This window comes from Bidens hawaiensis, unplaced genomic scaffold (genome assembly GCF_021521415.1).
Source record: "Bidens hawaiensis isolate Kalapana, Puna unplaced genomic scaffold, B.hawaiensis_p1.1 tig00043129_1, whole genome shotgun sequence".
Classification (NCBI taxonomy): Eukaryota; Viridiplantae; Streptophyta; class Magnoliopsida; order Asterales; family Asteraceae; genus Bidens; species Bidens hawaiensis.
Genome location: NW_027497664.1, coordinates 14,838 through 86,926, shown reverse-complemented (window position 1 = coordinate 86,926; position 72,089 = coordinate 14,838). Strand labels below are relative to the sequence as shown.

The 72,089-nt window shown below is 36.5% G+C and overlaps 2 protein-coding genes and 2 pseudogenes across 3 annotated transcripts; 2 read left to right on the top strand and 2 right to left on the bottom strand.

Annotated features, from left to right (window-relative positions):
- Positions 1-49,543: 49,543 nt before the first annotated feature.
- LOC143594141 (protein TIC 20-v, chloroplastic pseudogene) lies at positions 49,544-50,860 on the bottom strand (annotated as a pseudogene). Its single transcript, XR_013146269.1, has 2 exons — positions 50,176-50,860; positions 49,544-49,705 (listed from the first exon to the last, which is right to left on the bottom strand). The product of XR_013146269.1 is annotated as a protein TIC 20-v, chloroplastic pseudogene (transcript).
- Positions 50,861-59,597: 8,737 nt separating this feature from the next.
- LOC143594140 (nuclear transcription factor Y subunit B-3 pseudogene) lies at positions 59,598-60,155 on the top strand (annotated as a pseudogene).
- Positions 60,156-63,483: 3,328 nt separating this feature from the next.
- On the top strand, positions 63,484-65,426 carry LOC143594138 (uncharacterized). The gene is made up of 3 exons (XM_077073525.1): positions 63,484-63,523; positions 63,797-63,894; positions 65,043-65,426. Exons 1-3 carry the CDS (start codon positions 63,484-63,486, stop codon positions 65,316-65,318), a joined length of 414 nt encoding a protein of 137 aa, XP_076929640.1. The 3' UTR covers positions 65,319-65,426.
- Positions 65,427-65,912: 486 nt separating this feature from the next.
- On the bottom strand, positions 65,913-67,862 carry LOC143594139 (two-pore potassium channel 1-like). Its single transcript, XM_077073526.1, has 2 exons — positions 66,955-67,862; positions 65,913-66,153 (listed from the first exon to the last, which is right to left on the bottom strand). Exons 1-2 carry the CDS (start codon positions 67,860-67,862, stop codon positions 65,964-65,966), a joined length of 1,098 nt encoding a protein of 365 aa, XP_076929641.1. The 3' UTR covers positions 65,913-65,963.
- Between the last annotated feature and the right edge of the window lie 4,227 nt (positions 67,863-72,089).

Sequence of the window (72,089 nt, the reverse complement as noted above, 5' to 3'; positions counted from 1 at the left end):
AAGAGATTGGGAATGATGAGACAGAATGGGAAGAGCAGCCAAGATGGAAAGAAGGCTATGCTCAATGGTTTGTAAAAACGAAGAAACCGGCGGTCCCTACTATGTTTAAGAAGAGTTACAACATTAGAGGCTATGCTGAATCGAGAAAGGGGATCATTTGCTGGATATATGATGAGCAGTTGAGGCTCTTTGTGATTAAAAGGTATGATGGTGTTCAGTACTTCAAAAGGCTGTTGAGATCGTTGAATACATTGCCTGAATGTGAAGTGAAAGACTTAGCCAGATTGGGATTGATAAACAGAAGCGATGATAACATGGCTAGAGTCATTGGGAAGATTGTTTGGAAGGAAAGTATAAAAGAGAAGAAGTTCGAGCTGTTGAAACCACAAAATGGAAAAATCATCGAAGACAAAGATAGAGGGATGAGAGCAGATGGCAAGCCTTGGATGATTATGAAGTATAAACCGATCCGGTGTCTAAAAGAGGTGCCGATGAAACAAATGCCCAAGGATGTGCTGAAAGATCTGAAGTGGTGGTATGTAGATTGTGAGACAGCTGAAGCAGTAATGGAGGACGAAGATGAACACGAGCTGCTTAGAGTCTATGATCCGATGCATCTAGTGAACTTGTCGCAAGCTGATCTGCAGGTGCTGAATGAGAAGAAGATATTTTATATTCCTGCTTGGAAAGACGAAGCGAAGAAATATCAAAGAATTGTATCAGTTTGTGTATGTGAAGGAGTTCATGCTTAAAGATGAAAATACAAGATTGTTGAAGATTATAAGACACGTGTTTGAAGATAAAGATTGAAGCTACTGCCAAGGGGGAGTCTGTTGGTACATGATGTCAGTAGTTCAGTGTCTAGTGTCTGTAATCGAGTTAGTAATGTTTTGTATTTGTATTAAGCGAAGTTAGCTAACAAGTTCGCTGATATAGGTGAACTTGTTAGATAAGCGAAGTTAGTGACAACTTCGCCTGAACATGCCAGACGAAGTTATCGTGATATATATTCATTAGGTTACGGCTTATTTTGTAACAAGTTTAGTTTACGTGTTTAAGAGTTCTGTAATTAATGATTGATATCACGTGTTTCCGGTTGCAATACAAAGTGTCTTTGCTTATTGTAACGTGTGTTCGATCGTGTTAACTCGTATCGTCTTCTACGCTCGTAACGTCTTACGTAGGGATTCCGCACCTACGTAGAACGGGATATTCCGTGTAGATCCGGCTGGGAACCTACATACACCATAGCAATTTAGTAAATATCAAGAATTTGTTACTAGATATTAATTACTTACAAGGGCAAAAACGTCATTAGTGTGTAGCTAACAAAAAGAAACAGAAATTAAACATTTAATGTGTTTTGTTTTTTGCAGATACATAATATAAAATTTTTACTTTTAGATACAACTTGTTTTTAATAAATTTTATAATAAAATGATGACAACATAATATTTAACAAAGTTTTTTATTTGGATATTTACACCGGAATTTAATATTTTTTTCATTTCACGCATTCGCTGTTTATTTAGAGGTTACACAGGAATTTAAAATAAAGACAATATAATAATTAAAGTTGTTTATTTGGATATTTAAAATGTAAATACATGCATACCTACGCTCGTACATACATATCTACATACATCGATACATGGGTACCGAATAACCCAGGTACATACCGGACACAGATGTACTCACACATAGTCATACCTATATAAAACCTTGTACATATGAAACTTTACAACTATGCACATACAACCCTCCTAACTATAGACGTACATACCTAAACACTTACGTACATACATACTATCACACCAACGTACAACTAAATACGTCCGTACATACATGCCCATGCACGAACATACGTCGTTGTCTAGATACAAACAATCAAACTATACGTACCTACACTATATTAGTTATGGGTACACAACATTTGAAAGTGTGCCAATGCTACACCATATTAGATTATTAGTTTTGAAAACACAACATTTGAAAAGTGTGTCTACACCACATTACATTAATCTTGCCTACACTATATTAGAAATGTCTACACAACATTAATTATAACTACACAACGTTTTAAAGTGTGCTTACACTACATTACGTAACTATATCAGCATTACATAGATAGATAAGCTTACACTACATTAGTTGATTAAAATCAAATAGGGGAAAATCATATTTTAGATTAAATGATGATGATTAGCCGTGTTTTAAAATAAAATGATCTTGGATCAAATAGATTATAATGGTTCAAATTTTAGATGAAATAATAATAATAATAATAATAATAATAATAATTTGTAACTTACCATCTGCAAGTAATTTATCATTAATTATTAAACCATTAATGAGCATGAGATACAAAACAAAGCACTTTATAATTCACTAATATACCCTTGTATATAAATAATCAGAAAATAAAAAGAAATCATTTGATTGGTTAGAATCTCTTCTCCACTTCTCGTAATAAGAAAACTTCTGAAATGAGCCTAATCCTATATATATATATATATATATATACATAATAAATATAAGTAAATTGATAAAGACGTTTCAGAAATTTAAATATTGATGTCGGGTTTTAAATAAATAATAACGGTTTACAATTAATACAATATATATATTATATATATATACATACATACACACACACACAAACACATATATATATATATATGAAAATTTGTATTTAAGGTTAAATGACACGAAACATTTACTTTATAATGTCGATTAAATAAAATGTTGTTTATTTAATATTTAATATTAACTATAATATATAATAAACCATTAAAACCAATTAAAAACTATAAAAATAAAATAACCAAAAATATCGGGCTGGGTGGGGTTTGAACCCGCGCCCACCAGCCACACGAGTTTTATCGCGTACACCCCTAGCCACTGGGCTAGGGGGTTTTGTTGGTTATTAGTTTGAACAGATCTATTATAAACATAAACAGATTACAACCAAGAACCCTAGATCATAAATCAATCACCCCGTTAATCGTTTGACAAATTAATGTTAGGGTTATTGTAAAGCTTATCAAAACGAACTGAACCATATATTTAATTACCTAGATCGTGTTTAAACCCGTTCCAATTGCGAAGAAATAGTGCCGGAAAGGAGGAACCATGAATAGGGTACTACGGACTTCGATAATCGAATTAACTATGGGGTTTTAGTTTGCGCTGATATGAGAGGGCTGTAGACGCGATTAATTGATTTATGGTTAAGCCTAGCATATATAATTGAATTTAGGTCACCGCGGTTTATTAAACGAATCAATTTGCGTTATATAAGATCTTGTTTCCTAATTACCAGTGTCGTTTAGGCCGATAGTGATACGGGATATCACAAACACGATCAAATTCTTAATTTATAGCAACAATTGAGGCTCAAGCAAGCTAAACGGGTCACGGATTAGGTATACGGGTCATGGGTTAACGGGTTACGGATCCTGGTTAAATGGGTTATAAGTATAATAAGTAACAATTGCACTTTAGCCCCTAGAGAATTGTGGTGGAAACAAGTATGGATTAAAGTATATTTTTGGGCTATAAATGTACATTTTCCAAAGTTATATATATATATATATATATATAAAATAAATATAATAAATAAATATAAATTGTATAGAAATTCCTCGATAAACGTGATTATTTTTCATGGCTTAAATTCCCCGAATATAAACAGGTCGGGTTATGGAGATAAGTTATACGTGGAAAACCCGAGTTGTTACAGTCTCCCCCACTTTAGGGAATTTCGTCCCGAAATTAAGAAAAACCACAACATCGTCGTTTTGAAAATATTTATACTTTTAACAAAAATATCATAATATAGAACTTATAATAACCGAAGCAACGCTTCAAATGACAATCCGATAAAGGCACTTATATATAGGATGTACCATCGGCGTATCCACCATGTTATTATCATTTCATCATGCGTACCGTTACCCTAGCTACTTTAGGTTCTAAATCAAGATACATAATTGTACGCGTTATGATTTCCATGCGAGGACTTGAATAATTATGTTCCGGACTATAATTACTCTTATCGTCGGATGGTCCGCATAACTCGTTTCATCATGTGGGTTATCAAACATTTAAAATCCTTATTTTGAAAGAAACAAACATTTTGATAATTTAAAAATCCAAAGGTAATAAAGGTTCTAGTTTGATTAATAAAACCATATAATTCTTGTAATATCTTTTAATAATTAAGAGTAAGATTTGGAAGATCGAAAGAAAATAGGTTTCTTGAGACAGACGCTATAATGAATTATGATGGATAGAAATAAGATAATAAATAAGAGAACAAAAACCTAAAAAAGTATAAAAGGAGACGTAATTCATAAGATGAAACATGCAACATAGTTCAACTTAAAATCACTCAGCGTCACAAATAACCAAAGAGTCGATACGATGCGAAAGCAGAAAAGATAAGATAGTCTTAAACGGAAATAAATAAAGAAATAAAAAATTCATGGTCTTCAAAGATCTTCAGTTACAGTTGACTTGATTCCCTTGACTTGGAGCACTTGAGGTACTTGGATCCATGATGACTTGAGCAGAAGCGGTAGATGAATTTGGGATAGCTTGGATAGGTTGAACTTGAACAGCTTGCATAAGTGAGGTTGGGTTGAAGTGAGTTGGGTAAACTTGAGCTTGCGGGTATGGAGTTGGATAAGGATGGGTCAGAACTTGAGAAGCATTAGGGGTGTAGTAGGGAGCAGGCATAGCTTGAGCTTGATGTGCATGGATAAGTCGAGGGCATGCATTGCGAAAATGACTAGGATCTCCACAACTATAGAAAGTACGGGTTTTAGGAACACCGGTTTGAGCAGGTGGGGTAGTTTGGGTATCGGACAATGCACAACAAGAGTTAGTAAAGTGACCATAGCGGTTGCAATTGGTGCACAAGCGACATGGAGATTGAGGCGGGTGATGATAGTTGCAAGTGGAGCATAATGGGTAGGGTCCAGTATAAGGTTTCTTGTTCGGAGCATCTTGATTGGAGGGTTGTGGGTTGGTTTTGTTAACAGCATAGTTGCGGTGGTTGGCCTTACGTTTGTGGTGAGAAGAGTTACTAGTGGGTTTAGGTTTGGCCTTAGCATCGGTTGAGGAATCAGCTTTAGAGTTGTCAAGGGTAGGTTTATCATCCTTACTAGGCAAGGTTCCATCTCTAACATGGTCATCAGAAAGTGAAGCAGCAAGAGTAATAGCTTCCTCAATGGAGAGAGGGTCTCGACTAACCACAGCATCACGGAAAATCGTCGGCAATCCACGAGTGTACTTTGGAATACCACGAGCCAAAGGAGTTACAAGGTGAGGTACTATCAGGCTAAATTCCTTAAAACGGTTCGAGTAAGTTGAATTGTCACCAACAATTTGTTTAAGCTCCCAAAACTCCATCTCGAGCTTTTGCAGTTCATGCTCTGGACAAAACTCTCTCTTCATTGCGTCCTTAAGTTCCTCCCAAGACGTAGCTAAAACTTCTTCAACACCGTGTAGGGCCTTATAAGAGTTCCACCAAGTGAGAGCTCGTTCTTCAAAGACGCTCGATACGAACCTAGTACGCTTATCTTCCGGACATTCGCAGTGGATAAACTTGTTCTCCATTTGTTCAAACCAACAGAGGAGCTTAGTAGCATTCTCCTCGCCAAGATAAGAATGGGGTTTAGCACTTGTGAAGTTCTTGTAGTGGAAATGGTTTGGCGTAGCTGAAGTAGCGGATTCATTGGAGTTGATATTTTGCAGTTGGGCCACGATCTCGGGTAAAGAAATAGTGAACCCCTAAGTGATTCTAGCAACCAAACGGCGATCATGAGGGGTAGACGAACGACGGTGACTACGACGATGAGAGCGAGAAGATATTCGACGAGAATCAACAACAAAAATGTATAAGATGACAGGTGAGTTGTAGGAATGAGTTGATATGAAATAACGGGGATGCGTATGTGTATGTATGTATATAAATTAGTGCTAGTGAAGAATCGAGGACTAGTCGGGATTTAAAATAATATGTATGGTTTTGAAGTATTTAAGCAAATGAATAATGTTTATAAGGCTTTCCAAGAATAAAATAATCAAGCATATCAAACTAGTTGACCTCCCATGAGCTTTCCATGGCAATTTGAATGGCCTAACGAGATAAAATAACATAAAGTTTGTGAATTGGCCTCCCATGAGCGTTCCATGGCATTTTGTTGGCCCAATTCAAATATCGAGTAACAAACAATTAAGTTGTCCAGCCCATGAGCGTGTACATGGCATTTAACTGGCCCAACTAATTAACGAATTATCGAATCAATGGTGTTGTTCGGACCATGAGCGTTACATGGCATTTAACCAACTCAACTAAATATCGAATCAATGAATTAAATAAACTTGAATAACCAAAAACACAATTTTTGAAGTATAACCGTTTAGCCGGTTATGCTTACCACGCAACCGTTTAGCCGATTACGGGTGTACCACTTGAAGTTATGGTTGCACGACATTTGTCATGCCCCCACGCTTCAAGGTGAAGGAATAAAACAAAACACGGGAATTCTTAAGGAATTTCCCACAATAAAAGACAAACTACTAAAAGAAAAGGTTTAGAAAAATATTTTGAATGTGAGGCATAGCCTCGGAATTTGTGTGTGTGTGCATTAAACAAATAAGATAAATACGATTAAATAATTAATATAAGCAAGCTACAAACAATATAAATAGCACATAAGGCAGTTCAGATAAGCACGTATAGGGTCCTATGCATATGTCTAGGACAAGTTATAACGACCTATCTTATAACCTTCGGCTCTGATACTAATCTGTCACACCCCAACCTAAGGCGGAAATGTCGAAGCGTGATCCAATTGCTCATAGCTCGAAGATACTATCATTGACTATAAGTGACAATATCTAATTAATTATTTTATTCTAATATACACACATTACTCAAATACAATAAACAAATTAAAATACACGAATATAAGTTCAAATAAAGTTTAACTTGATAAAATCCTAAAGTCTTGTCTACATCTCCAACTTCAATTTTTAATACTAGCAACCTGCATATGTGTAGAAAATGGAGTTTTTCAACAACACATGTTGAGTGAGATGATCACCAATTTTGACACAACAAATAATATATACGATATATGATAGATAATTGATAAATAATAAGTGATAAATGCGCAAACCAACCATGTGATAGTAATAAATCAAATCATAACAAAACATGTATATAACCAAATCACAACCAAAGACTTGATAGTGTACCAATGAATCGTTGCCAAGCGGATCGGACATTGATTACAATGACTGAGATTATCAGTTTACCTTCGCCAAGCAAATCGCGCTCCGGTTACTAAGACGTGTGTATGATCATACTAATGAGAATCCAAGACTTGATAGAATACAAACACACTTAAACAAATAGCAATTAGCAAATAGCATTTAATTGATACAACACACAATGATCATGTTTGCGATTGTTTGAGATATATATATATATATATATATATATATATATATATATATGATAGAAAATATGAATAAGTACGCATATGTCCCCAAAACGTTTGAAAACAGTATGTAAAAAGGTGTATGATCAAACTCACCTGATCGAATAAACCAAATGGGAATGAATACGACAAGAAAGCAATAATCACCCTTTTCGGGAATTACCAAGAGTCCTAATTAAATAATATTATGAATGAATTATAAATGACATAATACGTGTAATGAATTTAGGATTTCGATGTGGATTGAGTTACATTATGATTGGTACGTTATGGATTGAACGATTGATCCTACAGATTATTAGTATTGTGAAAACAATATTATTAGTTACCATTTAACTATAAAAATCATTGTTTGTCATAAAATCGGATTTACGAATAATTAGTTTAAATAAATATGATTTAAGATATATTATAATAATAAACGTTTAAATACATAATTTTCGAAAAAAATTATATCTTAGAACTTTTAACGAAATCCATTGGTAAAAACATATTAACATGTTTAATACGTTTATTACAATTTTGTTTTAAATAATACATGTATATATATATATAAACACACATAATAAATATGATTAAATTGATAAAGACGTTTGAGAAACTTTAATATTGATATCGGATTTTAATTAAATAATAACGATTTACTATTAATATGATACACACACACACACACACACACACACACACACACATATATATATATATGAAAATTTGTACTTAAGGTTAAATGACACGAAATGTCACACCCCAACCTAAGGCTGAAATGTCGTGACGTGATCTGATTGCTCACAGCTCGAAGATACTATCATATATAAAATGTGACAATATCTAATTAATTATTTTATTCAAATAATACACACATTATCCAATTATAACAAACAAATTACAAATATGAATATAAGCTCAAATAATGTTTATCTTGATTATATCCTAAGGTCTTGTCTACATGACCAACTTCAATCTTCAATACAAACAACCTGCATATGCATAGAAAATAGAGTTTGTCAACAACATATGTTGAGTGAGATGATCGCCAATTTTGACACAACAAATAATAATTTATATATATAATAGATAATTGATAAATAATAAGTGATAAATGCGCAAACCAACCATGTGATAGTAATCAATCAAATCATAACAAACATGTATATAACCAAATCACAACCAAAGACTTGACAGTATATATATATATAACATCCACGTATAACATCAGGGTCGGGCAAACGTATAACCCAAACACGTAACATCAGTGCATGCAAACACGAAGTAGGCATACATAACATCAGTAGTCGAAACGACAACAACATCGCCAAATAGAGGCCAAGAAATAATGTATATACATATATATATATATATATATATATATATATATATATATTTATTTAACATCCCAAGGCTTACCATATACTAGCAAGCCTATATAAAATCATTTTAAAAACATTTCATCAAGTAAGAAAACATTTAGGTGCGCATGCTAGCCCAAAAGTAAAATGAGTAAAAGGGGCATCATGAACTCACCTGAGATCGATCGAATACTTGCAACGAGCTAGGAAGTTCCTAAGGGCAAAATCACAAGCAAGGGCCTGTAAATTATACATAACGCGTTACTAAACTAGACTGTAGGAACACTCTAGCTTAATGGGCCGTACAAGCCCAACACTTTGGCCCAAGGCCCAACAACTTGGCCCAAGGCCCAATACCTGGCCCAAGGCCCAACAACTTGGCCCAAGGCCCAACAACTTGGCCCAAGCCCAACAACGTGGCCCAACACTTGGCCCAAGGCACAACAACATGGCCCAAGGCCCAACACCTGGACCAAGGCCCAATAATTGGCCCAAGGCCCAACAACTTGGCCCAAGGCCCAAAACTTGGCCCAAGGCCCAAAGATAGTCAAATCGGGTCGAATGCGCGTGAAATAATCCTTAAAACCATCTGTTAACCGAATCAGCCCCGAATGGACCAAATTCCGTCTTAACTCTTTTCATTCATCATAATTATGTCACCCGAGTTGATAGGGTTGACGGTTCCTTTTTACAACACTTACTTTAACATTTAAACGAAAATTCGTGCACCGCCGACTCGATTGACGAAGCACTAACCACGACAGCCCCGAGCACCAAAAAAATAATTTTTCCACATCCCTTAAACCTCCCTAGGGCTGTACAAACTGAATCGGTCGGTCACCCGATCAACTAACGCATCAAACTCAACAATTTGCAATTCTACACCCGATAAACCCTAGTTTTCAAACTAAAATCGATTGACCGACCTAAACACCTCCAATAACCATGAAATTTTAATATGATGTACATGTCATACATAGTGGGATTTTGATGTGAAAACCTCACTCAAAACAGCCCCGGAAACGCTCAATTGGGCATCCACCCGGTTAGCCTACAACAAGACGTTTTTCGATCAATACGTGCAATATGAGGGTCAATTAACGTGAAAATGACTTGGGGAATCGTAGTACATACCTTGAATTGAAGTTCTAAGGCTTAGAATTGGCTGCACAAGAAAAAAAAACGTGGGTCTTGGTCTTGAAGAAGCTGCCGATCGCACAGCTATAGGTGGCTAGGGTTTTTTTTTTTTTTATGTTATAACTTAAGATATTACACTCTAGTCCTTCTAGATTCAAGTGTAAGGCAAAATGGAAGGAATGGTTAGGTTCTTTAACGTACCGGGATGACGTGAAGGCTTCCGAAAAAACGTCGGTTAAGTCCCGAGAGTTATACATACTCTACAAGCTTTAGTTTTTCAAACCGGAGTTAACTGGTGTTACAAGTCCACCCCCCTTACAATGGGATTCGTCCTCGAATCCCGATGCGACAGGAAAAACTGCGGATAAAGCCTCATCATTTCGTCTTCTGACTCCCAAGGGGCCTCGGAACCCCTACGGTGCTTCCACTGCACCTTCACCTGCCTAACCCCCTTATTTCTCAAGCGCCTCTCCTGACGGTCAAGGATAGCAATCTGTTACTCAACGTAATTCAGCTTACCATCGAGCTCAATATCGTCAAGAGGCACATGGACCTCCTCATCCGCTAAGCATTTCCTCAGATGAGACACGTGAAAAGTAGGATGAATTCCCGCGAGCTCCTCGGGTAAATCCAGTCTATAAGCTACCTCGCCAACTCGGGCCAAAATACGGAACAGGCCAATAAACCTCGGACTGAGCTTCCCGCTCTTAAGAAAACGAATAATGCCCTTCCAGGGAGAAACTTTTAACATAACCCGATCCCCAACCTCAAACACGATAGGCCTTCGCCTTTTATCGGCATAAGATTCCTGACGATCCTGCGCGGCCTTCATAAATGCTTTAATCTTGTCGAGTTTCTCAGTCGTAGCCTCGACCACCTCTAAACTACCTAACTTCTTTTGACCAATGGAACCCCAACAGACAGGAGTCCTACACCTCCTACCATACAACATCTCAAACGGTGGCATCCCAATCGTGGCGTGATAACTGTTATTATATGAAAACTCCACCAACGGTAAGTGACGGTCCCAACTACCACCAAAGTCGATAACACAAGCCCGCAACATATCCTCGAGAGTCTGAATGGTCCTCTCGGACTGACCATCCGTCTGCGGGTGATAGGCAGTACTGATGAGGAGTTTGGTGCCCATCTCCTCGTGAAACCTTTTCCAAAACCTGGAGGTGAAACGTGTATCCCTATCCGAAACAATAGACACCGGCACCCCGTGCCTAGAGACGATCTCACGAATAAACACATCAGCCAGCTGCTCTGAGTTAAAACTCGAATCGGCAAGAAATGAGCGCTCTTGGTCAGTCTATCCACAATTACCCAAATGGTGTCATAATTGCCCCTAGGAGTACGAGGCAGTTTAGTCACGAAATCCATGGTAAGATGTTCCCATTTTCACTCAGGTATTTCCAACGGCTGAAGTTTCCCAAATGGATTATGATGCTCGGCCTTAACCTGTAGACACGTCAAACACTTACTCACGTACTGAGCCACCTCAAATTTCATTGCAGGCCACCAATAATTTTTCTTCAAGTCTTGGTACATCTTGGTCGCGCCCGGGTGAATAGAATAGCGCGACTTGTGTGCCTCATCCAAACTTTTATCTCTGAATCCTCTATACCTCGGTACCCATAAACGACCATCCTTATATTTCACCCCATCACCTACTTCTTCCAACAAATTTTCCTGACCCCAAATACGCTCTGACATAATCCATTCCACCTGCAACGCTTCATTCTGTTCGTTGGCTATTTGTTTCAAAATGTCGGGTTTGAGAATAAGCTGGTAGGATTTCACACGAATAGGTTTTGGTCTCTCCTTCCGGCTTAACGCGTCGGCCACCACGTTAGCCTTACCCGGATGGTACATGATCTCCAGGTCGTAGTCCTTAATCAACTCCAACCATCGACGCTGCTGCATATTCAGTTCCTTTTGCTCGAAGAAATACTTTAAGCTCTTATGATCGGTATAAATAACGCAAGGAACACCGTACAAATAGTGCCTCCATAACTTAAGCGCAAACACAACCGTTTCCAGTTCTAAATCGTGGGTAGGATAATTCGCCTCGTGAGGCTTCAACTGTGGTGAGGCATAAGCGATGACCTGACCTCGCTGCATCAAAACACACCCAAGCCCCTGATAAGAGGCACCAGAATACACCACCAAATCGTCGGTGCCATCAGGTAAAGCTAAGATCGGGGAATGCGTCAATCTGTTCTTCAATTCGATAAAAGCCTCCTCCTGTTCCATACCCCAAACGAACTTAACACTATTCTTAGTCAGCTTGGTTAGTGAAGAAGAAATTTTCGAAAAATCAGGAATAAAGCGGCGGTAATACCCCGCCAAACCCAGAAAACTATGGATTTCGGTTGGAGACTTAGAAGACTCCCAATCATTCACAGCTTCCACCTTTGCAGGGTCAACCAAAATACCACTCAGGTTAATAACATGACCCAAGAATTGAACCTCACGCAACCAGAAGGAACACTTAGAAAATTTCGCATACAGTTTGTTCTTCCACAAGGCCTCCAACACTTCCCTGAGATGACCGGCGTGATCGAATTCACTTTTTGAGTACACAAGAATGTCGTCGATGAACACAATAACCGAACGATCGAGCATCGGTCTACACACCCGGTTCATAAGATCCATGAACGCAGCCGGTGCGTTGGTCAGACCGAAAGACATCACCAGAAATTCGTAATGTCCATAACGAGTGCAGAAGGCAGTCTTAGGAATATCTTCCTCCCGAATCTTCAGCTGATGATACCCGGACCTAAGGTCGATCTTCGAGAACCAATTGGCCCCTAGGAGTTGATCGAATAAGTCGTCGATCCTCGGGAGCGGGTACCGATTTTTAATAGTGAGCTTATTCAACTCACGGTAGTCAATGCACATTCGCATGCTACCGTCTTTCTTCTTAACGAACAAGACCGAGGCACCCCAAGGCGAGATGCTCGGTCGAATAAAGCCCTTATCGAGCAAGTCTTCCAACTGAGCCATAAGTTCATTCATTTCATTCGGCACTAGGCGGTAGGGATCTCGGGCAACGGGTTTGGCGCCCGATACAAGGTCTATCTGGAACTCGACCTCGCGATCCGGCGGCACATCTGACAAATCATCTGGAAATACATCCGGGAAATCCCGAACGATAAGAACATCACCGACGGTAGCCCTAGACACGAAAACAGATTTTCCTATGGCGACCTCAACCTCAAACACATCGACTACGCGCTCGGGTGATTTATTCAATGAGGAACAGAAAGCGGTAGACACAAAACTTCTACTGGCGCCCGAATCAAATAAGACTAACGCCGGTAATTCATCAAGTAGAAAGGTATCTGGGATAACATCACGCTCCTACTTAGTTAAACAGTTGCTCATACATTCTTAAAGGAGCGAGGAATTTAAGCGGTCAAGTACCAAGGAACCCAGAGTGACAGTATGCTACGCCTCAGCTAAACAATTACGCGCAAAGCGTTCGAGAGGATGGGAAACGAACAGGATAATTTAGGGAATAAGATAAACTTTAACGCTAATGACTCGAGAGTTAGCCAAATCCTATCCCTACAAAGACGGAACCCTAACATAGTCAGACACAAGTGGTATTTAAAACATGGAAGGTAAGGGTAAACTGCTAATAACGTTGATAAAGTGTTATTAGTCGTTTACTTCACCGGCCCATTCTAAGCACCCCCTGCCCCTACCCACATTAGCATTCTATCTAACACTTTACAATTAATCACATACTGGAAACTTTCAAATTCAAAGGAATGACTAAATAATTTAAATTTACCTCTTGGCGTGCAGCTACTCGCGATGGGCATACTGGTCTCTTTTCTTACAGTTCGAGTCCAAGCATTCGGGGATGCTCGGATCCCTCGAACCATGGCTCTGATACCTACTTGTAAGGCCCGAACCCTGGGAACCTCATAGTTAGTAATCGTTCAAACACTCGTAAAATTTAAAAAACTTAAGAACCGTTTCTTCCATTAAAACAAACGTATCAGAGTATAAATTTTGCGGACAACATGAAAAATGAAATAAGTTCCCGAAACCCAGGAATTTTGCCCAAGAACCAAAATAAGTATAACTTTTATAAGTTTCCTTGAAATAAAATATTCATAAACAATTCTTCCTTCCAGTATGCCCTTCACCATCCAAGTAGCTCCGTGCACGTCCAAGCGATAAGGCATCCTCTTCCAAATCCTGAAACTTACACTAACATGCACACAAAGTCAGCTTGAGCTGAGTGAGTTCAAGTTTTAAGTAAAAGATATCAGTAGTAAAATCATGATAGCCATACCAAAGGTTTTCTAAAAGTAAAAGGGTATATCCATCTAACCATCATTATCGAACTTAAACATCCTCATACATACGTATACAAATGTATATGTAAACATCCATTCAATAACATCCCTATATACATAACAGTATATATATATATAACATCCACGTATAACATCAGGGTCGGGCAAACGTACAACCCAAACACGTAACATCAGTGCATGCAAACACGAAGTAGGCATACACAACATCAGTAGTCGAAACGACTACAACATCGCCAAATAGAGGCCAAGAAATAATGTATATACATATATATATATATATATATATATATATATTTATTTATTTAACATCCCAAGGCTTACCATATACTAGCAAGCCTATATAAAATCATTTTAAAAACATTTCATCAAGTAAGAAAACATTTAGGTGCGCATGCTAGCCCAAAAGTAAAATGAGTAAAAGGGGCATCATGAACTCACCTGAGATCGATCGAATACTTGCAACGAGCTAGGAAGTTTCTAAGGACAAAATCACAAGCAAGGGCCTGTAAATTATACATAACGCGTTACTAAACTAGACTATAGGAACACTCTAGCCTAATGGGCTGTACAAGCCCAACAACTTGGCCCAAGGCCCAATACCTGGCCCAAGGCCCAACACCTGGCCCAAGGCCCAACAACTTGGCCCAAGGCCCAACACCTGGCCCAAGGCCCAAAGATAGTCAAATCGGGTCGAATGCGCGTGAAATAATCCATAAAACCATTTGTTAACCGAATCAGCCCCGAATGGACCAAATTCCATCTTAACTCTTTTCATTCATCATAATTATGTCACCCGAGTTGATAGGGTTGACGGTTCCTTTTTACAACACTTACTTTAACATTTAAACGAAAATTCGCGCACCGCAGACTCGATTGACGAAGCACTAACCAAGACAGCACCGAGCACCAAAAAAATAATTTTTCCACATCCCTTAAACCTCCCTAGGGCTGCACAAACTGAATCGGTCGGTCACCCAATCAACTAACGCATTAAACTCAACAATTTGCAATTCTACACCCGATAAACCCTAGTTTTCGAACTAAAATCGATTGACCGACCTAAACACCTCCAATAACCATGAAATTTTAATATGATGTACATGTCATACCTAGTGGGATTTTGATGCGAAAACCTCACTCAAAACAGCCCCGGAAACGCTCAATTGGGCATCCACCCGGTTAGCCTACAACAAGACGTTTTTCGATCAATACGCGCAATATGAGGGTCAATTAACGTGAAAAAGACTTGGGGAATCGTAGTACATACCTTGAATTGAAGTTCTAAGGCTTAGAATTGGCTGCACAAGAAAAAAAACGTGGGTCTTGGTCTTGAAGAAGCTGCCGATCGCACAGCTATAGGTGGCTAGGGTTTTATTTTTTTTTATGTTATAACTTAAGATATTACACTCTAGTCCTTCTAGATTCAAGTGTAAGGAAAAATGGAAGGAATGGTTAGGTTCTTTAACGTACCGGGATGACGTGAAGGTTTCCGAGAAACGTCGGTTAAGTCCCGAGAGTTATACATACTCTACAAGTTTTAGTTCTTCAAACCGGAGTTAACGGGTGTTACAGTTTGAGGAGGGATAAAGGATGTGACGGCTGAGATTAGTATATTAGGGTTTAGGGATTATTTGTGGTAGAAAAGTAATGATATGTTTATATAGGATTCATTAAATCGAACTAAATATGGTAACTTACTCGTTTTAAGAACTTAATGGGCCTTTAATGATTAATTCAATATTATAACCAGTAAATTTCGTTCTTGATCAATGGTTAAGGAGTATGAGCATGTATCTAAGCTATAATCTTTTTCTTGGGTCTTAAAACACTTGATATGGTCCAAAAATAAACGATTTCATGCCAAAAACGAATTAGGAAACAAAATAATCAATAAATGACAAAAATCAAGTATAATAACATAGAGATTTTGACTTGGACAACAAGAAAACGTCTTGGGATCTGTAATATCATTTCTTGGAGTTTAAGTTTCATTAATTTAATCGAAAATATGAAAGAATTGGCAAAACTAGTCCCTTTAGTTCCCGAAAATGCGATTTTAGTCGTTTTAAGCGATTTTAAAGTTTCTAAGGGCTATTTGGCATAATTTAAAGATATGAAATTATAAAATAAGTTAAACCAAGTTAAATACCAATAAATACAAGTTTTAAATAGTTTCAAAGATCTAAATTACGCTCCCGAATCGGTTTAAACAAATACGAAAAATCCGAGATGTTAAACGAAACATTTACTTTATAATGTCGGTTAAATAAAATATTTTTTATTTTATATTTAATATTAACTATAATATATAATAAACCATTAAAACCAATTAAAAACTATAAAAATAAAATAACCAAATATATCGGGCTGGGTGGGGTTCGAACCCACGCCCACCAGCCACACGAGTTTTAACACGTACACCCCTAGCCACTGGGCTAGGGGGTTTTGTTGGTTAGTAGTTTGAACAGATCTATTATAAACATAAACAGATTACAACCAAGAACCCTAGATCATAAATCAATCAACCCGTTAATCGTTTGACAAATTAATGTTAGGGTTATTGTAAGGCTTATCAAAACGAACTGAACCATATATTTAATTACCTAGATCGATGTTTAAACCCGTTCCAATTGTGAAGAAACAGTGCTGGCAAGGAGGAACCACGAACAGGGTACTACGGACTTCGATAATCAAATTAACTATGGGGTTTTAGTTTGCGCTGATATGAGAGGGCTGCAGACGCAATTAATTGATTTATGGTTAAGCCTAGCATATATAATTGAATTTAGGTCACCGCGGTTTATTAGAAGAATCAATTTGCGTTATATAAGATCTTGTTTCCTAATTACCAGTGTCGTTTAGGCCGATAATGATACGGGATATCACAAACACGATCAAATTCTTAATTTATAGCGACAATTGAGGCTCAAGCAAGCTAAACGGGTCACTGATTGGGTTACGGGTCATGGGTTAACGGGTTACGAATCCTGGTTAAATGGTTTATAAGTATAATAAGTAACAATTGCACTTTAGTCCCCGGAGAATTGTGGTGGAAACAAGTATGGATTAAAGTATATTTTTGGGCTATAAATGTATATTTTCCAAAGTTATATATATATATATATATATATATAGGGGATGGATCATGCGAGAAGTGCGAGAAGTGAATCTCATCCATTGATTAAACACATCAATGGTTGAAAATAAAACATGGTACTTTTGTAATTATCATGATAATGTAATCAGATTTTTTAGGTTAAAAAGGGAAAATTCGTCTGAATGTGTTGGACTAAAAGTTGTAACGTCAGTGATCCCTCTTTCAAGCCCATGTTTCACTCTCAAGCCATTAATAATAATCATCGCTCAATATCCATCCACCACAAGCAAGTGATATAACAAATCGGCGATGCTAACTACACTAATTGTGTTTTACTGTTTGCAAATGTAGAAGAATCGACCATTGTAAGCTTAATTGGGGTTTTTGACCAAACTAGACGCAAGGATTCAAGGTATGTAGGCTAATTTGTGTATTGCTTTTGTTGGGAATAACCCAAAGCATCATGGATTTTATTTGTTCATAAATTTTCTTTAAATTATTGATTTGGGAAAAAAATTAGGGTTTTTTGTGTCTAAGGTTTATTTGCAAGAAACTGACGAGGGTTATGAAATCCTCATAGTTACGCTCCAATTAGCTAGCAACCAGACTCCCCGTGCGACAAACGTTTGCTACCAAAAATTATGCACAAAATCGACGGATTTGAACGAGACTGGTTATTTATTTGGAAAGTGATCATTTCATTATCGTCTTAAACGGATTTCGGGATTCTTCTAGGTTTCCAACTGTCAAAGTTCAACGATATCAGGTATGTCCTCTTTAATGCTTTTCTTAACCTTCTTCTTTGTTTTATGTGGTTGAAGGAGTAAATGCGTAATCGAATTTATACCTTGCATAATCGATTCATGATTTTTTGTTTTTGGGTAAATGTTTAGGTTATTTTGGTGGGGTAAACCGGAATATAGTAATTTCCTCCTACGTCTGTTTAAACATCACAAATCATTTTTCTTTTTTTTGCTAGAACTATCGATTATATTTTATGTTTAATTTCATTCTTTTGATACTAGGTGATTCCAGAGTGTTCTTTTAGTATATTCTTCAATTACTTTAGATTAAAAGTAGGCTTTTGTAAACCTATTTGCTCCCACTGTGCAGGGACGTTCCCTAATTATTTATGAAAATACCATATTTTTAGGCTTATACACATTAATGCATTGTAAGTTGCTTTTTGTTAGTTTAATATATAGTTTATTTGACTATATGTATATATAGTCAATCGATTTGCTTATTTTTTTATGGCACATATTAGGTGTGTGGATATGTGCGTGGATTTGTGTACCGGTTATGTGCATTTAGTAGGGATTACAATAAAGCAGTGGTGTTATTTAAATTGTTGTGCTAGTATGTATGGTGTAACTGTGTATGTAGTAGTTGTAGTGTTGTACTATGTAGGGATTCTTATTAGTTGTGTATGATGTATGTGCAAGCTATGTATCTAATGTTTATGATTAGTATCTGTTGGTACATGTGTGTCAGTAGTTCATAGTCTAGCATTTGTAATCGAGTCTGTAATGTAATTATGTTTATGATTATGTTTATGTTTTTGTATGTGCGAAGTTGTCAACAAGTTCGCTTAGGCGAACTTGTCAAACAAGCGAAGTTGTCAACAAGTTCGCTCACGCGAACTTGTTGAACAAGCGAAGTTATAGACAACTTCGCCTGAGGCGAAGTTGTCGTGCTTATTTAAACTGTTCACCGTAACAGTTTAGAGGAGACTGAGGGTTAGCCGTTTTGAGCGAGTTTCAGGGTGAGATCATTTCACGTGTTTTAGAGTCTGTAATAGTGACCTCGAGTCACGTGTTCGGGTTATCAATATAACGTGTTTCGGTTATTGCTCGTGTGTTTGATTTATACGTATTCTGCACTCGTATCTAACTACGCAGGGATTCCGCACCTGCGCAGATAGCGACATCCCGTGTACGATCCGACCAGGAACCCTCAATTGGTATCAGAGCCATCGGCTCGATTGTGAGGTTCGGGATTTCACGCGGGTGTAGAAAACGTCTAGTTTGACCTTTTCGCGGGACGTGTTTTTATTGGGATTGTGTTTTACTCGTGTTTGACAGTCATTTGCAAGCCATAACATCGATCGGAAACTGCTAGATTGACGAAATCAGATCTGAACAGTTTCCTTGTTCATCGGGCGAAGTTACCGTTCTTCAGGCGAAGTTGCCGTCACTGGAAGTAGGGTTTCGACGAAGATATAAGGATTAGCGAAGTTAACCACAACTTCGCCTACCTCCTAAGTTCGCCTAAGCGAAGTTATCCTCAACTTCGCTTACCTCCCAAGTTCGCTTACCTCCTAAGTTCGCTCATCCTAAGCGAAGTTATCCTCAACTTCGCCCAGTCAAGCGAATTTAAGGCCCAGCGAAGTTACACTTTCCAGCGAAGTTAACTTTCAAGCGAAGTTATTCTTAACTTCGCCTACTGTACTGTTTGGAAGATTTTTTTTAATTTTCGGGTTTTCGGGTTTTCGCAAAGATGTCGTCAATTAACATCTCCGATTTAGTCAAGATGGAAGTAGAAGCGGGGTCAGCCACTAAGGCCCCGAGGTTGATGAAAGGAACTGACTTCGTGGCATGGAAGGACAGATTCATCCAATACATTAAATATCAGGATGCAAAAATGTGGGTGTGCATCCAGGATGGATATATCCCTCCAACTATGCAATACGAAGGTCGTGATGTGGTTAAGAAGTATAGCAAAATGGAGGACGAAGAAAAGAAAATGTATGAGGCCGAGAGCAAGGCCCATGCTGCTATAACAATGGCACTTCTTCAAGAGGTTCTCCATACGTTCCGAAAGTACACTTCTGCGAGAGAGCTTTGGGATGCTCTTGAAAATAGATTCGAGGGGAACGTGGGTATCCGTGCATCAAAGATCAAACTTTTAAAGACCCAGTTCTCCGTTTTCAAATATTTGAAGAACGAATCACTGGATGATATTATCACCAGATACTATCATCTAATGACAGAGCTTAACAATTATTCGATTGCTTACCGAGAAGAAGAGATCGTTGAAAAGCTTCTCGATGCTCTCCCACCGAAGTGTGAAATGTACACCGTTCTTATGAGGGAAGACAGAGACTTTCCTAATTATGATTTGGAGACGGCAGTAAACAAGCTCAGAACTTATGAGCTTAATATGGTTCGAAAAGAAACACCAACAGATCAGATACAAGACCCTGGTATGTATGGTGCAAAAGTTAACTCAGGCTCAAGTTCGAGGCCTGAATCAGCTGCTTATTACTCAAAAGGGGAGTCAGGTTCTGACTCTTCTCATGAAGGAAACGTTTCTGTAAACTTGAACGGTGATGTCTGTTTCGTTGCTGGAGGATCAAGTACTTCAAAGCCTCAAGCATCCACAAGTGGTTTCTCTGCAAATGCCTCAAGCAATAATTATTCCAAGATGCCTATGAGTGTAAAATCTGCTGAAGAGCAGTTTGCAGTCTATGCATCATTTATTGCTTCCTACGAAAACTACATCCAGGGGAAGATTGTGGACCCTGCTGTTCTGGATGAGGATTATGACCAGATCGATGCTGATGATCTGGAGGAGATGGATTTGCAATGGCAAATGGCAATGATTGTGAGGCGAGTAAAACGGTTTATGAAGAAAACTGGGAGAAAGTTTGTTGGTGGTAGGCCTGGATTCGACAAATCTAAGGTAAGGTGCTATAATTGTCAGCAATACGGGCACTTTGCCAAAGAATGCAGAAATGAAAGAGTTGAACGTGGACAAGGTCGGCCTACACAACACTCTGGAGTTAATAGAGAGATTAATGCCATGTTGACCAGAGAGGCAGGTGAATACAACTGGAACCTGCATTCAAATGAATCTGGTGAGCAGGCGAACATGGCTGAGGCTGAGGTTGAAGAATGTGAGAAGGTTGATGGAAATGAGAAAGCTACTGAAGAAGAAACCGCTTTCATGGCAGATGACAAGGATAATCGCTCCGAGGTAAGTACTAAGAATATTTGTACTAGTTGTGAGAATTTGTCTGAGCAACTTACAACGATAACTGATCAGTACGTCCATTTAGATGCTGATTTTAAAACAATTAAAGAAGATCACCATTTACGAAAGCAAGAGAAAACAGTTATAAAATCAAAATAAAAGCATGTGAAAAAGACATTCAAAGCTTAAAAACAAAACTTGCTGAGAAAATCGAAATAATTGATCTTAGTTATGTAGTTTTAGAGGAAAAGACTAAATTGATTGCTGATCGGGATAAACAGATTGCTGACCACCAGGTGAAAGTTGTGGAACTGAATCGCAAACTTGAGCAGTTCAGGAATTCCTCGGCAATTCTTGATCACCTCGTTAGTGATCAAGGTACCTCTGCGAAGAGGGGAGGAATTGGTTATCACGAGGTTCCACCACCTTTTAACCACAACTATACTTATAATCCGAGTGTTCAGAAATCTGTTGATTTCGAAGTTCCTCAGACAACTCCAATCAAGATTACAAGTGTAGAACCAAGTGTTAGCTGTGGCGAAACGAGTTCGCCTGTTTCTAGTATTTCTGTTTCGAGTCCAGTCTCATCGGATTCGGAAAAGTTGTCCGAATCAGGTAAGACGAAAGAGAAGGTAGTAATACCCACTAGTGGAGATAAAAATAAAACCTCTAAAAAGAGTACTCCACTTAACCCGTACGTCCCACCTTATGTGAGACGAACGGCTGGTAACACTGCCTCTAAATCCAAAACAACATTCGACAAGAAAATAGAGAGTAGGTGTTGCTTTAGATGTAACAAATTAGGACATCTAGTTGCAGATTGCCCTCTGAAGCCGAGATTCAGAGGCGTGAAGCCAAATAAAACTGAGCATAAGCATCATTTTGATACTGCAAAAAATGAAAACTTTTCAAAATGCCAAAATGTAACTACTTCAAGTTTTCATAAAAACAAACCTCAGCTTTTCAACCAAACCACAAGATATAACACTTTCAATTCACATAGGTTTGGAAGGCATTACACTCCATCTGCAAGGAGATTTCCTAACAGGACTTACAGGAATTATCCTGATGCTAACTTGAGAAAGCCAGGGTACGGGACGTATCGATCCAAGACCAATTGGTCTTGGGTCCCAAGATTCTAATTCTTTGTTTTATTGTGCAGGAACAGTTGAACAGGGCTGCCAACAATCTTTGGATTGTAGATAGCGGCTGTTCCCGGCACATGACGGGCAACAAACACTTGTTGCACGACTTAAAACCTGTTCAGGGAGCGAGAGTTAGTTTTGCTGGTGAAAGCGGAGGAAGGATTACTTGTAGAGGAACAGTGTCAAATGGAAGGATAACACTTGAGAATGTGAATTTTGTGGAGGAATTAAAGCACAATCTGCTGAGTGTGTCGCAGATTTGTGATAAAGATTACACTGTCCATTTCACGAAGAACGAAGCGATCGTATTAAAGCCTGGTTTTCAGATACCAGCCGAATGGATAGTTATGAAAGCTCCACGTGAAACGAATACATATGTGATGGATATGAGGTCTACTGAAATGGCCACCGGAGAATCTTGTTTAATGACAAAAGCAAGCGAATCAGAATCAGAATTATGGCACAGGAGAATGGGACACATTCATCTTCGGAAGATGAACTTCATTGTCAAGAATGGGCTTGTGATGGGCGTTCCCTTAAAAATTTTTAACTTTGAAGACAAATGCATAGCATGCAAGAAGGGAAAACAACACAAGAAATCCCATCTCACCAAGAAGATCAATTCAATTGCCGGTACTCTAGAACTACTTCATATGGATCTCTTCGGTCCCGTGAATGTAAAAAGTCTAGGAGGTACTTCTTACTGCTTGGTGATCACTGATGACTACTCGCGATATTCGTGGGTATATTTTCTGAAATCTAAAGATGAGACGGCTCAAATGGTGAAGAATCTAATTACTAAGGTTGAGAACGTCATGAGTAAATCAGTTAAATACATCAGAAGTGACAATGGGACAGAGTTCAAGAACTTTGAAATGGAAATCTTCTGTCTTCAGAAAGGAATTGAACATCAATACAGCGCTCCGTATACTCCGCAACAGAATGGAGTGGCTGAAAGGAAGAACCGAACGTTAATTGAAGGAGCCAGAACTATGCTGGCAGACTCGAAGCTTCCTGTGATGTTCTGGGCTGAAGCAGTTGCTACAGCCTGCTATGTTCTGAATAGGGTGTTAACCGTTAAGAGACTTGGAAAAACATGTTACGAGCTTATGCATGGAAGGAAGCCCAACTTGTGCGGTCTTGAACCATTCGGGTCTCCTTGTTCGATTCTGAAGACTAATTCGAAATTTGGTGAAGTAGCCGATGAGGGAATCCTAGTCGGTTATGTTGTTGGGACTCCCAACAGACGGGTCTTCAATACGTCGACTTGCAAGGTGGAGGTGGTTTGTAACACCGACATTACTAGTTACCAATCGCCAAAACCAAGCAATGGACCTGCTGAGCTTTTCGACTATGTTAAGCTTTTTAAGTCATTTAACGTACCTTATTTGGAAATTTCTGAAGAAGACGAAAGAGCTGTGACGAAGATGATACTTGATGAGGAAGAGAATCTATTGCAACGACAGCTGATTGAGAAATCTCAACCTTCCACATCAAACACTATCGGTACCCGTACTGCCTCGACTGATGATGAATTTATTAATCCTTTTCACTCTCAGCCAGAAACAACCATTGATGAGATCTCTTCAAATTTGGAAGATAATTTGCATGTCGGTTCTGTTCCGACCACGAGAATACACAGAGATCACCCTTTGGAGAATATTCTAGGTGATGTGTCCACCGGTGTACAAACCAGAAAAAGCTTGAATGAGCACACCTGTGTTTATACAAGCATTAAGGAAACGGGTATACTGAACGAATGTTTGTACTCCTGCTTTATAAGCCAGATTGAACCAAAGAATTATCAAATAGCTTTAAAGGACAGCTCGTGGGTCGAAGCCATGCAAGAAGAGTTGGCTCAGTTCGAAAAGATGGAAGTTTGGACTTTGGTTGAAAAACCAAAGAATGTGCATGCTATAGGCACAAAATGGGTGTTCAAGTGCAAGAGAGATGATAAGGGGATTATCATAAGAAATAAGGCGAGGCTGGTTGTTAAAGGTTTTAATCAGCAAGAGGGTATTGATTACAATGAGGTGTTCGCTCCTGTCGCCCGGTTGGAGGCGATTAGATTGTTTTTGGCATTTGCTTCTTTTAAAAAGATGAAGGTATTTCAGTTGGACGTGAAGAGCGCGTTCCTAAATGGGAAAGTTGATGAGGTTGTGTATGTTGAGCAACCTCCGGGTTTTCCTGACCCAGACTTTCCTGATCACGTATACAAGTTGAGCAAGGCGCTGTATGGATTACATCAGGCACCTCGTGCCTGGTATTCAACGTTATCAGACTACTTGCTGGAAAATGGTTTTGAAAGAGGTTTGATCGACAGTACGTTGTTTGTGAAGAGAGAAGGAAGCGACTTCCTACTAGTTCAAGTCTACGTGGATGACATCATATTTGCTGCATCAAGAGTATCCATGTGTCAGGATTTTGAGGCTGTCATGAAGAAGAGGTTCGAGATGAGTGCTATGGGTGAACTAACTTTCTTTCTAGGATTGCAGGTTGATCAGAAGAAGGACGGGATGTTCATTCATCAGACGAAGTACGTTCATGATGTGCTCAAGAGATTCAAGATGGAGGACAGTTCTCCATATGACACTCCAATCTGCGTCAATCACAAATTGGGCGCTGAAACAGATGGTGACGCAGATGTGGACCCAACTCTGTATCGGGCGATAATAGGTTCATTAATGTATTTAACTGCTTCTAGGCCTGATATAAAGTTTGCTGTTTGTCTTTGTGCTCGTTTTCAGGCAAACCCAAAGGAATCTCACATGAAAGGTGTGAAGAGGATTTTGCGGTATCTCAAAGGCAAGCCGAAGCTAGGGTTGTGGTACCCAAAGGGAGGAGACGTTGAACTGGTGGCATATACAGATTCTGATTATGGAGGATGCAATCAGAGTCGGAAGTCGACAACAGGAGGCTGTCAGTTTCTTGGAGGAAGATTAGTTTCCTGGCAGTGCAAGAAACAGACATCAGTTGCAATTTCAACATGCGAAGCTGAATATATGGCAGCATCCAACTGCTGCTCTCAGGTTTTGTGGATTCAGCAACAATTACGCGACTATGGTCTGAATTTCTTACTCACTCCTATTTTAATTGATAACCCTGCCGCCATCTCAGTAATTAACAATCCCGTGAAGCATAGTAAAACTAAGCATATTGACATTCGTCATCACTTCATACGGGATTGTGCTGAGAAGAAACTGATCAAGATCGAAAAAGTTGATACACTGGAAAATTTTGCTGATTTGTTTACAAAAGCATTTGATAAATCGAGATTTCAAAACCTAATTGAGCTGAACAGGATGATCAATCCCGAGTAACCATGTCTTTGTGTTTATTTAAAATAAAAAAAAATCATTATTGCTTAAAATTAGTCGGTTACCTCAGTTTGATGGACATATCCTCGGATATGTTTTGGTCCTCGTCTCTACTTAGAGAATGAGGATCGCCATTAACCAGAAGACTGAAAGTGACCGGGGCAGTTATGATGTGTGTTCTTTTAGTCGCTGAAAATTAGTCGGTCATTCTTAGTGAGAAGGACACATACTTGTATGTGGTCGGTCCAGTTGATCCATTGGATCTTCAGGATTGCCGTTTACCTGAATACTTTGACGTGATCGGGGCGATTGAAATCAAAATATTTTAAAGGGAAATGAAATTACTTTTCAAGTCTAATACTTCGTAAGAAGTTCTTTGCTATGTTTAACAGAAAATTGATCCAACCTTAGAAAATGATATATATGCTGATTGTGTGTGCTTAACTAGTGAAGTTTCTAAGCTTAAAAGGCATTAGAACAGTCATTGTATGTCAAGGTAAATTTTTTTAATGGTGTGTAAAAGTCTATGTGATACAAATTAAATGTACTTGATTTTACGTGGAAACTACTTAAGAGTTTTCCATGTGTCCGTATATATCTTTCCGCATGATTGGCAGAAAAGCGTTTTTCCCAGTCATACACGAGCCCATAAGTGTTCTGATTCCCGTGAAGAAGGCGTTCCAAGACACTGCAGTGATCCAGATTCGGGACTTGCAGATGCTTATTACTCTGGAGTCAATAAGTTTGTTAATAAAAAAAAAGGGGGAAGGAAAAAGAAAAAGAAAAAGAAAAAAAAAATATATTAAAATTCGTACTTATGAGATACTGTTACATTCAAGATTTCAAGATTTCAAGACTTCTCTATCATTGAGTAAAAGTGATGAACGGGAAACAGATCAAGAATACTTACAAGTTAATCAGACACTATGGGTCGAAGTCAACTCGGGGTGACTTGGGGAAAACTAAATACGCCTCGTGGATAGATAGGAGACATCGAATTCTCTGAGTTATTTTCCATTTAAAATTTTAAGTCTTAATCTAACTCGTATCACAGAAACTATGAAAACCGCTTTAAGTTTTTACCTGCTTACAAGCTGTCACTATATGTCATAATACAGCTAAACACGGATCCAAGTGACAGTCACGTAGTTAGTATGATTCCTGTTAGGATCTTTTCTAAAACGTAGTGGTCCCTGACTAGACTGAAATTTGATCCCTTATTTCGTTAAATTTTTATAAGTTTTTCTATTTTTGTAGTTATATTATTTTATAGCTGGTTACTGGGTCATGATCATATTTGTTTAACTCTTTTTAGAAGATTCTAATGTTAATTGAAAATTGTTCAAACTTAAAGGGTTGATTCTGAAATTACAGGCGAAGTTGTTGAATCAGGCGAAATTGTGCCTAACTTCGCCTAGGCGAAGTTAAGCGTAACTTCGCCTGATCAACTCTGGCCCTATATAAGAAGTCAAGCAGTGTAAAAAGTTCATTATTTACAACCTACGGCGAACTTATAATCAGAGCGTATTTTCCGGCGAACTTGATTTTCTTTCCGATTTCGATCTTTGATTCCAGTTTCTATTATTCATTGAGGGTATGTGTTGTCGATATCCTTCATAAACATACTCGTTCTTTATAGTTTTTACCCGGTTCGAGACCTCGGGTCATCGGACCTTCAAAACCTAGTTTTTCGACCTTGTAATACGTGTTCATGGACGAGCTTTTCGTCTTAAAACCATTATTATGTGTTGTTCTTCACTCCTGGATAGTCAAATCGTTGCGAAATCATCGGATCTTGGCCTTTGAATCTGAACAGTCGCCGTTTCAGATTCAGGCGAAGTTAGGGTTTAGGCGAAGTTATCCGCAACTTCGCCTGGGGCTTAATTTCGCTTGAGGCGAAGTTTTCCACAACTTCGCCTGAAGCTTAATTTCGCCTAACACTTATCTTCGCCTGAGGCGATGTTGTGATAAGGCGAAGTTATCTTCAACTTCGCCTAAACCAATTTGTTTAACAGTTATTTAGACGAAGTTACAGATGAAGCGAAGTTGTTCCCAACTTCGCTCATGGTATAACGCGAACTTGTGAGTTGCTTAACAGTTATCTAACTTGGTTTGTTTAGTGCAGATATGGCTGCTGTTGGCGGTGCTGGTGGTGATGACGGTAATGATCAAAGACAGTTCTTTCCAGCGCATAACCAGTACATCATGTTAGATCCAGATGCAAGTGGCGTGGAGGACTACAGGGAGATAATCACATTTCTCCTGCGCTCAAGGATCTTCCATGCGATCACGAATACCCTGCCTATATCACTACCTAACATTGAAGACTTTTGGCAGTCGGTAGAGTATGATTGCCGGGTTGATCCACCGGTGATGCGAGCAACCGTAAATGGTCACGTTGTGCAGTTCTCTTCAGAAGATATACGGTTGGCTTTGCAGTTTGGAGAAAAAACTAGGGATGACCCAACGGAGTTCGTCGCTCCTTTTCGTGATGGGGCATATCTCAGGATGGGTTATTCAGGTCCGTTGGGGGACACGCAGAGGAGAAAAGGATTTTTGCTAGATCAGTGGCGCTTCCTAATGCACGTCTTGATCGTGTGCATGTCTGGGAGGAAGGCAGGAACTGCTGGAATGGGCGCGACAATGCAGTCTGCCATGACTGCCCTGACTTACAACAGAAGATATTCATTTAGTCAGCTGATATTTTACGAGATTGATCGTCAGAGGAGGGCTGTGGCGCGCGAGCGATTTATTATGTATCCTCGGTTCTTACAAATGATTCTCAATCATGTGGCTCCGTTGCTACCTCAGAGACGCCCTATTAGATACGTTGAATGTGTGACGAAGCGTATCTTTGCTCAGTGTCGCACTTCTAGCGCACGAAGCAAGCCTGAGCTGCGTCCCAGGCATACTCCACTGTTCGGGTATCTTGTAAACCCGGAGTATGTTCCTGCTGGTGGGGACGAGTTCAGAGACCCAAGACCACATCAGGCGGCAGCACCCCAGGCTGCATTGGCTGCTCCTGTTGTATCTACTGTTGCCTCTGCTGCTGTGCCAGCTGCTGCATCTCCTGCTGTGCCTATTGCTGAAGAAGTAGATCTTGATGCTGCTTTTAGCGGCCATGGATTGTTTGATATGGATGTCTCAGGTTCTCAGGTCATGGAGGTTACTAGAGCAGTTACTTCGGTAGTTGACTCCGATCTTGACGAAACATTTGCTGAAGCGAGACGACTAATGGTGTCTCGGGAGAGAACGACTGGAAAGAGGCCGAGAACTGTTGACGATGATGATGAGGAAGTTGATGAAGAATAAGCAGTTCAACTAGTGCTCAGGCGTTCAAGAAGAGAACGGACAGGTATGGGTTCGGGAGCTGGAGAATCTTCAAGGCTGGTACGTTTTGCTCCACCTGCCTTGTCTGGTATGTCTCTTATTCCTTCTACAGCACAGGTTACTGCCGTCGAGACGTCGGCTCCAGCAGTTGTGTCTCTACCACCCCAATCGCTTACTCCACCGGTGGTAGTTGCACGATTTGTTGAGAAAGAAAAAAGGGAACGAGATTGCCGTCGAGACGTCGGCTCCAGCAGTTGTGTCTCTACCACCCCAATCGCTTACTCCACCGGTGGTAGTTGCACGATTTGTTGAGTCCACAGTTACTACTACTGCAGGGTTACCAAGTGTACCACCTGCGGTCACTTCTGCTGCTGATGTCCCGCCGACTCCAACGCCTACTTCAGACTCCGAAAGGATTGCTTCGCTAGAGCGGATTGTAGCTGAGCAGTCAAAGACCATACAAAGCCTAGTGGAATCCAATCGCCTGCAAGCATCCCTCCTGGTTGCGCACGGGAAAGTAATAGATGCCTTCAAAGAGTTCTTGGCATCTCAGGGGGAGAAGACTTGTAGGGGAGATGAGTTGAGGACAAAACGGAGAGAAGATCAAGACGATGATCCCAATGCACCGGAAGGTGCAGGTGGTGAGCTGCCAAGAACCTCTCAGGCTCTTGGGGCTTCCACAGCTGAGGGGGAGTCTACAAGTGCAGCTGGTGACGAGGTGGTAGCGGTTGATGATGATGATGATGTCGAAGACGTAATCGACGCATTAAAAGAGCTGGATGAGGATGATGATGATTTTATGCTGGAAGAAGATGTGCTGCCGGTTGATGAGATTGAGAAGATCGGTGAGCAAATTACTGTTGAGAATGTGATAGAGGAAGGGGAGATTGTAGATGACTCCGTGGAACACGAGATTCCGGAGGTTGAGATGCCAGAGATGGGTGATAAGACTGTTGAGGAAGATACTGAATGGGAGGAACAACCGAATTGGAAGGATGGTTGTGCTCACTGGTTCATAAAGACGAAGAAGCCGGCGATCCCTAAAATGTTCAAAAAGAGTTACAATATTAAGGGATACGCAGAAGCAAAGAAAGGTATTATCTGCTGGATATATGATGAGCAGCTGCGGCTCTTCGTGATCAAAAGATACGATGGAATTCAGTACTTCAGGAGAACGTTGAGATCTTTAAACATACTGCCTGAATGTGAGGTAAAAGATTTAGCCAGATTGGGATTGATAAACCAAAGTGAAGACAACATGGCTAGAATCATCGGGAAGATCGTGTGGAAGGAGTGTATTAAGGAGAAGAAGTTTGAGCTGATGAGACCACAAAAGGGGAAACTTGTCGAAGACAAGGATAGAGGTCTGAGAGCTGATGGAAAGCCTTGGATGATAATGAAGTATAAACCGATCCGGTGCCTTAAAGAAGTACCGATGAAGCTCATGCCCAAGGACGTGCTCAAAGATCTAAAATGGTGGTTCGTGGACTGTGAGACAGCGGAGGCGGTAATGGAAGATGTGGATGAACAAGAAGTGCTTAGGGTTTACGACCCGATGCATCTTGTTAATCTATCGCAGGCTGATCTGAAGATGCTCAACGAGAAGAAGATCTTCTACATTCCTGCTTGGAAGGATCAAGCTAGGAAATATCAAGGGGTGGTGTCGGTGTGTGTTAGAGAGGGAGCGCACGCGTAGAGATGCAAGATTACAAGACTCAAGATTTGAAGATCAAGATATGAAGCTACTGCCAAGGGGGAGTCTGTTGGTACATGTGTGTCAGTAGTTCATAGTCTAGCATTTGTAATCGAGTCTGTAATGTAATTATGTTTATGATTATGTTTATGTTTTTGTATGTGCGAAGTTGTCAACAAGTTCGCTTAGGCGAACTTGTCAAACAAGCGAAGTTGTCAACAAGTTCGCTCACGCGAACTTGTTGAACAAGCGAAGTTATAGACAACTTCGCCTGAGGCGAAGTTGTCGTGCTTATTTAAACTGTTCACCGTAACAGTTTAGAGGAGACTGAGGGTTAGCCGTTTTGAGTGAGTTTCAGGGTGAGATCATTTCACGTGTTTTAGAGTCTGTAATAGTGACCTCGAGTCACGTGTTCGGGTTATCAATATAACGTGTTTCGGTTATTGCTCGTGTGTTTGATTTATACGTATTCTGCACTCGTATCTAACTACGCAGGGATTCCGCACCTGCGCAGATAGCGACATCCCGTGTACGATCCGACCAGGAACCCTCAGTATCATTCTCAAAAGGTTTGAGTAGTAATCATCAATGCAACAGTATTCTAAGTAAATCGTTTATGGAGGAGGTTATGCTTCTTAAGCAGGAGATAAATTAGTTTTAGTAACTGAAATGATAGATAAATACCATGTTTGTAAATAGGTTTGTCTATTGTGTATGGCATATATTATGTGTGTAGGTACGTGTATTATGTATGTGTGTAGGTACGTGTATCATGTAGAGTGTGTAGCGGTAAATAAATTACAAAGTGTAGTAATAAATATAGCGTAATTGTTTTTGTACATAATGTATGGATCTTGTATAGTGTGTAGGGGATAAATGAACTATGCATTGTAGGAATAAATCTAACGGAAATGCTTATGTACATAATGTATGGATCATGTACTGTGTAGGGGATAAATAAACTATGCAGTGAATAAACAAAATGTAACTGTGTATGTACATGATATATGGATCATGTAGATTTTGTAGGGGATAATAAAGCATGCAGTGTACAAATAAATATAATGTAACTGTTTATGTATAGATTATGTAGAGAGTGTAGGGGATAAATAAAATATATAGTGTAGGAATAAATATAATGTACCTCTTTATGTACATAATGTGTGGATCATGTAGACCGTGTAGGGGAACAATAAACTATGGTATGTATAAATAAATATAATGTAATTGTTTATGTAAACTTAATATTGTTGCTTCTGTATGATAAATATTATGGGGTGTCGTTAGTTATACCAATATATTATGTAGGTAGCAACAATGAAATTTATCATTGATGTAAATGATAGACACAATATTCAATAATAATAATAATAATAATGCCGATATGGTGCTCACTTTTACTTTTTTGAAATTGTTGTGTTTGAGGTCATTATTAAATCGTGCCTTAATTAGTTATTGGGTTTATGGAATGTTATCGTTGATTGCTTGACTTTAGCTATCATCATTTTGGCGGGTCGGTCATCGAGATTTTCTCTAAGGATTTCTTCTATGAGAAGGTCATGGGTTCGAGCCTTGAAAGAGAATTTTTCCAGCATTGTGTTCGTTGTTAAAAAAAGTCAGGTTTGTTGAAATTATTTTTAAAATACATAACTTAGATATGTATGCTTTCAAGTTTATTATTTAGTTCGTGTTTGTTTTGTTAACTTTTGTTTTGATTTTTAAATAGAATGCAAGACATTTGGCGTTTAAAGGTTTAAAAGAAAGTAGTGGCTTTCCTTTGATGAAAAAAGAAAAACGAAAGTGCTGACAATGAAAGGCAGTGATATTAATTTTTCACATTACATCAAAATTATCTACTGTTTTAGTTTCTTGTCCATGTTGTCCATTTTTTTGAGTGATTATAGCGGGGTTCATAAAATGCCCAAACCGAATGAACCAAAGCAAGTTGAAAAGTTTGCTATCCATATAATATGATTTTTGTTGTTATTTTGTTTAATCATTTTTATGTATAACTCTTTCTCATTTTTTAAATATGTTATGTATCTTTTTAAAATATCTTAAAATCGAATATCTCAATAATCAAATCATCATAAGTCGATGCAATATGAACACGGGTTTGTGTAAATTTTGTCGCAAATATCTGAAAATTATAGAAATCCAATTTTCTCATTCAAATAAAATGCTTTTGGGGAGAAATATATGTTTCAAATTATTGGAATTTTGGTTGGTTGATAAAGTAAAAAAAATAAATTTAAATATGATAATAGAATTTGAATAAAAAAATTGTTAAAAAATATAATACTCTAAATTTTTAAAAATATAATACTCTAAATTTGTAAAAAATATTATTGAAATTTAAATATGACAAGGGATTGCGTGAGGCGATCGAGGACATTGTAGTTTGTGGAGGTCCTCTCTTTGGAGACCTCCAATGGTGACTTGCTTCCTTACCCATTAAGAATGGGGGTTTGGGGTTGTATTCGTGTAAGGCCCCGATACCGGTAACCCTACTTTTGTGTTGGATTTACTCATAAACACAGTTCTAAATATCAGAGTTAATTAAAACATTTATGCGGAATATAAAACTTTCATAAAACATTACATAATTCATAACTTGTCTCAAAACATTCATTGTCTTTCACATTAAAGCATTAAAATTAACACATCATAAGTCTTCAGATGCCAGATTCTTGTTCAGTGCCATGTGTCTCCTCAAGCGAGCTGCCTCATCCTACTCACCTGCGTGCATACTAAAAGTCAGCTACGCTGAGTGAGTTCTAGTTAATCACATAATCATACCATACACATAAAATTATATCCTTTCATTCATACTTTTATACTTTCATACTTTCATACTTTCTTACTTTCATACTTTCTTACTTTCTTTTGTATTAACTTACTTTCATATCTTACGTTATAAAGAGCATTACGCCCTACATTCCTCGAGTATTATTAGGGCTCGGTACCCTCCTTCCTCGAGTATTATTAGGGCTCGGTACCCTCTTTCCTCGAGTATTATTAGGGCTCGGTTTCCCTCCTTCCACGAGTATTATTAGGGCTCGGTTTCCCTCTTTCCTCGAATATTAGTAGGGTTCGGTTCCCTAGTTCTCGAATATTAGTAGGGTTCGATTCCCTCTTCGTTACCATACAACCATACATCATACCTCGAGTATTATTAGGGCTCGGTACCCTTTTCGTAACCATACAACCATACATTATCATTTCTTTCTTCTATTATCTCTATCATGTTCATACACATAAACATACATAACATACTTACCTTATACATAGCGTGACAACCTGACAGTACGTGCAATATCCGAAGATCGTTCACGTACCATCAAGCAATCATTCATACATTTCACATTATCCACATAAGGCATACACTTATCTCTTAGGATAAGTGTATTAACAAACATATTGAGTATGCACACAGCCCCGAAAACGTAACACATAAATGGGGCTAGAAACTCACCTGAACACGGTTACGTTCACCGTTAATCGTAATCCCTTTCTTCAGTTGTGCACGGCTGACTGTATAACAAGTATACGTATCAATTAACTATCACTTCTCATAATGTATTTCTATCTTTATATGACCCACAACGAACGGGGGTCCGGGGGCAGCGCCCCTGGCAGCGGGGTCTAGGGGCGGCAGCCCCTAGCAGGGTCCAAGGGGCAGAGCCCCTGGCTGGGGTCGAGCTGCCATGTCAGCTTGGAAAAATTTTATTTCCATTAACTGTCTTAACACATTTTTCATTAGGTTTTTAATTTATTTTCTAATCGAACTTGGCTTTAGGCGAAGTTAAACCTTAGGCGAACTTAGCTTTAGGCGAAGTTAAACCTTAGGCGAACTTAGCTTTAGGCGAAGTTAAACCTTAGGCGAACTTAGCTTTAGGCGAAGTTGTCATCAGGCGAACTTGGCTTTAGGCGAAGTTAAGCCTCAGGCGAACTTAGCTCTAGGCGAAGTTGTCATCAGGCGAACTTAGCTTTAGGCGAAGTTGCCATCAGGCGAACTTAGCTTGCAGGCGAAGTTCATCAGGCGAACTTGGCTTGCAGGCGAAGTTCATCGCTTTGAAGGCGAAGTTGCCCAGATGAAGGCGAAGTTGCCCAGATAGCCGCAGTTTCGGTTTCTGTCCAACATTTCGAGCGATTTTAACACCCTTGTTACGGTTCAACATCACCCACTACGCTTCCCGACCATTTTCGATCGTTTATACACTAAAAGCTCGGATCTTTAAACTTCAAAGATCAAGAATCATACCTTTTTGAGCTTGTTTGGGTCTTGTTTATTTGCTTAATCACAACTAGTCTCTCTCTCTCACACTCTCGGATCTCACCTCTCTCTTCCGGCCGCCGGCGGTTGAGGTGTGTGGTGTGCGTGTTTTGGAAGTGTTAGAGAGTATGGTAAAAATGAAGATATTTTGGGATTTTGGGGGTATTTATATCCCTGAAATCCCATTCTCATTTAACCCATCTCAATTAATCCAAGTCCAAGACCCGCTCCTTACCCGAAATTAATTAATTACGCGAAATCACTAAACATAACTTCCTTTATTCATCATTAAAATTTTAGGATGTTACAATTCGGCAGTAGAGGCTTCCTCTTATGCGTTTGTGGCCTCGGGAGCCCAATCGCGGGTGCTTCAGGATCACATTTTGCGAGACAGTGGTATATGTGGGATGGATTCTGATTATTCTTGTGCTCTGGCTTGTCTTCGTGATATGATTCCAAGCTTCGATTTTAGCAGTTTCTCTAACAAAGAGACCGCCCCCTCTAAATCCCAGCATGCATTGGCGAGCACTCTTTTTAGTAAAATTGTTCACGACATGGAGTCACACTTTAACATGACAAGCAGACAAAAAGCCATTTTTGAGTGTCTACAAGCACCACATGCTCAAGATTTTCTTCTTGATATCCCTATAGATGGGTTAGGCCAGCATATGTCTCCAGTGGAGTATCGTAGTATCCTTAAGTATCGCCTTATGATTCCTCTATTTCCGGTTGATGAGATATGTCCTGTTTGTCGTAAAGCGTGTTTAGACTCGTATGGGGAGCACGCGGTGCACTGTAAAGAGCTCCCGGGGTTCAAGTACCGACACGGTCTGGTTAGGGATGTGCTCTTTGATATATTCAGGCGAGCTGGAATTTCTGTTAAGAAAGAAGCACCTGTGAATTTCCTGACTGACCTGTCGGAGGGAAGATCATCTCTTCGACCGGCTGACGTTTTGGTGTTTGGATGGATAGGAGGGAAACACGTGTGTGTGGATTTAACAGGGGTTTCTCCTTTGGTGGGCTTAGGGAGTAGTGGTTTCGCGGTCGGTCAAGCCGCATTAAAAGCTGCTTCAGGTAAGGTGGCAAAACATGAAAAGGCGTGTCTTGACAACCAACATGTATTTATTCCTTTTGCTTTTGACACTTTTGGTTTCCTCGCGCCTGAAGCTGTGGAGCTACTTACCCGTGTTCAGTGGGTCATGCATAGTAATATTATGACTCCAAGATCAGCAAATATAGTTTTTAAAATATTGGGTTTTGCGATTCAAAACGTGGTAGCAGCGCAGCTTGTTGCTCGCTTGCCTTCTGTTTCGATGTAATCCAAATAACCATAGTAGCTATTATATGCTAGTAATTTTATATTTTATTTAAACATAAATAAAAAAACAAATACAAAGAATTAATATATTTTGTAACCCCCTACAATTATTAGTTACCAAAAATAATATTTTGAGAGATTACAATGGTACCCCTATACATAATTTAAATATAAAATAAAAAGAAAAAATTTGATTGGTTGTAGTCACTTCTCGCACTTCTCGCTGTAAAAAAATTCTGAAATGATCCAATACCTATATATATATATATATATATATATATATATATTAAATATAATAAATAAATATAATTTGTATAGAAATTCCTCGATAAACGTGATTATTTTTCATGGTTTAAATTCCCCGAATATAAAACGGGTCGGGTTATGGAGATAAGTTGTACGTGGAAAACCCGAGTTGTTACACTTCAGTTTATTATGGTACAAGACGTTTCACATGAAATGTAAAAACGGTTTTCGTAGTCAGTTAGTCGCTATGTTTGTTAGATTAGTGTTAGAATATTTATGTAATCAACTGTGTTCCCAGTCCAGGAAAAAAAGTAGCGTGAATCAATCTTGGATGCTTATCGGGATTCTTCTTACATGCTTATTTTCTAATTTTCTTGCTTTCGAGACTAATGTTAGTGAAGTTTGTTTGTTTTATATTAATATTATTTTTTAAAGTTTATTAAGTTTATATTTTAAAGTTTTAAATTTCTTCGTAAATATTCTTCCATGTAAAGTTATTTTCTGTAAGTTTTTGTATTTCAATAATTTGTTTGCGTATAAATATGAACTGCAATTAGAAACCATGCTGCTATCTCAAAAAATATATTAAAAAATAATTTGTCGTTTGAAATTATATATGTGTTTACTTGACGATTTCTATATTTCCACCCGTATCTTGCATGGGCCAATAACCTAGTAGATATATAAAACGGTTATAACCACATAACTATACCAATACCAACAAGCATAACGTATAAATATTCATGTTCTAACAATTTATTTTAAATTTATCTTTTAACGTTTATGATATGCAAGCTTTTAAATCTACAGTCATGAAAACTGTAAATAAAATTATTTAACATGTTAATTTTGGGAATTATCAAAATTGATTTTTGAGTTAAGTGTCATTTTAGTACGTGTGGTTTGTCCAATTACGCAACTTTAGTACTGTTTTTTAATTTATTGTAAATGGCTACCTCACTTTTCTAAAATTTGCGATTTTAATACTTTTTTCTAACCCCGTCTATTTTGTTTGTTAAGTCAGGGGCAAATTAGTACTTTCGATTATTTTATTTACTTTCTCTTTTGAGCTAAGTGAGGTAGTCATTTGCAATAAATTCAAAAATGATACTAAAGTTGCGTAATAGGACACACCACATGTACTAAAATGACAATTAACTCTTGATATTTTATTGTGTAAATTTCATTTTTTTCAAAGAAATTCAATCAAACAGAAAATTACTGATATTAAAAATATGGTTATTTGATTTTAATAATATCAAATTTCACCTATAGGCCAAGATTAATCCCAACTCATGAAAAGTTCATAGACAGTTGCAACGTCGAACGTATTTTCTCTAGCAATCTCATGCTAACTGAAAAGTAACCCCGTTAGTTTTTTATGATGTGAAATACATATGAGATTGCTAGAGGAAAATACGTTCAAAGTTGGGTTTGTCTGCAAATATTTTCTAAGTTGAGATTAATCTCGGCCAATAGATGAAAGTGTAAAAATGAACATATGAATATATATATTTATATATGGTTATTATTATCATTTATATAATAATATATCAAAATAATTAAATTATACCTTATTATTATACTAGCTAGGTAATTATTAATGGACCGTATTACTCTTACTTGATAATCAAGGGTTTTCTCTTAGGTGCATATAAATATATGAAGAGGTTAATTAACATCAAAGATATAACCCTAATTCTCACATAAATTTGTGACTCCTTCTTTCTCTCTCTCTCTCTCTCTCTTTCTCTCTAGTTTTCGGTTTTATCAAGAACCCTAATCCCCGTCACTAAGGTAGTGTTTGGTATGTAGCAATGACTGGGAGAATGGAATAATTCATTACGTGGAAATGAAAAATGTGATGTTTGGTTGTTCAATGGAATGGAATCATCCATTACACATGGAATCTCATTCCATCAAAATCATTCCTTCCCACCCTTTCTTTTTTTTCATTCTATTCCTCCTTTGCCATATTTTCTCAAAAACTCCACCACTTAACAACAACCAAGCACCATTATATCACCACCACCACCACCTGACCACCACTACTAACATCGTCGCCACCACCACCACCACCACCACCTTACCACTAGCGCTACCGCGCCGCCACCACCACCACCTTACAACGAGCGTTACCACCGCCACCATTGTCGCAATCATCGTTGCCGTAACCACCGCAACCGTTTTCGTCGCCTCCCCTTGGCCATCACCGCCACCACCATTTTCGTTGCCTGACCACCACCAGCTGACCACTACCACCGTTGTCACCACTTTATCATCGCCATCACTACCAATGCTACCACTGCTTAACCACCGCCACCCCACCACCACCACCACAACCATCGTCCCTGCCGCCTGACCGCCACCACCACCACCACCGTCGCCATCACCACCACCATTTTCGTCACCGTACCGGAGCTACCATCACCATCACCAATGTAGTTTTTTTTTTTGGTAAAAAAAATATATTGAGATATGAGTGTTTTTATTATTTCTATTTCATTCCTATACTTTTTTTGGATACCAAACAATATAAAGTAATAATTCATTTCATTCCTATAGGTTAACCAAACAAGACAGGAATGTAATGATCCATTCCATTCCCTTGTCTATTCCATTCCTTCTCCCATTTCATTCTCTCTTCATTCCATTACCTCCAACCAAACATATCCTAATATACATCTTAAAGGGGAACTCGACCAAGCTAGCGATCATGTCGTCTAGATCATTCTCATTAGCATGTGGCTACTCTCTGCTGATACATATATGTTTTAGTTATAGATTTATCATATTATCATGCTTTCCATTATTAACGTGAAGAACCGACCAATAAAAGATTAGGATTATTAAAATCCAATGAACTATGATACTTTGAAAATTTAGCATGCATGAGAAAATACAAAGTAAAAAGTTTGAACAAAGTAATTTTGAGAGGGGAATCTAACAAACAATCACCTATATCACAAAATAAGATATTTATAGTGCAGATCCCGTCCTATATTGTTTCCACTATCTAGAAACAAAGATTTGATAATATTTTTGTTTTTTAACACTTTGTTTCTCATTGAGAACACAACAATAATTTCCCATCCTCAATTTGATTTTGTGGGGTAAATATTCACCCATCTTGTCATGACAAAATGTGATGAAAAATACCAAAAGATGTATGGTCCATGATGCTAGGGGCGCGGAGCCACCCACGACGGATCGGTTTCACCCAAACCCAATATACTTTTCGTTTTATTTATGACCGATAAGTTGAGTTTACTTATTGTAAAACATTTTAGTAAAAAAAAGGTTTATTGGATTTTAATAATCCCTATTAACTGGTATTGGACGATAATAATTCCTATTCATTTTATCACCGCAGGAGGTTCCAAATTTAAAAAAGTTGGCCTCCAATGATCCCCCATTAAAAATGACTTAACGGCGTTATATTTTTTTTTCCAAATTTCAAACTAATGTTTTAGGGTTTTTGATCGGAAGGAGGATACGAGTCGATTGATGTAAAGTTTCGTTCAAAACGGTGCTCCAAAACGACGAATCAATGCTTCAATTCGGTTGTTTGAACTTACAATTAACAAAAATCAAGTCGTTTGGATCACCGTTTCGAGCTAAGTTTTACATCAATCAACTCGTATCCTATTTTCGAACAAAAACCCTAAAACAATAGTTTGAAATTCGGAAAAAAGTATAACTCCGTTAAGTCATTTTTAACGGGGGACCATTAAGGGCCAACTTTTTTAAATTTGGGACCGCCAGCGGTGATAAAATGAATAAGGATTATTAACGGCCAATACCAGTTAATAAAGATTATTAAAATCCAATAAACTTAAAAAAAATTGTTAGTAAATTATTTTTTTATAAAATCTGTAAAGAAGTTACTAAAATTAGTAAACCCAATGATTAATTTTTTTTTCAAACGGCAACCCCAATGATTAATCGGTGGCCCATTGATTTAATCACCTAGAAATGACCCATATAATTTGCTAAAGAGATTAAACAAATAATGAATCAAACAATGTCCATATGCCATACATCTAATTAAACAATTGCCCAGTTATATATATTAAATGGAGGATTTTCCTTTGTTGTTCAGTAAAACGCTATTTAATTTACTGTTGAATTTATTTATTCTATTTTATTTTCCTTTTTTATTGATAAACATATGTTTTTTCTTGACCACTCAAGTCTACCTAGTAGTTTCTCCAACTTTGCTAAATTGTGCTTTCATTTTCATTTTTGTTTCAGCAGCATAACTCATCATCTTCTTCATAGATCTTACCTCTTGATTTTTTTTTGATATATTTAAAAGCAACTTTTGTTTGTGAGGGTAATACGCTACTCCATTTTATTACAAATTTTAGAGCTCGTTGTACTATCTTTCAATGCACAATAGTGATATACTTAGATTTGGTTTCTCTATTTAGTTTCATTAGTGCATTACATACAAACTTTTGATGACAAGAATAGCGTATAGGTTTTGTTTAGGGGACAAGAATTGCATATAAAGATTCAATTTTTCTAAACTAAACTTCGAATTAAATTTTTTTTTTATTTTCTAAATTAAGCGTCATAAACTTATATTTTTTTAACGACCATTTGAATTACTGACGGACCGCTGACCCACCAATTATCTTCATTTCATTTTTAGGAGAAAACCCACTATACATGAAAAAACTTTATGACTCAACCTGGAACCCCTTATTTTTTGTCGCATGTAAGAATTGAACCCAATACCTCCTCTTGGTTAGATATACTAAAGCGTGTCATATTAGTGAAACACTTAAACTTGAAAAGGTTATATATTTTGCGGTGTTGTACAAATACACATGTCTTATGCTTTTAATAGGAAATGCCATTATTTCTAGCATAAAAATGTTTTTTAACGTTTTTACATATGTTTTTTTTCGTTTGGTTTGGTGGTCCTGCTGCGAAACACGGGTCTTAAAAACTAGCTAACATTAAAAACTTAATTATCAATTAAATAAAATCTAAATTTCAAACAAACAGATAAAAAAAGTCATTGACCGATTAGTTTGTGCCTTTCCAATCACCCTCACCTCGCCCTAACCTATTCGAACCGAAAATTTGTCACCAAATAATAATAAAACAAGGAACGAAAAAAATACTTAACCTATAGAGAAAGAAACATCACTCCACCACAATATGGTGGTTAGCTAGTTTACTCGTAAACACACATTTTATTTATTTTCAACGCAGTGAATAACTATCCCTCATTTAATTTCCTTATGTTAAGCAGATTTAATTCATAAGTGTTTGACCAACTCCCTTAAACGCCCTAATGTATACTTTAACGTTCAGGGCGTTAAAAATGATTTAGCAAAGATTAACAGTGGAAAACCATTTTTTTTATGAGTTAAGGGGCGTTATAGGCAAAATGAGTTAAAATGTATCGGATTTTAAAATACTCTACACTCACACACAATAATTTAAGAATTGTTTTTAAATCAAACTGAATGGGGTTATGTGGGGTTAAACCATTTCCATAAGATGAGATGAAGTAAAAACAGGGTAAAAAGTGAGTCATGTGACATCTACATGGAGTTAATGAGCATGAATGTATATCCCAATAGCCTAAATAAAAAACAAAGCTTAAGAACCAACGTAGTGGGGCACCATCTACCTCGAAAGTGCCCCATAGCGTCAGGAACACCGCCCCTAGGGCACTGGGGGGCGAGGCGCTTCATATACAGGCCGATCACACTTTGATTTTCTCCTTGATTTTCACAAATTGGTCAGCCATGCCGTTGCATAACAGCTACTTTAAAGAAAGCAATTTTATTAATCTTTATCATCCTCAATATATATATATATATATGAGGGATATTTTGAGAACCATGTTGAATTTTAAGAACTTAAGAATTTAATTCCTAGCCACACATTTAATTAATTGATTGGATTATGTGGCTGAGATTAAATCTAACTAAAAAGTCAGAGTAGAAGCGAGAATAAAGATGTAAGTGATCACACTAACTTTTGTGTCCATTACACATGTGTAAAAAATCGACTTGGTGTGTAAAAAATTATGTATTTTTTTTACGTATATGTAACCTACATATATTACACATGTGTAAAACAAATTCAAAAAAAAATTATTACATTGAGTTATTTCTAGTTCTTAAAACTCAAAGTGGTTCTCATTTAAAATCTCCCATATATATATATATATATATGAATGAAAACCCACTTGAGTTGTGAAAACTCGTGAAACCCCTATGTAACATCGTTTTTTTTTTAACACATGTAATATATGTTGTAACATTTAATACAAAACATCGAAAACTAAAAAAAATTTGTTTGCTATTTTTTAACATTTTTTTACTAATTTTAATATATGTTTTCAAAAGAAAGAAAAAGTTATATTTATATTTACATCTTTTATTCACTTTAATTGTTGATCACAAGATTTAAACTTTAATTAAAAATATGTGGTTGGAAATGAGTTTCTAGAGTTTTTATAACTCAAGTGGGTTTTTATATAACCTACCCTATATATATAACATATATATATTATGCATGTGTCAAAAAAATTGTTACATTAAGTTCTTTCTAATTCTTAAAACTTAAAAGTGATTCTCATTTGAAATATCCCATATATACATATACATACATATATATATATAATATAAAAACCCATTTGACTTATAGAAATTCATAGAAACCCAATGAGTGGTTCATACACTTCCAAGTCATCACTTTTGTTATTATTTGTTTTGTATCCAGAAGGGTAACATGGTCTTTTTAACTATAACATGTACCATGTCTTCATCTCTATCCCGTGTAAAAGTAGTATGACATTTCAAGTACACCGATATGTTTTTGTTTCCCAACAACACTCAAGATGTGCAGGCTCACATAAAATTATAAAGGACAAATCATATTAATTTGTTATTTAATATATTAAAAGTCAAATTATTTTGGTTTTCAACGAGAAGAGAATGAAATTCAATATCCTTATTTATTTCATTAATTTTATATTTTGTTTCATGATTTTTATTTTTTATATTTTAAATATTAATAAATTTTGAAAAAGAGATGAGGGAATATTAAGGTTTCGTTTGTTTTTGTTGATTATAAACACTGTTGTTAATATTTCAAAGATATATATTTTCAGTAGTATATGATAATGTGTTTCCTTTCTAGAAATATATAAGAATTGAATATTAATATATTAAAAATGTTTAAATAAAATATGAATAAATATTTTTATAAATGTATAGCAGATATAATATAAAAACATTTTTTTATAATATTGCAATATTGTAATTTATATAGTAACATTTGTAACCTTTATTTTTATAAATATAAATTTAATAATTAATCTATACAATATTGATTTATGTAACTAATATTTGTAACCTATATTTTTAACAAGTGTAAATTCACCCTTGTGAATTATTTTTTCTTATTATGTAACATTTTTTTAGATTTTTTATAAATAACATTTGAAACTTTTATTTTACAAATGTAAAATTATATAACTAATCTATACAATATTATAATTTATTAAATTATATTTGTAACCTATACTTTTAACAGATGTAAATTTATCACTGTGGATTATTTTTTTTATTATGTAACATCTTTTTTAGATTTATATAAGTAACATTTGTTACCTTATTTTTACAATGTAATTTATATAAGTAAAATTTTGTAACCTATATTTTAACAAATATAAATGCACCATTGTAACCCTTTTAATTCATATAAGTAGCATTTACAACCTATATAAGTAAATTTTGTAACCTATAAGTAACAATATGCAAATAAAAAAATATGTAAATATATAAAAACAATATAATATATAAATCTTTAAAAACAATATGTTAAAAAAATATGTACATATATAAATTTACAAATTTTCATATACAATAAAAAAGAAAATTACTAAAATCTCTTGAGATCAAAGTAGCAAGTGATACTAATTGTTTAATAAATATTGTTTCAAAAGCAAAGCAACACATTAAACAAAACAAATATGAAACAAATCTTTTCAAATCGAGTGGTTCAAAACTAAAACCAAATCATGTGAGAAAACTAGCCCTTAAAACATCTTGCAACTCGTTGAACTTGACTTTATCGCTGCCGTCGTGTAGAGACAAAATCTTTCGATCTACTTGTCGCCAAAATAATGTTTCTGGACAAACGAACGATTGTTAATGGCAACTTGCTTGACCCTCCGGTGGTTACACCTTCATTGATTTCTTCATTGCCAGAATCTTCTTACCGTCTCCGTTGCCGGAACCGATGGTGACGGAGGCGATGGCAGTTGACCGGAATTGATGGTGGTTGAAATCTTGAAAAAAAAACACTTGAAAATGAAGAACACATTAAAGAACACCATTAATCTTCACAAAATGAATAAAGTAAGAGTAGAGAGCTTGAAAGTGATATATTGTTGAAGTTAATATAAACTAAATAATGATTTAAGCTAGAGCAGATGTACATATGTGATATGTGCTAGAGGAGAGAGAGGGGAGATATTGACAAAACTACCCCTTTAAGTACTTTAACTTAATATAATAACATCTTTTGTTTAATGATAAGTCATCATGTAATAACATCCATTGAACAAACCAAATCAAGGGCTAAGGTTGGGCTTAATGGGTTTTTACAACTCACGTGAGTTGTAAAACTAACCATACCCTATATATATATATATATATATAGTTAGATTAGGATAAAAACTCATTTAAATTGTAAAAACTTTAGAAACTCATTCTAAAAAACATGTTTTTAATTAAAGATTAAAACAATTAAAGTTAATAAAAAAAATATAAAAGTTAAGTTACATTTTCTCTCTCTTGAAAACATATATAAAAATTAGTAAAAAAATATAAAAAAATAGCAAAACATTTTTTTTATGTTTTCGATGTTTTGTATTAAATGTAACAACAACAAAAAAACGATGTTACATAGGGTTTTCACAACTCAAGTAGGTTTTCATTCTATACTTTGCCTATATATATATATATATATATATAGGATCAGGATCATGTGAGAACTTTTTGAGAATTGAGAACTATGAGAACCATTTTGGACCACAAAAAAACCCATAAATAAAAAAAAATCATAAAACAAAAAAAACACAAAAATAAAAAAAGTAAAAAAATCAAAGTTCTTATTTATCATCTTGGTTTCTAAAAAAACGTAAAAAAAACATTAAAAAAAATTATCGGTTTAGCTAAATTATACATATATGTATAATATGTATATACATATTTTTTTTTCCTATACACATATGTATAATTTAAGGTAAATGATAATGTATATATGTGTACATTACGTAACTAGAGATTAAATTAAAGTATACATATGTGTATAGGTATAATACGAATTAAAAAGAAAAAAAATCGGTTTTTTTTATTATACATATATGTATAATATTTACACACATGTTTTTTCCTATACACATATGTATAATTTAAGGCAAATGATAATGTACATATGTGTACATTACGTAATTAGAGATTAAATGAAAGTATACATATATGTATAGGTATAATACGAATTAAAAAGAAAAAAAAATTTTGGTTTTTTTTAATGAAACCGGAATGAAATATAAAAATTTTGGTTTTTTTACTGTTTTAAAATTTTCTTTTTTGTTTTTTTCTTTTATAATTTTTTTAAATATTTAGGTTTTTTTAGTGGTCAAAAATGCTTCTCAAAGTTCTCAACTTGCCAATGGTTCTCTTAGGATCCTTACCCTATATATATATATATATATATATATCAAACAAACCAATTTTTAAAAACACATCTTCTCATTCTTTCCTTTATCAAAATCAAAACAAAAAAAATACTCGTCACTCTCTACCCACCATGAATCCATTCAACCATTCCATGTGGAATATTTAGGGATATCCACCAACCTACCACCCGTTGGTTTTAACCCACCGACTCATCCAAACTTCCCACCGACACTAGAGGAGATAGCGTGCGGAGAGCAACTTGATTCGGTGCTTCAAGACGAGTTGGAGACACAACCCGGTTCAAGCAAATCTAAAAAAGCCGGTTCGAACAAAGCCAGTTCGAGCAAAGCCGGACGAGGAAGGTCACATAAAAAGAAAGACGCGGCCGAGTCTCGTGTTAAAACAACTCAACTATGGACCCCCGATGAGTATTTGACCCTTTCACGAGCGTGGTGTGTGGTTTCGGAAGATCCCGAGTGTTATAAGTGTTGTTTAATAATTTTTTATTTATTTATGTTCACAATATTTAAGGTTACTAATATGTTTTCATTTTTTTTTTGTAGCCAACTATCAAACATTATGAATTTTTTGGGACAAAGTTCGGGAAGTAGGTGGCAAGCAAAAAGGTCCAAAACCTCCTCCTCGGTTGATCCTGAAACGCCACAGTTGGATGCTCGAAAATTCAACTTAAACGAGGACGAAGTCGGTGATAACGAGCAGGAGTATGTGGAGTTGCCTCGACCGGGCAGTAGAAGAAGTTGCGGAAAGAGGAAAGGGGCGGGGTTGTCGACAGAGGCTGCTTCAAGTGTAGAAGTTAGAGGAGAATTCACCGAAATGAGCCGCCAATTTGCCAATTTACACGACCTTAGGAGTTAATGTTTCCAGATGACGCAACAAAATTCTAACTACAACAAGGTGTTCGCCGATGTATTGAACGACAGACAAATGAACAAAGATCTCGTTTTTTTGCAGGAACTGATCGACCACCTTACCGGACATGCTCTGAGGCTAGCAGAAATAAAAAGGGAACAAATTTTTTAAAAATATAAGCTCGAATAGTAATATTTATTTTTACTACTATTGATGTTTTTTTTAATGTATTTGTTTTAATTTTAATGTAGTTTTTCAAATTTGTTTTATTTAATAAAATGTTATTTGTATTATTTTAAATAAAAAAGAAAAAAAAATTAATGATGATGTAATTATCGGAAGAGGCTTCATCCACTACACCCCTTTTGACAAAAAAACCCCTATACTAATGTGACGCTACATGTCACACAACGTCTACAAATAGGCTTCATCCATTACACATGTTCTAAAGGTGTAAATGAGTTAAAACTAAGAACTGCGTGTAAAATTGGTAAAAAATGGTTCGTCAAAATCTTAAATCAAGGCAAGGTTAAACAAGCCCAAGCTGATTTCAATATACGTTGAAGCTCTTATAATAAACAAGCTCAAATTTGAGTGTCGTTTATCAAACTTGAAATAACTCAATTATTTATTTCATATATTATATATAGACATGTGATCAAATACAATTAAAATTAGCACAAGAAGTGTACGAAGTGATATGTGTAATTGATCAAGATTAATTATTAATTAAGATTTTTGGTGCAATGAGTACACAACGAAAAGGATTAAAGTTCAGGAAAAGGAAAAAAAGCTTATCACCGCTGACTTTTATATACTTTCAACATTTATTTGAAACTCAAATAAATTTGTGAACTTCATTATCAAAAAAGACCCTTATACAATAAACCTAAAAGTTAATTACCTTTCATTTGAATATAGTGTTATGTAAATTTATAAATGAACATTTTTGAAACTTTGGTGTATTTTGCAACAATTAAACATTATCATGTAATATAATTGTGCATAGTTATAAAAATAAGTTGCATAATACATTATAGATATATGTTGCGCAATTATTTAATACACTGTGTAATCCATAATACCGTGTCTAATTATTTATATATGTTGCATAATTTTAGACGTAATTATTTATATATGTTCGTAATGTTTGTGCAATTATTTAATACTGTGCACTTTGCACACTAAAACGGTTTTGTATAGTAATCTGTTCGTAATGTGTGCACGTATACATATATATATATATATATATATATATATAATACTTTGATAATTAATTCTTAATAAATGAGTCAATCTAGATTCAAAGTTTGAAAAGTTATTCATAGAGATATATTTACTACCTATATCTAAACATATAAATTAAAAAAACAATATTTTATTTACTAGAATATGTTTACCAAGAAATCACATAAGATTGTCTTCATTATACAATTGAGATGTTGCTGCTAACTAGAGGGTTAATGAGCTACTTGAGGCCAACTTGTAAAAACCTACAATTAACTCGAGCATAAACAAGCTTCGGCCTATGTTGAATCTCAATTAATATGATCAAACTTGACTAGAATTGCGAGACTAAACGGGCTTATAGTTTAAATAGTTTATACTTTGTACTTGAAAAGCATTTCAACATTATTGTTATTATTATTACACATTGGGTTACTTAAAAATTATGGACATGTGTATTGATGAGTCTTTTTGGGCTAAAGTCGAACTAAAAACCGAAAGTTTGGTTTTTGAGTTATTAAAAACAATCTGCTTCTGTTTTTTTTTTCGTTTTTTTTTACAATTTAGGTTCGGTTGTTGAGTTGTTGAAAACCAAAAAATTGGTTTTTGGGCTTCAATTTCTTTACTGAAATATATGACCCAAACAAGTGAATTTGGACTTAAATCTTCTCGTTAACCAAATTAACTGATTATTATATTATTACGATAAAATAATTTGGTAACGCCATATATTTAATTCTTACGGATTACTTAAAATTCAAAATAGTTTTAAAAAATGAAAATCCATAAATTCGGTTAGGTTTTTGCTACATGCAAAAACGAACCAAAAGTTTGGTGTTTACAAAATATAAAACAAAACCGTTGGTTTTTGTTTGGATTCGGTTTTTTGGCTTCTTGCTCGCCGCTAAGTCTATAACTAAAAGGTATCTAAAAACAATTAGAAATATGTGATCAAAATAATTAATAAACAAGAAACTAGTCAAGTTTTAGATTAAGAAATAAAGCTTGAAACTATCCGGGCTTAACTTCGACTCGAGCATCATGAATTAAAACGAGCTTGGGCTTGCCTTGGCTCATTATGCAGTATGCTAACAAATTTCCTCCTTTAATACTATCTCTAGCACCTTTAAAATTCTTGACTAGACACCATTTTACCTGGCAAAGCGCGATAGTCAAGTTAACAAACGGCTATTTTGGTTTGTCACCATGACAAACATAGATGTTGAAACGGGCTCTTTGAAAAATGTAAATTTTGTACCAACATTATAAATTTATACAACAAGGAAACGAATGATACTAACAATATCCAATCGAACTTATAAAAAATAATCATTGTAGTATGCAACTATGCATATAAACAGAATAATCATTTAACTAAACAAAGTTAAAGAACACCTGATCTCTTAATTTAGCATACACAATTGAGAGTGGTTATTGAATAGTTTGTTTAACAAGTTAATCACGCAACATTACTCTTTATCCGATTATTAACGAGATAAATAAAGTTCTCGTCAATAACCAATCCCAAACTCGCGCCAATGTGACACCAAACATGTTACAAAATCAGCAAACTATGAACCAACCAAAACCAAAACTAAAACCTTTCGTACACTTTAAAAGCATACCAACAATGTTTGCACAATTGTACTATGTTTACATAACTTGTCTATCAGCAGCCTCAGCAACGATGGGTAACCTAGGAACCTGTCCCAAAGCGCAAGAAGACGAGCCATAAATCAAAGACACCAACAGAAACAAAAACACAGTGCTATCAAGACTCATCAAAAGATCCAACCCGACCCCGTCTCTCGGGTTAAAACTCCGCTCCAAAAGATCAGGAAATATCAACAGCACGTCAAGGACAATAGCCTGCATGGTGTTGAACCTAACATACCTGCTAAAGTTATTGTTTCTAACAACCACAAAGTAAAGATTTAAAAACACCAAGAACCCGTTAAACGGGAAGCTTTTAAAGACCCGGATTGCGGGTACAAGAGGTTGGATTATGGTTTGGAGGAATGAGAACTGGTTGATTACGTATTTGCCGTATTGGATGCCGTCGATGAACGGGTAGAAGTAACAAACCGCGGAGATTAAGCGGTCCCGGGCCATCGGCGGAGTCCGAGTTTTTGGATTTGGAGATTATGATGGTGGTCCGGCGGTGGGAAATGAATTGGTGTTTGAGATTGAAGGAAGTTGAATAAAGGGATAAGGTTTTTGTGGAGGGTGGGAGGGTGAATGATGATAAGGTGTTTGTTATTGACATGGTTAATATTATTATTATTATTGTTGTGGTGATTTGCAAATGAAGTAGGAGATTAGAGTGTAGTGAGGTTGAAGATGAAGATGAAGGGATGGCTGTTTTTCAGCCATATCATTTTTGAGAGGTACATGATAGATGATAAAGGACCAGTAAGTCAATAACAAGAAGCTTGATGACAACGTTGTACAACGGTTAAGGTTACCGTTGTTTTTGTTATCCAAAAATTTACACAATTATTATTTTTCACTAACCAATATTATCAGATAAAATAAGTCTAAAATATAAATAAACCAATATTTTTAGAAATCGTTTCAAAAAGTAGTATGTGTTTATATAATATTATGGCTGCCCATGAACTAAAGCTGCAGTATACACGTTTATTTTGAAAAATATAACGAACGTGTACTTCAATTTTTTGCACGACCATTGAACTGAGAAAAGCTTTCCACAAATCAATAGACTTCCCCCAAATGTAAAAACCCAACCCCAACCCCCCCCCCCCCCCCCACAAAACAATCCCCGTCTTTCAAGATTTTAATCATCACTACGACTTTACCGGCCATCGATCCTATCGTCTTCCTCCAATCATGTGAAACGGGGTTTTCTTTATAACTGCGCGCCAAGTGTTCGATGAAATGTCTTTTTAAGTTTTAGTATCGTTTTGTCATATTTTATGACAACTCATTCCTCTACTTTGAACGGCTCATGGCCGTGTCCGTTCCGTGCGTTTCATTGTTGTTCGAATGGTGGAGCGGGAAATAAGGGGATTTCTCGTTTGATCTCTCATCTCAAGAGTGTGCCCCTTACTAAAGAAGAACGTAAAAGTGTGTTGCGGGAGGCGATCTCTACAGACCATGGCTTGTTTTTGAAAGTGGATGAAACATTGAAGGTGTTGGATCAATGGTTGTGTGGGGATGCATGAACCTTCAGAGCTTGAAACGTGCTTGTCATCACCCTGATGGCATTGTGAAGTTTAATGATCATGCAATTGACTCGGATACACACCTTATTGGGATTTCGAAACCTTTTATCAAGGGCCCCGAGACAACTGTTCATGAGTCCTTCGTGTTGGATGTCTCCCTCCTTGATCGTGTACTTAAGGCACCTATCGTTACCGTCAAGAGTATCCCTCATAGTTGTCGGATGGCCTTTTCGCAAGCTTTAAAAACAACACTCTATAAAGTGATTGCTTAACCAGATTCTGTTGATGCGTGGGTTAGGCTGTTACTTCTTCCTCGTTGCACTTTACAGGTGTTCAGACCCAAAAATAGGCACGAAAGCAGGTCCGGGAATAGGAAAGCCATGCAACATCATTCAATAATGAGTTCTTTAGCCACATGGTGGAAAGTTGACGGTATTACCATGTTAATTAAAAATCTGTTAAATGGTTCTAGTTTGAGGTCCTTAGGCCAAGGTGACATGGATATTCAAAAGGAGGGGGATCTTGTCAACAATAACGTTAAACAGTGTCTTCGAAAAGTTGTGGATGGTCACTTTACTGCTGTAGTAAAGGTGTTATGCTCATCTGGTGTTGCACCTTACAATTCTGATACCACAAAGGCTTTAGAAGCTTGTCACACCCTCAAAATCCACTAACGGAGTTTTACCGTCAGAGGGTGTGAACTAACAGGATCGGAATCATTAGTTATAATCAAACCTTAAAACAAAGTTTCAAAACCATGAAAACGTTTACGAGTAATTAAATGCGGAAGCGTAAAACCATAGCAAACAATGTTACGTCACGCAGGACGACTTAAAACCCAATGATCATAGTTTAAAATAAGTTTGCATAATCAGATGCCCTTCTATTTCCTTGTGGGTGGAATTTTTATATGGGCAGCCATCAAGACTATATCTTGGGGATGATAATATTTGGTCCACCACAGGGGTTCAACAAGGAGACCCATTGGGACCACTCCTTTTTTCCTTGGTTTTACACCCCCTTGTGCATCAGATTCGAGACAATTGCAAGCTTCTTCTTCATGCCTGGTATCTTGATGATGGGACAGTCATTGGAGATTCAATGGAGGTGGCTAAAGTGTTGGATATCATTAAGGTGACGGGTCCAACTTTGGGTCTTGAACTGAATATTAAGAAAACTGAGCTATTTTGGCCTTCTTGTGATGGTACGAAGTCTCGTGACGGTTTATTCCCTGCTGACATCGGGAGACCATTATTAGGGGTGAAGCTTCTTGGGGGAGCTGTTAGTAAAGACACCGGGTTATTAAGGGTTTGGCAAAGAAGAGAGCGTACTAATGCTGTTGATTTGATGCGTCTTCTCCCAAACTTGGTGACCCGCAGAGTGAGTTACTTTTGCTTCGATCATGTATGGGTATTGCTAAACTTTTCTTCGGTTTGAGAACATGCCAACCTGTACACATGATGGAGGCAGCGGTGTTTTTTGACAAGGGATTGCGTGAGGCGATCGAGGACATTGTAGTTTGTGGAGGTCCTTTCTTTGGAGACCTCCAATGGCGACTTGCTTCCTTACCCATTTAGAATGGGGGTTTGGGGTTGTATTCGACAGTAGAGGCTTCCTCTTATGCGTTTGTGGCCTCGAGAGCCCAATCGTGGGTGCTTCAGGATCACATTTTGCGAGACAGTGGTATATGTGGGATGGATTCTGATTATTCTTGTGCTCTGGCTTGTCTTCGTGATATGATTCCAAGCTTCAATTTTAGCAGTTTCTCTAACAAAGAGACCGCCCCCTCTAAAGCCCAGCATGCATTGGCGAGCACTCTTTTAGTAAAATTGTTCACGACATGGAGTCACACTTTAACATGACAAGCAGACAAAAAGCCATTTTTGAGTGTCTACAAGCACCACATGCTCAAGATTTCTTCTTGCTATCCCTATAGATGGGTTAGGCCAGCATATGTCTCCGGTGGAGTATCGTAGTATCCTTAAGTATCGCCTTATGATTCCTCTATTTTCGGTAGATGAGATATGTCCTGTTTGTCGTAAAGCGTGTTTAGACTCATATGGGGAGCACGCGGTGCACTGTAAAGAGCTCCCGGGGTTCAAGTACCGACACGATCTGGTTAGGGATGTGCTCTTTGATATATTCAGGCGAGCTGGAATTTCTGTTAAGAAAGAAGCACCTGTGAATTTCCTGACTGACCCGTCGGAGGGAAGATCATCTCTTCGACCGGCTGACATTTTGGCGTTTGGATGGATAGGAGGGAAACACGTGTGTGTGGATTTAACAGGGGTTTCTCCTTTGGTGGGCTTAGGGAGTAGTGGTTTCGCGGTCGGTCAAGCCGCATTAAAAGCTGCTTCAGGTAAGGTGGCAAAACATGAAAAGGCGTGTTCTGACAACCAACATGTATTTATTCCTTTTGCTTTTGACACTTTTGGTTTCCTCGCGCCTGAAGCTGTGGAGCTACTTACCCGTGTTCAGCGGGTCATGCATAGTAATGTTATGACTCCAAGATCAGCAAATATAGTTTTTAAAAGATTGGGTTTTGCGATCAAAAAGGGGTAGCGGCGCAGCTGTTGCCCGCTTGCCTTCTGTTTCGATGTAATCCAATAAACAATCATATATTATAGAAGCAATAATATAAACTTAAATTGAAGGAGATTTATGGAGATTTATTAGGTTAGTGGGAGTGCCCATTACAGGGAAGAGCGAGGTACTGAAAGCACCGGTACCGTTAATTGTAAAAAGTGGGTAACGTGTCACGCCCTCAAATTTCAATTAACAGGGTTTACCGTGAGGTGCATGATATACCGGAATCTAGCTGCTTGTCATACTGAACAACCATTTAGTAAAGTAAAAATATCATTTAATAAAATTCACTAATATGAGTAAATACAGATTCAGTGTAAGTTACGTTTGCGGTAGCGTAAAACAATTACACGTTTTAAATAACTAGTTCAAAGTGAAATGCCCCGACACTACAATTGATGATACCCAAAACACACTTAGTTTGTTCGAGTAAGCCATGCATCCATCATGGATCCTAATTCCTAATATGCGCCTTAGTTACCTGATAAAGACATGTTAAAAAGTGTCAACACAATGGTTAGGGTCGGTCCTGAGAATTCACGTTCCCCAACCGAGCGAGAAAAAATATGTCCCTTAAGCCTTAACGTACTAAATAATGTAAACATTCTTTTTAAATGGCGATTAAAGTTATGGCATTAAACATAAAAATTGGCAAAATAATGGTATTAGAATGAGTTTATGACATAGTGAATAAGCTAATAGCTAACCAAGGACTTGTGAAGATCTCCTTACTTTCTTGAGAGCAATTTGGTGAATCAACTTTTCGTAGTTTATGTTTTCTAATATTCCGTTCTCAATAACTATCATCATCAATCTGCTAAGTCTTTTCTTGGGGCATTGTGGATCATAAATAAGATTTCAATAATACAATTTAGAAAAACCCATTTCTACAGATGCTACCGTGACTGCTGGTGTTCGAAATCACGTTGTTGTTATCCCGCCTATTCATTTCATTTTTAATTTAACTTTTATTGATTAATTAAAACTAATTGACATTTATCAATTTTTAATGAGCTTATAAGTATTTGGGTAATTTAAAAAAAGTGGGTCTAAAAAGTGTTTGGGTGTTATAAAATAATGTGATTATAAGCATTCGGATATTCTATATATGTAACATCGCGAATTTTTAAAAAATTTTGTGCCCCCGAAAAAAGGTACCCAGGTCGGGCGCCCCCATCACCCACCCTTGGAGCCGCCCATGGCAATGGTTGGTGAGTTCATAGGTTTTGCAAGTAATAATTGTTCCAACAATACCGATAATGTAAACAAAATATATATCAGTGGATTCAACATCCATGTACATGCTACTCATAGCGTTCGTAACCAAAACTGACTGTTAAACATATAGTAGTTGCCTTTTTACCAGGTCAACCAATAACACCGGCATAAATGTTATAACAATTCACACCCAACAACTCCTTGTCTAGAGTGGGGTTTGTCAAACCAGTAGTACTACCTAAATTTCCTTGCTATAGCCGGTATACTAACGATCTGAGAATGTAAGAACTTTCCAGTTTGGTAATGTATGCACTATAGTACGCATGTGATATACAGCATTACAATATCCAAATGAACATGTTTGTAAGCATGTTTTCTCCCCCAAAAGAAAAAATATGTAAAAGAGAGGAGTCATGAAACTCACCTTAAAGTTGCGTGCCAAAAGTAAACAGTAAGTAAGAACTAGGCGTGTGGCTAATGGCTACCTGTTACAAGTTTAGCTATAAATTATAAGTGCGAATTCATGCAACTAAACAAAACCTAAGTGTTCAGCAACACATAGTCTTATGGTTGATGTAATGACTCGCAATGCAACAAGTTTGACCAAAAGACCGTTGGTGATTATATTAATGTCATTAGCTTAATGAAGTTCTAACATGCACCCTACATCACACAATGATCAATCAAGCAATCATTTATCATGAAACTCAAAGTCTAATCATGTAGTTCACGAGTCAGATTTAAACATGTACAGACGAATTTTATTAACTAAGCATACAATGGAAATAAACTCTACAATTTTTACAACAGTAACATACATGTGTTAGGTTTATCAAATAGTTTTTGTTATATTTTTCCCGTGAACACAATAATCATGATAAATCAATCATTACACCAGTACATCAGTTGCACAACCAAAAGTATTGACTCGGTTAGGTCACAATACTATCCAAATCAAGCAAGGACAACTGGGTTAGAATCATAACGCAAAATGTGAAGTTCCAAAAGTGGAACCAACCCATTTGGCTTTGTCAATATCACGTTATGATACCGGCAATCCAGACCGGAAAACAACTCTCCAATTCAGATTAGACATACAACTTTGTAAAATCAGAAAAAAGATGATCCATACGTCCAAAAATTACAAAATACGGTTTTCTGGAAACTATACTCAAAGTAGAACATCATGGAATCAAGATGGATCATAACTATTCACGTATCATCATGTTACATCCACGACAATAAACAAGACATAATATGTCAACAAACTGTTGTCATCAAAACTTAAACCCTAGCATGTGTATGACATCTCTGGGGTTCTAATTCATCAATTAACAATTACATATCATCGCATGCATCATATATCAATCATATTACATAACTTTGGGCATCTAGGGTTTCATAAGAACTAATCAAAACTGAAATTGTTTTATAAAACTTACCAACTGGTGTTAGAAATGATTGAATCACTCAAAGACACCACGAATTGCAAGAACCAAAATTGAATTGAAGTGTTTATGTGTGTGTGGAGTATGAAATCATTAAAGAGGGAAAGGAGGAAGGAGTCACGGGTTTGGGATAGGATTAGGGTTGGCTGAAACAAACATTTTTAACTTTAAACCGGATTGTAACAAATCATTATGACTAAAATACTAACCTAAGTTTATAAAAATAAAGCCTTGTTATTTCATATAATATTATACTTGTAAAAGTTGCAAACGTAATAAATACGCTCAATTGATCGCAATTAAATGAAACAAGCTACGAACTAAACATATAATCATTTAACATGTAATTTCACATATATAATATTATAAGCATATGCTTGAGATATTGTTTTCATATTTCACCAACGCTCGGGGTCAGACTCGTGTGGTTCGATAATTCCCCAAATTACCGCTACGTGAATGTTTGTGCAATAAGCGACACACTTAATTAATCCTAATTAATGACATGTATGAATGAATGTTTGAGATAACGGAGTTTGCGTTAACGACGTTAACCATAACTTGCCGAGTGTCACATAACGGTACCGAAAATGCTCGAAACAATACAGTATCGGCACCGAAGACAATAGGTGGGTAAAATACTGGTACCGTATCAAACTGTACCTATCTCAAAACCTCAAAATGTGGGTACTGAATTGACACTACACGTACCTGGTACATTGGTACAATATGCCCATCCCACCCCACTCCATCTCTCTCTCTCTCCCTCCCTCTCTCTCTCTCTCCACGCCAACGTCACATCATTCTGGCTCAATCTATCTTTCACCAATAATATTTTTGATTTGTGGAGAGGAAGAGGAGGGATATTGTCAATATTGTAGAGAGGGAGAAAGAAAGACTTCGGGGTGATCTAGATGGCTACCTCGTATAGGGAGCTTTTTCTTCGGGTTTGATTTGCTCGCAGTGGTGCTCCCGGCATGGCCTTGCCTTTCCCAAACCCATCCCGACACTCTTCGTGCACTCTTATGGTGTGTATGGACATTGATAAACAACCGAAATAAAAATTAAAAAAAAAATCGGCCTTTCTCTCCCTTTCTCCTGGCTCCACATGCTTACTAGAAATATGCATATTTTTTTTTGAAATAAGTGTTCAAACATGTTTATTCAAAACGTGTCATAGTGGTAAGTGTTTCCCCTCTCGTTAAAAAAGAATAAAACAAAGTCATCAGACACACACTTATAATCAACTCAGCTTTTCACAGCTCCTTTAGAAAATAATTAATTGGTTAACATTCACTTAAACAGTTAGAACCTTTATAAACCGATTGTGTGATCTCTATCACTTTAACTCTTTACTACTGCATTCATTATTATTAAGTTGCAAAAAGAGTTAAACAAATTCACACCCCCCCCCCCCCCAAAACCCACAAATCCTAGTTTAATTATGTTGACATGGTGAATGTTTGAAGATTTTGTAAAGATACACTATCTTGACCTAGTGTGTTGAAGATGATCACTACCTTTGATTCATGAGACATTGTATTTGTAATTACTACCATTTAGAGAAACGACTAGCAAAAAATAGTCTCTATTAAGGAGAGGACTATGATGGATTAGTTATGATTTACTTAAACCTCTATAAATATCGATTATTTCATAAGTTTTGAATTTAAGACATCTAGATACTAATAAGAATTTGGTTTACACCCATGTTTGTTAGGTATCAATAGCGAGCGTTTATCCTTCTGTCTTTAAAATTATAAAATAAAAATAAATAAAAGAATTTCTTAATCCACTTCAAGTTTACAATTATCAAAATAGTATTTTTAATGTGTAAATAATCATTAGATTATTCTAGTCACGATCAATGCCATGAAAAAATACGTGAGTCATACATATATTTTTATACTTTAAAATTAAAATAAAAAGATATAACAAACTTTGAAAATAAAATGAATACGTGGATTTCTTCATGCTAGATTTCAAACATTCGAAAGTGATTTATGATGTAAAATTAAAATAGACCTATGATATGATTAAAAACTATGATAAAAATTGCATTTTATCAACGCTCTTAGTTGAAACCCCACAAGAAAACAAGAATTAGTGCCTTAACCTGAATTGATTAGTGCCTAATTAAACAAATCCCAAAATGGCCGACCATGTTCCGGTAATGCTCTATGGATGGTCCACAATCTTCCACTATCTCACCATCCGACGGTCCACACTCCGCCACTAGAAATGAACACTTATCAGAAATAAACGGCCGATATCCCTCCACGTGGCTCTTATGATGGCGTTCTTATACCATTTGATCCGACGGTAATCACTCACTCTCTTCCCAATTCCCTCCAACAAACTTTCCACCCTTTATTATTATTATTATTATTATTATTATTATTATTATTATTATTATTCCGATCGCCTGAATCACCTTTTCCGATACTGAGACGATTATGTGTGTTTTAGCGTGAATTAGTTATTAAGCTTGTAAATTGTTTTTGTGCATAGAAACTTTGACCTAGAATAATAATAATAATAATAATCCGATGCGATCTACCAATGATAAGAGATTCAATCATCGCAGTTAGGGTTTGAACTTACTTTGAAATGGCGGATTCAGATAATGAATCAGGCGGAGGTCACAACGGCGACCACTCGCTGCGTGAGCAAGACAGGTTTGTGCCGATAGCAAACGTCAGCCGTATCATGAAAAAGGCTCTGCCAGCGAACGCTAAAATATCAAAAGACGCCAAGGAGACCGTACAGGAGTGCGTATCGGAGTTCATCAGTTTCATCACGGCGAAGCCTCCGATAAGTGCCAGCGCGAGAAGCGGAAGACGATCAACGGTGACGATTTGCTGTGGGCGATGACGACGTTAGGGTTTGAGGATTACGTTGAGCCGTTGAAGGTGTACTTGCAGAGGTTTAGAGAGATGGAAGGGGAGAAGACGGCGTTGGCCGGACGTCAAGGCGGAGATAGGGAAATCGGCGGTGGCAGTGTTGTAAATATTGGGAATAATGGAGGAGATGCGTATGGGACGACGGTGGTGGGCCAGCATGGTGTGTACGGGTCGGGTAGTTATTACCAAATGGCCCCAAATATGTCGGGTACTAAATTAATTCGGTTTATCCAGGCCCGGCCCATTAAATGGAAGGCCGAGATAATTAGATATAGCTCATAGGTGGAGTGTTGTTAAAAATCGTTATTTAGCTTTTATATAATTATTTATTAGTAAATTAAATAGTTTTGATAAACAGGTTTAGGGTTTGTTTATTTTAATTGGGGTGAGGTTATTGTGCAAATGCCTCTTATCGTACAAAGTGTACACGGTGAAATAATTGTAAATATGACATGAACTATGCACAAAATATGCATAATTACAAATGAAGTAAAAGTAGTTACGCATGAAGAAAAAAAATGGCACTTTATACGCGTGGCACGTCTATGTTTCCGGAAAAAAAGGGCCATTTTTTAGTAGAATAGCAATATGGTACTCAAATTAAGAATAATAAATGCTCGATTTTTCTAAGAAAAAGAGTCATATAAAAAATTATCAAATTTAAAACGTTTTAAAAGTGATGTACAATTGTGTGTGATCTTGGTTCCCAAGTTACAACATGTTACCTCATATTTGTTTTAACTTAAATCAATGAGTTAAAATCCTTCTTATACTATGCATGATAAAAAGTTTTTGTATTAAATTCTTTGATTAAATAAATATATTAAAGACACAAACCTACACATGTATGATAGAAGATTCAATTTTTTGTGTAATGGTGGTTGTAACAATTAGGTTAGTAGTTCAATATTTGAGTAATGGTGGTAATAACTATCAGGTTAGTGGTCATTCGAATGTTTTTGATAGTGTATAGTTGTAGGTGTGTTTTTTTATAGTGTGTAGTTGTAGGAGGTGAGAATCGATAGGAATGCCTTAAATATGTTCTTACCCCTAACTAGAACAGTCATGTTACTTCAAGGGACGAAGTTTAGTCCACCTATCAATGCCTATGAGTACTGTTGACAGAGTGTGTAGTGTTGAAAATTAAGGGCAAAAAGGCAAAAACACAAACACGAAATTTTATCTAAACCAAGATCTATTTGACGCGTACCTCTAACAATCTATTGCATTAAATAACTTCAACATAATATGACTCAAACTCTTAATATATAGTAATTCAAACAATTATATAAACTTACAAAACTTTCATAAACTAAATAGATAAACTATTTACTAAATCTTAATTGATTAGACTCTTTTTAAATGCCCCTTCACCTTTCATTTTCTTTCAAAACCGACTTGTTATTTTTTTATGGTCCATTTTAAGATTAACTTCTAATATGTAGATGTAGGAGGTGAGAATTGACAGGAATACCTTACAAACATGTTGCTTCTAACCAGAACCTGTTAATGGGGAGGAGTTGGTCCACCGGAATCATAGTTAAATCCTTGTTACTTGCTAAAACTTTGGGACTAATAAATAGTAAGAACTTTGTGATTAAAATCCTATTGTCCAGTACCATGGTTGCACCATTGGTCCATCAGGCCAACTGGTATACTCCACAATCCCTCACGCATGAGGTGAACGCATCCAACGTGGCGTCCTACGTAGAAGGGGGGTCACACACGTGACACCTCTGAAACACCCACCCCCAACTTTGTTGGTCACGCGTGACATGAGGATGGTGACTGTGGTCACTCTCGTCACGCAGTCTCACTCTCTAAATTGGCCATGGGCAAAGAAAAATATATATATATTTTTATATTATAAATGCATACATATACACTAAACATTTCAACCAAAACAAACCCATTTCAACCATTCTCAAACAAGCATACAAACATATTTCAACCAAAATAACAAAATTTCAAAATGAATTTATTCTTCTTCGTCCGACGATATGGGTTTTTTTCTTCATGCAATGAAATACGACACGGTTCATGATGTTTTGGACGAGTATCTTCAAATGTCCAAAAGAAAGATGTGCGATAGTGTTTATAAGTTTACTAAAAATATTTATGTAGCAAGAAATTTTTACGTAACCCTGCTTGGAGCGATATTTAAAATTATAGAAATTTTATTAATAAAAAAAATAGAAAATAGAGAATGAGAAAATGGCGTATACCCCTAGGTTGAAGGGTGATGTTGAATTATGAGGGAGGAAAGCTGACATGACAAGTGAGAAGAATAATGTTGAAGAGTGTATACCCCTTAGCCTTACACCACACCCCAGTTGATAGTCCTAAGAAGAACTGATGAAGTTAGCAGCTCTAATGCTACGAACAAGACACATGTCATCATAGTATCCCATCAAATTTAGCGATTAACTTCGAACTCAAGCTTGTTTGTTTTTACACAATAGTCCAGGGAGATCTACATAGCCGAAGGCGTATTGGTGGGTCAAGTCAACCGAGAAATCAACATCTAGAGTTTTGTAAAAGTTACCGAACATAAAATCTTAAATAAAATCAATGATGGGAAAAATAAAATTCTTAAAGTCGATGGCTTGTGCTGTGTTAAATCCACAAAGTACGCACAATTGCAAATCTTAATGACTACAGACCGTTTTGAAACCCGGACAGGACCGGCCGGTCTGACCGGGAATTGGTACTCACTCCGGTCCGGGTCACATCATATACTAGTTTTCTAATAACCCGGCCGGGTTTGACGCTTTGTGGTTCGACCGGAACCGGTAAACCGCCGGGTCAACCGGTAAAACCTTGTTTTTTATTAAATCAAAAAACATTGTGGACCAAGGGAATCGAACCCAGGACATCTCTGGAGAAGAAAGCCTAACACAAACACCAACTGCCAACCAACTAAGCCATCTTGTTGCTTTATCGGTTGAAATATAAATCCTATATTACAAGCATTATAAATGTAATGGTTGAATTTCCAATTTTAACTATGATTTTAGGGGAAAGTATCTTCTTGCCTGAAATATAATATAACAACAAATATGTGTTCAATAATCATTTGAAATGTTAACTGCTTAGCCGTAATTATTATATTTTTACATATATAAATTACATATAAATTATTATATACTAATATTAATTATGACGTTATCAGGATCAAACACCGGTCCGTCCTTCCGAATCGGTCCAATCTTTGACCCGATAAGAAGTCCGGATCAACATCCGGACCAGGTCTGAAAACATTGCTACAGACAACTTTATATCTAACTTTTATTCGATTTAAAAGTCCAAACACAACACGTTTAAGTGTTTTAACTTTTTTTACATTAGCTCTAGAATATTATCAACGTCTTTGCCATAACTCGTTTGTACTAGAAAATCCCAGGTAGATTAGGGTGGAGATTTTTCTAGGGTTTATCTTTCCACCGTCGTTCGTCCATATTTGCATCGGATCAATTCCAGAACCTGAATCAAATTCCCAAATCCATCACTTTATATTATTCCATCCAGTCATTCAAATCGCAGCAGCAGCACAACTTAATTTGTCCTCTGTGCAGTTCAAATTCCATGATCTCATGGATCCATCTGCACTAAACGCTCCAGAAGACGAGTGGGGTAACATCTTCTTCGTTTGTTTATGCTTTATTTTCTATTAATCTATCCTAAATTTTGTTCTTGATCTTGTAATACTTGTTTGCAATCCTTACTCTTCATAAAGATCCATGTTCAATTCTTTTGTTACATTTTATTTTTTATTATAAGACTCTGATTAGGTATATGAACACTAGCCAAGTGTGATTAGCAGCAGCATTCTATGAAAGTTGTGTTGCTATTATTGATCGAAAGTTTTATAGCTTAATTGTTGTCTGCCTTACTGTTTTTGGTCAGATAATGATGACTTTGTGATCCCGAGTCTGGGAATTGAAGATCCAAGTGAAAACACAGCAAATGATCCACCAATACAAGACTCAAAACAAATATCCCAAGTGAGTAAACAGTTTTTTGAATTTAAGTTTTTAAGCTATCTGTTTTTATTGTACATAGAGCTGGAAGTTTTGGCTCGTTTAATGTTTAGTCAGGGTTTTACTTTGCCTGTAAGGGCCAAATGGGTTAGTTGTAGGTTGTAACAAAGGGTAGAAAGAGAGACGGGTAAACGGGCCAAACATCACCCTATATGTAATTAAATGCATAAAACATTCTAGCAGGGTGTTTGGACTGCTAAAAATGGGCTTTTTTTTCCTCTCTATTTTTTTAGATTTTTTATAAATTTATATAGCAATAAGCTGTTTGCAGGGTGTTTGGCAATAGGGATTTGTTATCCAGACTGCTTATGCAATTATTAGTGAGTAAAATAGGTTGTTTTGAAAAAAAAACTTCTAGTGAAGTAACAAGCAAAGCCCAAACACCTGAGGTGTAAACGAGGCAAGCCGACCCCAAGCTCGGCTCGTTTTGATTTACGAGGGCTCGAGCTCAGCCTGTTTTGAACTCCTTTCCTAAAGCTTGGGCTTGGCTTGTGAGTTGTTTGTTTACGCCTGGGCTCAGCTTGTTTATTTTATTAATTAATTTATATAAAAAAATTTTATGTTTATATATTTGAGAAAAACCTTAAACGATCGTAACTTGACTCGAGCTCGGCTGTGAAATGTTGAGTTAATACATAGAAGTCCAAAAGAGGTAAAGCTTAAAAATACACAAGGCTTGTTTAAGGCTCAACGAGCCTAAACAAGCTTCCTGTACAAGGCTCGAGCGTGGGCTTGATAACTAAACGCGCTTTATTTGATTCTTGGCTCGAGCACGAAAGAACTTGGCTCATTTCGAGTTTTTATCGATCCAAACTCGAGTAGCACGGGAGCAGCTCAACTTGTGTGCACCCCTACAAACACCCCCTAAGTGACTTTATATCATAAGTTAGATTGTTATTTTAACATAATGAATCTAAAATTTCAAATCATACTTAACACATTTAACTAAATGTAAAATAAAATAATAATAATAATAATAATAAGAGAAAAAGTGTTTTGTGGGTCTGATTAACCCAACCTGTTTCTAAATCACGCACTTCGACCACGACCCACTTTGACCCATCATTTCCCACCTCTAGTTTACATTTATCAAGCTTTTTACATTTGTGTAGGCTAAAAAGGAGGAAAGTATATATCTTGGACCTCACGGAGCTCCACCATCCCAATCAAAACAAGATGTGAACTCATATGGGCGAAAACAAAGGTTCAAGCAGAAATTGAAGGACGCGGATCAGAAAATTAGCGGGTCGGGTCGAGAAAATAAGATTGAAAATATAAGAGATCTTGTTGGTGGTAGTAAGATGCATGTTAATCCTTCCAAGAGTTCTAGGGATTGGCTGGACCCTCATTGTCATGAGTCTGAGTTTGAAAAGAGACGGCCTCTATAGAAGCGTGACTGTAATGAGTTTTTGAACTGGTTACTGGACCAAAAGCTTCTTTAAAATGATGTTTTATATTACCCTTTTTCATACCAAAACGTAACTTTCGTCGATTTTCTTGTTTTGAGTTTAAAATTTTGCATGTTTGATGTAAAAGTATAAGAAAATGAAAGATTTCCTGAGCTTCTAAAACATATTGCATAAATGGCCAATGCCATCCCCTTTCCTTTATATTATAGTAATACTAGCAGCTACATGTATAACCTATGTTACAGCATATTGTTTTGGAAAATTCTACTAATTTAAGAGAATTAATATGCAGAGCAAGAAGTTGGTATCTGGTTGTGAAAACTGATTTGGTGTTTAGGTTCACACGTGTAACACGCTTTTCGGTTTATGTCGGATTTAACTCTACATCCTACTAATACAAACCCATGACCCATTTTAACACCCTTGATTTTGATGATGATATTCAACAAAGTACAAACAAATAGCTTTGGTACAAAAGTTGCAGCAACACGATTATTTCATCGTTCCATCCAACTGGTATACGAATTTCTAATAAAAAATAATAAATTAGTATATTAGCAACTATATTTAACTATTAAAACAGTTAACCACCAAATTATCTTTATAGTTGTTTCATGTATAACATCAGATGGATGTTTGCGTAAGCAGAGCGTTTGGGTCGTACCATGATGATTGTGAAAGCAGAACACCAGATGCAGTCAATGTACCTGTTTTGCCAAAGTCAAGCCTTTCAAACTCTTCCATAATCGGTGTCATGTCTTCTTGGCTGATCTTTCCCATTTCTTTTAGTTTATAAAGGATGAACTCCGCCGCCCTACCAGATCATCAAATTAATATAAACAAAAAAGCCTATAGTTCATAAAGGATGAAAACCGGACAAGACTGACAAGTAAAATTCTTTGCTTAAGGCATGATGACTAAGATGCTCCGGACATCAATGTTTTCATAACCTGGCCGGCTTGTTGGACCGGAAAAAGGACACATAACCGGTCCGATTTATGTAATTGAACCGCTTTTTATTTAAAATCGGCAAACTACCCATCGAACTGAGAACCGGACCAGGTGTTCAGACATCTATCAATTATTTTGTACTTTTTTCCTTTTAAAATATCATGTAGATCTAGTCCCTACTTAAAATTTTATGTTTTGTTTATTTAAGACTTCATACTTTATTAATCTCGTATATCAATACAAAAAAAAAAGAGAGAGATGCAAAATGCTATTTAAATTTCGTTGATATATTTATGTAAAATTTATAAATTATATATGGCATCATCACATTTTCAAATCCGGTCTGGTTATGAAAACATTGCCGGACAGGCAGACACAATATGTGTTACCTATTTATCTAAACAGATTGTAACCAGGTTGACCAACTTAACGGGTCTAATTGGGTAAAACATTTTGATAGGATGAACTTATAGTTTACAGTCTTATACTTTTTAACCCTAAGTTTAAACAAGATGACGTATTAACCGGTTAATTTATAACCGAAACAACCAAACATAAATAATCAAGTTAGACACCATAAGTAGTTTATTTTTATGCCAGGTTCATGTCACATCGGGCATTCGCTATTAATATATAAAAAACCGTCAAGATTTCTAATACTTACACCACAACACCATCATCATCAAGATCAGCAGCCTCAAGATCAGCAGGTGTAGTCTTTCTTTTAAGAGCCCATTTCACCAAAGACCTCTGTCTCCTTTGAGTATGCAACACAGCAAAAGTAAACAACAACTGCCCTAAATAAATAGTACCCGACAATATCCAAAACAACGAAAAAACCCTCCCACCTTTCGTCGAAAAGCACTTATCAATATAACCCAAACTCGTAATCGTCCCCACGACACAATAAAACGCGTGAACAAAATCCAAATCCTCAACCGCAACCAAAACCACAGTCCCAGCCGCCATAAGAACCACCAGCAAAACCACCAACAGTATACACTTGTTTCTAACTTTATTATTTTCCATCCTTTTTAGTGTTTCTGCAGTACCAACTGTTTGATTCATATGAAAGGCTTTCGCAAAAAGTAATTCTTGTTTTTCAATTAAAAGATCTGCAGCTTTACTTAAAACGAGCCCGATAAGAAGCATACCCAAGAAGACAAATAAGCAGGCGAGTAATATTGTAAGATTACTGCCCGGGAAAAGATCTCCATAACCAACAGAAGTCATTGTGACAACTGTGAAATAAACTGAATCTAGAACACTGTTTGTTTTTTTGCCATTGATTTGGTGTCTAAGAAGGTAAAAACAAAGTGTACCTGAACCTAAGTAGATGCATAATATGATGGCTACTTTTCTGTAACTTGGATGGAGGTAGTTAAAAACAGATTTGGGGCGCGGAACTGAGCGGGTTGATTTGGGTTGTGAAGGAAATGAGTCTGATATTGGGGCGCTTTTGATTCGTCTAAATCGTTTTCTTTTAAGGGAGGTTATTTGGTCTTTTGCTAGTGATGGTTGTGGTAGGCTAGTAGCTGTTGGTGACCGTTGGTTTCCAGTGTTTGGTGACATGGCGGGTTGGTGTGCACTGGTTGTCAAATTCGTTGTGATTTGAGTATCTGCAAGTACCAATTATTGTGTTTAGTCACTTCAAAGGGTGACATATGTAGAATCCTACATTTCAGGCATCAGTCGGTTTCAGTAAAGTTTTTGGTGTCTTGTAAGGTTATACGGACATAGTAACTTTTGCGCACTGCCTTAAACGATTTGTATAACAGCTCGTATAAAACTTGATTTTACACGTACAACAAAACAAATCGATATGAGGAATAAGAAGATTAGATTAAACTCACCTGACTGAACTTTATTCATTAGAATTCTGGAACTGCTAATTATGCATGGTTTCCAATTGCAGAAAGTTGTGATGTGTAAACGAAGTGGAGTAGAATTTAAATTTTATACTGCAAATTAAAAAATGTACATGCACCAAAATTCAAGTTGAAAAACACGCTTTGATTGTCAACCGTCGGATCACGTTTCGATGTCGGTGAATTGCCTTGATTACTACTTTCTGAGATCGATATCGTCGGCATGTTGAATTAAATAAAATATTAACTAACTATCAGTGGTCGATAGCAGTTGAATAACTTAACTGTGCACCAAGATCTAGGTCGTCAATAAATGCGTAGTGCTTGACATTGAAGCATGCATGGCCTCATGGGGATTAAATTAATACGCCATTCATCTTCATGTTTTGACTATTGAGAAATTGTTATTTCCCGGAAGAAAGGAAACTTTATTTGTTTATCATTGAAATTTTTTTCGGTATATTCGGGTCGGTCAGGCTACACAAAAAAGATAAAACAAAATAAGGTTATAAATACAAGACAAAATTAAGTCAATCGCAAGACGTATTGAGGCAACAAGGCCCCGAGTCGGTGCAAAAAAAAACACTGATTTACGTATGTCATAAAAATTACGAATAAACTTTATACCTATCTAATAAAAGAGTGGCTTATTCACCAAAACTCTTCCTTTGTCCACATGGAATTTTCTCAATATTTTCCTTTAATTTTATTTATTTTGATTACTATCACAAAACTAGGGATCCGCTTTTGACCAGATCTGAAGCATATAACCCAACTACTAAACTTCAAATCCTTTATCCTATTGGTCACAATAATCGATTTATGAACCCTAGCACTCCTATTAAACGCTTTCCGATTTGTGTTGTCATCCATTGTGCATTTACTTCAACACCACAGGTATGAATGATCTTCAATTGTTAAAAGCTATAACATAATAATTATTCTGGTTTAGAGCTTTGTCGTGTTCAATTTCAAAATTAACTTATTTTTGATATATAACAGAAATCCATTATGTGACATTCGTCAATTTCAGGTCTTGTTTGTATTCGTTTTTATATTTGTTTATTATGTAAACCGACCCGATTTGTAAACCGAAGCTTATGTTATAATCAAAATGATGGATTTATGTTACAATATTGTTTCACACTTGTTCGGTCTTGAAAACATTCTATTTTTATTTTTATTTTTTTTTGTTTATTTATTTATTATTTATTTATTTATTTGTTGTTTTGTGTTTTTGTCTTGATCCATTTTGAATGAAAACTCTTGTGTCTCACACCCATACTTGACCACCAACATTACCCTATTTATACACCACCTTTCCTCTTCATTTTCCCTTGCTACAACTCCAAAAAAAAAAAACCTCTCTCAAACATCAAAGATTCAAGGTTATCTTCTTAAGTGTTCTTGAAGGATTTTGGTCTTTCATCTTAATTAGTTTATGTAGCCTTATTAATACTTGTTTATGGTTGTGCAACATATATATAATATACACCCCTTGTTTACCTTTGGTAGTTACTTCTCCGATTCCGGTCGGTGAGGTTTCGGACCCCATAAGGCAAGGCTTCATGGAGGACTTCGTGTCCTTGATATATATACATCTACATAACTTGTTCATACATATTAATCTTGCTTATTTTAGTTTGTTGGTCATGTTTACAAGTTCCATGGTTATGAGTTTTTAAAAGTCTATGCTTCGGTTTAACCGTAAATAGCTCTAAACCGTAAACAAAACTTTGTCACTAGTTTTGTTTGTTTAAACATACTTAGTGTTAGATCTAAGTTTCTAAAATCATTTTTACAAATTCTATGGTTATGGGTTTGTAGAATCTTACCTCGGTCTTAACCCGAAACACGATCCGAACCGAAAACCGAACTTTTGTTTAAAGACTTTATTGTTAACTTTTGGTATTTTTTTATTTGTACATTATTATACAAGTTCTTTAGTGTTTGGACATGTGGAAACCATCTATGAACTTGTTGTGAGATGGAAACCGAACCAAACCGATTCTTGCTCGCTTAAGACACACAAGTGTGTTTTTTTTAGCCATCAAGACTTGTATATTTCTTTAAAAATAGTTACAAATTGATTTTTAAATATTTTCTTAAGTACTTGGAAATGTTGGATCCAACTTGATCTCATAACAAAGTTTGGACCGACAAAACCGAACACTCGCTTAACGTGCGTTGTTAGTTCTAAAACAATGGAACTACATACTTGGTTAAGTCTTATTAAATTTTATTGAGTTATCTCATAATATTCAATATTTTGGAAAGTTGACTTTGGGTTTGACCAATTATCAAGACCCGAACCGACAACCCGAACACTCGATAAAAAAAATCCGTTTTGGTATCTTTATTCCAAAGGGATTTGCATTCTTGCATTTTACCCACCTTATTAGTTAACATAGGTTGTGTAAATATTAAGGTTAGATACTTTAACCCGGTTTCGAGCAAACTTACATTTTTAAAGGGTTATTATTATAAATTCTTAAATAGTCACATTTTAAACCTTTAACTTTAATTATTTACATTTCTCAACATATATTTTGTTTAAAGACCTTCTAGACAACCTTTCTAAATTCAAGACTTCTTTTCTTTTTAGGCATTGTGCGTTAAACTCGTCGTTCCGACAAATCTCCAAATTATCATCTTTCAAGTTTACCATTTGAAGGTGAGTACTTCATACCCCATTTTCCATCTTTTATTTTGGGGGTGACATTTCATACTTATTCAACAAAATGCTTTATATTTGAATCTTAAACCACAAACGTAGTTGTATACTTTACCTAAATAATTGCTCGATTTGGTGTTCTATGCTTATATGCCTATGTGTTTATCGCTTTTGGTTGGTGGAACTATAAAATCCTAGACTATTTGGCATCCCCTTATAGCAAGGTGTCGTTAACGTAATGCAATTAACGATAACTATAAAATCCTAGACTATTTGGCATCCCCTTATAGCTAGTTGTCGCTAATGTGTTTAGCGATATCTATTTATCCAAATTACCACTTTTATTTATCGTTTCGTATGCAAGTTTTGTGGCTATCTTTATTATATACTAATATGATTAAACTTATGAATTGCTCACCGACCTTTGTGTTGACAAACTTTATTTTATGAAATGTTGCAGGTTTGCATCTTGGTTGATTTGTGATTGTGAAGAAAACGACATCAAAGACCTTAGGATATTAGTAAAAATGAACAATATCAATTTGCCATATTTTGTGATATCTTGTTTATGGTTATTTTATGGATAATTGTTATGTGACATTTTCGATGTTGTGAAATGAAATGAGTTTATTAAATACTGTCACTTTAATTAGTGTCATGTGCTTATGGACAATCGTTACACCTCGGCATGTTCCGCCGCCTTTGGTCGGGGTGTGACAAATTATACCTAATCACCTATTCCGCATCGTCTTCGTCATCCTCCATCGCTTCAAGACTGAGTAAGTCGAATAGCCCTAAAATCAACTACTTTTCTATCGATGCACTATTGTCTTTAATAGGAGATATAGATTCCAAATTACCATCAACAATCGATCACTTTTCTATTGTAGAACGCGCGTGTTTTATGTTCATACATTGTCTTATTGGATTCGTTTGATTTTATTATCAATAGTCGGAAACTATTAGGAACTAGCGATCTACGAATCGATAAATAATTTTATTTCATGTTGATTGGATCACGCCTTATTCTTCCATTGGGATTATGATAAGGCTTTGAGTTCTTCGATGTTGTTATGATTCATAAGTGATTTCGTTTTGTGAAATTGAATGCTCGTATAGACTTATAGTTTATTTGCAACAAGTTATCATTGAGAAAACGAAGGATTATGGTTTATGTGCAGACTTGAAATATGATAATTTGTGGTTATGTTTAATTTTTGAATATTGTGTTATTACCTTGCAGAATGAAACATCAAG

Coding starts and splice junctions, on each gene's coding strand:
- LOC143594138 (XM_077073525.1), top strand. CDS start 63,484: ATGGATCCATCTGCACTAAACGCTCCAGAAGACGAGTGGG. Junction 63,524..63,796: donor CGCTCCAGAAGACGAGTGGG/GTAACATCTTCT, acceptor GTTTTTGGTCAG/ATAATGATGACTTTGTGATC. Junction 63,895..65,042: donor ACTCAAAACAAATATCCCAA/GTGAGTAAACAG, acceptor ACATTTGTGTAG/GCTAAAAAGGAGGAAAGTAT.
- LOC143594139 (XM_077073526.1), bottom strand. CDS start 67,862: ATGTCACCAAACACTGGAAACCAACGGTCACCAACAGCTACTAGCCTA. Junction 66,154..66,954: donor GATGATGATGGTGTTGTGGT/GTAAGTATTAGA, acceptor ATGATCTGGTAG/GGCGGCGGAGTTCATCCTTT.